Source organism: Nelumbo nucifera, chromosome 3 (assembly GCF_055504915.1).
Source record: "Nelumbo nucifera cultivar China Antique chromosome 3, China Antique-T2T, whole genome shotgun sequence".
Lineage (NCBI taxonomy): Eukaryota > Viridiplantae > Streptophyta > Magnoliopsida > Proteales > Nelumbonaceae > Nelumbo > Nelumbo nucifera.
In genome coordinates this window covers 42168017-42240105 of record NC_142651.1, presented here as the reverse complement: position 1 = coordinate 42240105, position 72089 = coordinate 42168017, and the positions used below count along the sequence as shown (strand labels likewise).

Sequence of the window (72089 nt, the reverse complement as noted above, 5' to 3'; positions counted from 1 at the left end):
AATCAATGACTTTCCAAACGAAGAGGATAACACTATCCCTAAAGATGCCAAGATAATCGAATTTGAGAGCTGTCCAATATTTAGTAGAACGGATCGATGCATTAATTCATTCATTCAATTACAGAAAAGGCATAGCTTCTTCAAAAATTAAATGACAAAGTTTCTGATGGATGAAGGTAGCTAGAGAAGAGCTCGTAAAATGATTTTTGAAAAGGTCTAGATTATCGAAAGAGGACAAGTTTTCAATTGGCTGAGAGTGTCTTGGGCTCTTGGTGCCACAGTCTCGATGTCAAGATTGATAAACAGATTAGGGTCGTCATTAGACCCGTTGCAGACAAAATCAAGAATTATAAGGCGTCTGACTTTAGGAAACCGTAGAACTACTAAAAGCGTTCACGGCGTTGATTGGGAGATGATCAAGGTCCAGAAGGGACGTAAGACTGTAACAAAAAGAGGAAAGAGAAGAGCTATGGAGTTGACAGTGTTTCAGCTTCTACTCTTTTAAGAGAATGACACACGTTAATTGATGACGATGGTCAATTTGTTTCCCATTTACTCGTATTATCACACGTCCCATTTCAAGGAATTCCAAACAAGACAAACCCAGAAGCCAACCAAGATAGTGGACATTCAATTATGAACAGGGGAATTTCATAATTCATAAGTTGAAAGATGAAGACATCTCAACTTCTTGAAATCAATAAAACTGAAATCTATATATGCAAGTAATTCAAAAGTTCCAAACTGAGCAAAGAAAGATTTATCTCACCACTCAAGAAAGACATTTTCTTGATCCAATCTCGGCATGGGTCATCAAGAGCAGTCCTGTTGTAATAATCACCCACCCAAGAAGAGCAGAAGTGGCCAGAACCATGTATGAGGCTTTCTTTGCAGCTGCTGAGTAGCACCATTTTCTTGATATCCTTACAACCCATGTTCTGATCAGTAGTGTTGCAAGAACAAGATTTTACAGTTTCGAAGAATAGAAACCCTGATAACATTATCAGAGGAAGATAAACAAGTTGAAGTTGGAAGGACATGACGCTATAAACGCAAACTTTACTGCACAATCCCTTGAACCCAGAGGCAGTCGAAGTAGATCGATCGATGTCGCTCTTGAGCTCAACTCTATCACCAAAATTCATTTGTATACATGTGATGTATATATAGAAAATGTTCATACATACACCTTCGTAGCATGGGCCAGAGGAGTTAATGCTATCTTTTTGCATAGGAATTTTTGGAAATGAGTCTTCTGTGAGTTGTGACCGTGTATTATCCATTACGTCCCAACACGCAACACCTATGCGGCTATGCTCAACTCTAGCTTCCTGCATAAGGACGTTGGTCTGGAGTTAAATTGGAATTGGGATCTGTTACTCACACAGGGCGCCTTATACTGACCTCACACGCACATCTCACTATCTATTGGGAATATTTCCCCTAAATAACAACGTATAAGTATGGGAGATGTTCTTAATACATAGTGGGATGTGCTTGTGAGGTTGGTGTGAAGCGCCCCATTTGAGGAGCAAATTCGATCTCATTAAATTCAAATCCTTAATTGGATGGCAGGTGATTGTAAAATCAAAGCCCTTCTCTTTGATGCGTTAGTGTGGCCCGACCTTGGTGACGTCCTCACCACAGCAGCACATCTAAGCCATGATTTATGATTTTAACCCTGCACTAAAACCATGTCATAAGAAAAGTGAATTCAAAATGCAGTGGCATGTGGGTGATTAGGAATGGCAAGGGGGCGGGGCGGGGAGCCACTCCTCATCCCTTGAAAACCCTATTTTCATTCTCATCCTCATATCCCTTGGGACAAAATTATCAATATATATATATATATATATATATATATCTATATATATATATATATATATATATATATGTATGGATTCCCATGAAGCGGAGATGGGCCCTATGGGGTGGGGAATACTCTCTCGGTCCTTACCAAACAGGATCAAAATTTCGCATTTCCAAGGAAATCAGAAAAAGGGGAAAAATTGCCTTCCCTACGAGAATAATCGATCACCCTAGAGTTGAACAATTTCCTAGTTTGTACAAATGCCACGGCGGGCTTTACTGATTTGGGCTGGGACAGAAGCGTTTTACAATTTCCTTTATAATAATAAGGAAGAATGGGTCAATAAATTGTTTTTTCCGCGAAAAAAGTTGGCACCAAACTAGAAAATTGGATATTGTTAAGACGGCGTCAAAAGTTTATGTAATTGTAGACCAAACAAACATTAATTGGATCTTTCTATGCAGATTCCAAACTAGCTAACAATGAAGGATTTAGTTCCAACCCCCAGACTTTCCGTTGAGACATCTGAGGGAGACTTGACTTACACAGAGTTTGATTTTAATCATCAATGGAACTGGTTTTGGGCTTGGAAAAAAAGAAAGAAAGAAAATTCAGATCCGTTTTCAAACTAAGTTTGTATATTTTGTACCGTGTTAGATCCTGTTGGAAGAAGATACTGACTCATCTAAAAAATTCTATGATAAGGATAAAAATAGACTTTATAGTCAAATTTCCAAGTCTTCAAAGTTAATCTCCATTGTGGCACACATCAGACTTTGTTCCAAATTCTTCATTGTATGTACACGGACAATATATGACTTTATAATCTTTACTACAATCAAATGCATAAGGATCTTTCTATGCAACTTCCAATTATGTGCATCAACAATCAAGCGAAAGGAGAGATTGGAGTGGTTGTGGGGCGTATGCACTTGCTGACTGACTTGGGGCGTTATTATTGGTTAAACAGCCCTGAACACAGCCATCAAGTGCAGCTAAATCTGGCTTGGGTTGATATCAACCCTAGACCAACCTAATGTGTTAGAACCTCAACCCTATAATCTTAAACCAACCTGGCTTCCCCAAGGTTTTCAACCATAAAATCAGGTTTGGGTTAGAACCTTATTTATAAAGTTCTATCTATCTATCTATCTATCTAATACATGAAGATGGTATATAGACATTATCATATTATGTTGAAATTTTACAATGAATCCACCCTTCATCATCATCCTCCCTCTTCTTTCTCTCTCTCTCTCTCTCTCTCTCTCTTAGATAAATATAATACTATCGAAAGAGGTTTAACCAATCAAAGTACCCTGTGAATTTGATGAATACCACCTGATTGGTCACTTATTTTATGATACCGATTGATTGACCATAATTTTTTCGAGTATCATGTGTTTCCGGTATCATAGTCAAACCTTACTTCATAAATAAGCCAATACATGTATCATAAGTAATGGACACGAATATATAGTTACAGGTGAATTACATGGGGCTCGGGTTGCATTTAAGTTATTGGCCCAACCCAAATTGCATCCCTTGAAGGAAAAGTTCATTGAATCAGGGTTCTGGTTAAGCCGATATTTTAATGGTTCTTATGTCCATAAAAACTATCAAAATGGTTACCAAAAAGCGCACTGAATCACCAATTACCACTTGAACTTCCAGTCTGATTCATTGATTCCAGCTTGATGAAATATCATTTACAAGGATAGAGTTCAAGAAATCTGGAATAGCGGATCACAGTATGAAATCACATATATATTTTCATGTTCAAAAGTAAAATCACCCAATTCTGGTTCATTGGTTACAATTTTTTTCGATAACATAATCGATCCCTTAATTAAAATAAGATAATGTTAGATTATTTGTATGGGGAAGATGTCACTTATGTTTTGAAGAATTTAAATATTTAATTCAATCATACAAATGTTATGGGTCCAAAATGGCTTCAACTTTTATGACAAAAACATGTGGGTGGATCTTTCTATGCAATTTCCAAGCTAGAAAATTAGCTATATATAAACGTATTGATTCCGATTTTGGAGTGAAGAAAAAATTGGTTACAAATACTACTATTACTATAGCCCATGGTTAGTATTATTGTTTCCACACTTTCTCTCACACCCAGTGGCGGTGGATGTAATGGACGTTTCTTGAGTCAACTCACCCAAATTCATACATATTTATATATAACTTGGTGTTTGCTGCACAGGTGCCATACATACAGACAAATGTTTCTCCAAGCTAGTCTCCAAGAGAGACTAGGATACCATTAGTATTCATATTTCAGTAGAAATTTAGGAGTGAGTAAAAACCCGTGTTGACGTTCTAACCCAAAACATGTGGAGAGAGAGAGACAGAGAGAGTAATGCGTCCAAAACGGTCAAGACAGGACCAATTTTTCCTGACGTTTTAGCCCCACTGGTTACAGATTTTCAATAAGAAATTAAGAATCGCATTAATTTAATTTGGTCTGGACCAATCTGACCGTGTATTAATCATCCATTGTGTCCCAACACCTGCGTTTGAAAAGAATCAGTTGTTTTGTTTTCTCTTTCAAACGTTGGTCGGTTGGTGTGTGTGTTTACGGTCGCATGCAACTACGGTCACAGCAGATTTTTTTCTCCCAACATGTGACTTGCATGAGCCTTTCTTCCTGCAGCATTGGTGTGGAGTTGAGTTAAATTCAATTCCTTTGATCGGATGGCAAATGCATTCAAACCACTTTTTCAAATGACATGGTCCATGAAATACTGAAATCAAAGCCTTTTATTACATGATCATTTACTAAAATACCCTCTATAGAACAGTACCCCCCACCGGCCCACCCCTACCCCTGAAATGTGAATATGCCAATATTTGAAATAAAAAAAAAAATCAATTGATGTTATGTGTTGAATTTAGGGAGAATGGCGATTCAGCCCAGGGTCAGAATTTTTAAGCCCAAAGTACAATTGGAATGGGTGCCGGCTTAGTATTGATGTCAAGTCATGAGTGGGGATTGGTGTATAGAATGAGAGTTTTTGACATTTTGGATGTATATAACTCTATATTTGAAATTGGAAATTTGCATTGGGCCTGTCTGTAATTTATTGCAAACACTAACGTGTTCACATTGGATGGTAGCTGAAGTGTTTTCCAACAACGGTCGCAGGTAATGCGATGTTGTTAAAAAATAGAAGACAAGTGTTAATGAACTACATACCTTGCTATATACGCAAGTGTTGCCAAGGGTTTTCATCAAGGGAAATATGTATATCAAATTGAGTATTCAAGTTCTGATTGAAAATATTAGAACTAATGGTTTATTAATTTCCTTATTTATTGCTCATAGTACACAATGTAACAACAAGTGCTTACATTTAGGACATACAAATAAATTGGTCCGTCCATGTTAAGAGCCCTTTCCTGCTAATTTTTTGTTTTTTGAATTATTTATTTATTTTTAATTCCATATAATTGCCTATTAAATTAATAAGAAAACAACATAGGCTAAATTATCTCTAATAACCACTAGATAAAGAAAGAGATATTTGATTTTTTAATGTCTAGCCAAGTGGCACTACTATCCCCCACTTTCTCCTAAATTATCTCTAATTCCTATTTATCTTCTCCCTACCAAGCCAAGTGGCATCATTATCCCCCACTTTCTCCTAAATTGTCTCTAATTTCTATTTTTCCTCTCCCCCCACTTTTTATCTATATCCGTCCAAAGAAATTTTGAATTAACAAATTTAAAAATTATTTAAATATTATAATGAAATTATAAAATAACTTTTATGGATTATTCAATTTAAATGTTATTCAAATGATAAAAATGTAACATTAAAAACAAAATATTATTTAAATATTTTAATAACTAAATATCTTAAATAACAACGTATTAAAAATAGCTAAATAATTATATAACAAAATATTTAACATTATGCAATAACTTTAAATAAATAAAATTCAAATAACAACAAATTTTAAATATTTCACATATTATTTAAATCGTTAAAATAACAAAACTATGTAACAAATTTAAAATTTTCTTAAAAGTAGAAAAATAATTATAATAGAGTTCATAACATTCAAATTAATAATAATTTAATATTTTACAATAATAACAATGAAATTATGTAATAATACTATAAATTATAATTTTACGAATTATTAAGTTCAATAAATAATTAATATTTTAAAATTTTAAACAATGATATTATTTATATAACAAAATAATATTGTAAACTAATTTCACTTATATCAATTAATAATTCTGGAAAATAGCTTTCAAAAACTTAATATTTATTAATTATAATTTTCAAATCTTAATCTATATTTATTTTATATTTATATATACTATAATTCATATTTATTGCATTTTCACTAACTATTTATTATTTTTTTGTGATAAACATATTTTTAATAATTATGTATAAATCTATTTTTGGCATGCTATTTAACAAAATATTTTCAATAATTGTTGGAGATTAAATGACTACTATTTAACTTTTTAAATTCAATTTATTGTAGATTTTTTTATAAATTTATTTTTAGTAATTATGTATTTTAGTTATAATTTATTGATTAACATTTATTAGAGATCAAACTATTATTTGAGATTACACTATTTATTGATTAATTAATATATTTTTAGTATTTATTATATTTTTGTAATTATTGTATTTTTATTAGTTCTGTATTGTATTTTCATTATAAATTTATTTTCAATAATTGTGTATTTTCACTGTAGATTTTCAATAATTATTGGAGATTAAACTATTATTATTTATTAGAGATCAGACTATTAATTTAGCTAAAATTAGGAGCAAGGTTTTAAAAACCGACCAAAAAACAGAACCATTCTGGGCACCGGTTTCCGGGTCAGCGGTTCGACCATCCGGATCAAACAGTTCGAGCGGTTTAAATATTATAATTGGTGATATGTCATCTTACCCATTAGATTGGAATATTAGGGTAAGATGCAAATAAATAGAAGAGAAAAAGGGTTTCACACTTTCACTTTCACTGTTTGAGAATGAGAGACTGCCGATGGCTGAGAGAGTTTAGAATGGAGAGAAGAGAGAGAAGAAGAAGAAGGAGGAGGAGGAGGAGGAGGTCGGTTGCAACGTCGACGATGATGGTGACAGCAAACTACAACGGCAACGATGTTAGATTTGAGATTTCTCTCAATCTCAAATCTCTCTTTCTCAGATCTGCCATCTAGACTCCTAGCCTTCTCTTCTAGATCTTAGATTTGAGATCTCCCTCAACTGATCTCTCTCTCTCTCTCTCTCTCTAGTAGATATCAGATTTGAGATTTGAGAGATTTCTCTTTTCATTCGAATTTGACTCTTATTTAATAAACCGCAAACCGTTCTCCGGGTCGAACGGTCAAACCGTCCGGGTCAACAGTTTGTTGACTAATTCAACATTTTTTGACCAAAGACCGGGTTTGGGGTAAAACAAAACCGGTTGCTTGGACGGTTTTCGGTCCGAACGGTCCAACTGTCCGGGTCAACGACGGTTCGAAAACATTGATTAGGAGTGTTCACTGGTTGGTTCAGTTTGGTTTGCAAGCTGATTGACCAACCAAATCAACTTGGTTAGGTTGGGGAGTTGGTTACCCAAAACTAACTATCCATTAGTGAAAACTAGTGAACTTGGGTTGTAACAATTTGGGTCAATTTTTAGTTTGGTTGGTTGTTCAAAAGATTTAAACTTAAAAGTTAAACTTAAACTTAAACATAAACTTAAACTTAAAATTAAAATTAAAATTAAAATTAAAATTAAAATTAAAATTAAATTTTAAACAATTATGGTGGTATTCTTAAAAATAAATTAAAAAAATTAAATTTATGATATAAAATATTTTAGACTAAGGAATATGTGAGTTTTCCCACTTTCCCTTATTAAAAATATATTTAGAATATCAAGTATTAATATATATTTATGGTCATGTTAGTTCGGTTTTGGTCAATTTACAAATGGCCAAGCCGAAATTGATCCAACTTGGTTGGGTTGGGAAATTGTTGAACCAAAACCGATCTAAAATATTAGAAACCGACAAACTCAGGTTGAATTGTTTCAGATTGGTCAGTTTCATGAACAGCCCTACCTGAAATTAATTATTGTTATTTTTGTATTGTAAAAAAATTATTAAAAGTAGTGGGTGAGATTGGTCAGTTGTATACTTTTGTGCATTTCTATAATTTTGTTTTTGCTTAACAAAGCATGTGCATTGCACGGATCCCCGCTATCTATTTATATATATATAGCAAGACAATCAACGTCAACATGTCAATCCTTGCTTCATTGCCCCCCCTTCATTCTCCTTCATTCTCTCTCTCCTGTTTCCTTCCCACCACTCCCATTAAGCCATGTCACCATTCCCAACCCAACTACCTAAAAATATTCCTAGAATCTCTCTCCTAAGGTATCTCCTTTAAGCCATTAGACATGTATCATGTTACCTCACTCCCCAATCAATTCCTAAATTCTTTCCTCCAATCTATATTCACTCTTTCTCATTTAAAATATTCATATTAATTAATAAATAATTAAATACTATTAATATTTAATCCAATCCATATTCAATGAGTATTAAATAGTGTTATTATCAAAAGTTAATTAATACCATTAATAAATTATAAAAAATTAATAAATATTATTATTAATTAATTCATCATGAAATTTTAATGTATTTTGGATAAATGTTGTTATATTCATATTAAGTAACAGCATTTTAAACTCTTTAACTAATTTTTATAAAATTGAGAATTATATTTAACAATTCTCTTACCTGCCAAAACTAAACTCTGCAATTGGCAAAGAGTTTCCTTGCTTTTGGTGGCATACTCTGATCAATAATGTTGAGATTGAGATTGAGATTGATAGACAAATTAGGGTCATTGGGACGATTGTAGCCAAAATCAAGATTAACAAGGCTACTGACATTAAGAAAGAATGGAAGTATTGAGATGTTGAGAGAGTTACCGGAGAGATGAAGGTCCAAAAGGGATGTAAGATTAACGAATGGAGGAGAGAGAAGAGTGCTGTGAAGTTGACAGTGACCCAACTTTAACTCTTTTAAGAGAAGCAAGCTTATTAATTGATTGTAGCCAATTTGTTCCCAGTTTGCTCATGTTAAGGTACTCCGAAGAAGGCATACCCAAGAGCCAATCAAGGCTGTTGACATTCAATTTGTAGAAAGGAAATAACCGTGTTGAAAGATGTAGATGACGCAAGTTGGAAAGGGGTTTCCAAGATGGGAAGGAATTGTTCCACTAAATTGAGCATAAGAGAGATCGAGATATCTCAACTTCTTGAATGATCCAATGAAATTAGGGATAGGGATCCCTCCGAAATTGTTAATTAGTGCTCAGATATCTAAGTAATTCAAATGTTGCAAATTGAGCAAAGGATTTAATGGCTCACCGACTAAGGATGACAATCCCCAGCTCCCATCTTGGCATGGGTCGCCCAGGTCAAGCTGGACCACACGGCCAGTCCTATTGTTGCAACGGATGCCTCTCCAGCTACAGCAGTCATTACCCACCCAAGAAGAGGGGTGGCCACGTCGATCTGTCAGGTTTTCTTTGAAGTCGAGGAGTGCTGCTCTCTCCATCTCCATACAACCCACCTTGTTATCACTGTGGTTGCAGGAACGAGGTTTTACAGTTTCGAGGAATGGGAACCCTGATAACATTATGAAAAGAAGAAAAACAAGTTGAAGTTGAAGGGGCGTGACGCCCATGGTTATTATTATTTCCACACAATCCCTCTCGCCTCTCACCCAGTGGCAGTGGAAGACTGGAAGTAATGGACGTTTCTTGACCTCAACTCACCCAAATTCATACAAATTTATATACATAGAAAATGGGTCAAGACAGCAGGGTCAAATTTTTCTGACGTTTTAACGCAAAACAGGAGTGGATATAGGCCCCACTGGTAACGGATTTTCAGTAAGACGCGTATTAATTTGGTCCAGAGTCCAGACCAATTGCCAATTTTCCATTGATTGGACGAGTTGGATGGCTTGCTTTTGAGTTTTGAACATGCGTGTAATTTTGGATTTGTGTTTGTCTTCAGATTTCAACAACCGAGAACATACAGGTCACAGGCAGAGGCAATACGACCCCCATCCCCATACCATATAGAAAATAGAAGTAGGGTGAAGGGAGCCTCAAGTCAGATAGGGTCGGTCCTACGCGGAAATGGGTAGGTAACTTAGGCCTATTCGCGGAAATGAGCACTCAGACTACGGCCTTACCGCGCGCCCAAATTAGAAGGGTCTTTAGCTTCTATTCTATTCTATTGCCCAATCAACTTGCAAAGTTGCAAACTTATGAGGGTAGAACGAGGGCCATACAGGCCTGGCCCAGCCTCACCATTTCTCCGTCTGTGCATTTTAGAGTTAGAGGGGAGAGCGTCTAATTTTTTGTTAGTTAAAATGCTATAATTTTTTAATTTGGTCTTTCTCTAATTATAAGGATAAAAATGTAATTTAAAAATCACTCACCTCATTTAAGTTTTATGTTTAAAATTTAAATTTTATTAGCATTCCCTGAATTCTATTCTTGATTAGAATACATTCCTTTTTAATTGTGAGGACACAAAATGTAATTTAAATTATTACACTTTTTCTTCTTCAATTCCCTCTCGTTAGGTATGATTAGTAATGATAATTTCTACCCTATCCAGTGGATATCCACCACAATGGGACGGGTCTTTTTACTTGAAAGATAAGTTTTGGGGTTTTACAATCTGTACAAAGACGTGTAGGGTACAATATTAGGCTAAACCTAATTCTCCCCAACCCGCATATTGTTGGATGCAACATATAAACTTTAGTACTGGGTGTTGAATTAAATAATATTTTGAATTTTATGTGAAAGATAATTGATAGTTTATATGCTTTTTACATGTTTTAATCAAATAATTGGAAATTTTGTTGTTTGTTTGTGTTATTTTACTTATTTATTGCTTATATATAACAAGAAACAATAGGGAATTAGATATAGGTTCTAAACTCAACCCATCCCAATCCTTGAATGTGGGTAGGGGTGCCGATTGGATTGGATTTGGTCCAATATGATCCATTCCAATGTGAGTCCATTACAAATGGACCAGGTCCAATCCAATCCAATGAATAATTTGGACCATTTTGGACTGGTCCAATTCAATGTTCGGACCATCCAGTTTGCTCAAATTCATTTTAATTTAGTTTGGTTTCAATTCAAACCCGGTCCATTGACATTGATATTCTTATCTTATACCAATGGATCGGATTTTGGCTTAATCCAACGAAATCCAATATAAATTTATTACGGACGGACTAGGTCCAGTCCAATCTAATATATATTTTGGACTAGACTGGTCCAATCCACTATGTCTTTTGGGTCCATCCAATCCTTCCAAATTGATTTTGGATTGGACGGGGTCCAATCCAGAACTGGTCCATTGACACTCTTAAATGCAAGGAGGGTAGGGTTGGGGAGGGTTTTGTATTTTCATGTGCAGGGAGGGTTTGGATTCTCAAAATCCAACCCGCTACAGGTTTTGGGGCGAGTATAGGTTGGGAGGTTTAAGGAGGTGGGTAGGGTCTAGAATCTACAAAACCCTCCCCAAACTCACCATGTTGCCATCCCTAAGTATAATGTTTAGGGTATTAAGTCTCACTCTTTCATTAAATCATATATTTAAGCTTTTCTTTTCTTTTTTTTTTCTAGTAAATTCTATCAATTATATCTATATCCAATACCTTTAATGATATAAAATATATGTTTTTTAAAATTAATAAAAAATAGAACCATTCTTCCATTCGGATGACAAATAAGTAATTCAACCATCTAGGTCAAATGAATCAAACCATGATTTCATATTTAAATAAATATTTTAAAATGGAAATTATTAATCATATTAAAGAAAGATGAGTTTGATAAATAATAATTATTATTATTGGTGTTGGAATGAAATATATGTTATTCATTATATTTTATTTTTATTAGTCCATGCTTCATTTGGGTTTCTTTGAATACTAGTGATTTCATGACTGACTTTCAGTGGTATCAAAGCTGGTCCTCTAAGACCATAAATCTGTGTTGGTTGAACCTCTTGTGAAGAGTTAAAGTATAAATGAATCATCAATAGGGATTGTGGGGCATGATTCCCCTCCGCCACCCCTGGCTGCCATTAGGACTGTTTTATATTGTGTACCTATGTTAATGGGTTTTGATAATACCAATTATCCTCAACATAGCTTGAATTTTGTGTTGTATTTCATGCCCATTCTAATAGGTTCAATAGACTTATTTATTTTTATTTTACATTTATTTCCCTTGATTCATTATTTATTTATTGAGTTGTAATTTTAAATGCCGATTTGGATGGGAGCCGAGTTTGCTATTGTACTCCTTCATTATTCATGCCAAATGTTGGTCACAACTCACAACGTGACCAGTAAATATAATGGGTGTCCAACATGTTTAAACGATAGCCATGGACAAAGAAAATGTTCTTAGATCTAATGATCCATGGTTGTGGGTTGTCATATATGATTTTAGTGATTAAATAAATTTTGATTAACTAGAAACATAGAAAGTCTAAAATCATGCATGACACTAATGTGCCCACTATTTTTATTTAATTAGGTGGGAAAATTTTCCATGTCATCAAATGGCAATCGTGGAGACCTAAATTGGTATTTAATGGGCTGACACGCCAAATGCCTAATTGCAGTGGTTCACGTTATTAGTTGTGGGTTGTAAGCCCATTACCTGAATTATTGTTTGGCGTTTTATTATTTGTGTAAGCGTTTACCTGAATTATTGTTTGGGCGTTTTTTTATTATTTGTGTGAGTGTTGAAAAATGGTTAATTTGGGCTGATTCCATCAGTTAGGCTCCATTTGAAAGGAATGCAAACTAAGCTTAAGGCACATAGGCACATAGGCTACAGGAATGACACTGGTTATTGGGGACCAACGTACAATAAAGAGTGTCAAGAGGACCGGCATGCCTTAATTCCAGCTTAACGCACTAAAAAGGTGATCAGTTCATTCAGCTACAGCGGAGAACGAAGAACACAAGTACACAACCACCTGTTACTTGACAGATTTTTGAACACTTCACATTATCAGGAAATAATGACGCACGAAACAAGGCGATAAACAACAGACTAGAGATCTGAGAAGAGAAATTTCATAAAAACCATCTGAAAAACATCAATTCACCGTCTATCCTAGTTTAACTTTCAACACACAACAAAATGGTGACCGAATTTAGCGGAGACGATACCAACGACTGTAATGACTAGAGAAGGGAATACTGACAAGACAAGCGGTAAGAAAATAAACGCGACAACGAACGTTAATTACAGCAAAAAAATAAAAAACCGAAGCAACCTTATATCAAATGAAAAAAAAAACGTAGCATTGTGTACTTAGCCAACTAATAGAACATGATGTTTTAAGCGAGAAAATGGGCAAAACGGATGGGTCCAGTGAGTTTTGGGGATTCTACAAGAACTGGTTCGGTGAAATTTCCCCACCAGCTCCGGAAGCTCCCTTCTACCCTTCTTTTAGATCTAAATCATTTCAAGAATAGATAAAAGGAACAAACACAGATCACTCCTGAACTTAGTCGATGTACGGAGTATACCTGCTGTGTTCTCGCCTGAACTTAGTCGATGTACAAAGGAGATTTGTGCTTATCGTGACTCTGGGTTACTCTTCTTAGAGGTGCAAATGGATCGGATAATGATCTGATTCAATATGAGATCCAATCCTATTTGGTTGAATTCAGATCACTCCTGTTTAGATCTTTGAGTCAGATAATAGGATCCCATCTGAAATTAGATTAGATTTGAATCACTCCTTATCCAATTCGAGAAGATTCAATTCAATATATATATATATATATATATATAATATTTATATTGTATTTTTATAACTTTGTTATGTTATTTATTTTTTATAAAAAGAATGTATATATAGGATGAAAATAATTAAATAATATAATACTTGTATTTTTTTTTTGTTTTTTCTCTATTTATATTGTTATATTTTATTTTTCTTTTAATAATTTATTAAATTTTAAAGAAAACAAGTTGGATCGGATCAAATCTGAAGATCCAATTTACCGATATGATTCAAATTCAGATTGAGGCCTATCAGATCTGATCAGATCTTCAAATGGATTGGATCTGACAAGAACAGTGTTAGATCGGGTTCGGATATATATTGATTTGAATCCGATCTAATCTATTTGCATCCCTAACTCTTCTTCATACGAAAATGACAAAATGAGTCTCGTCGAGGAGGATTTGCTGGAAGAATACGAGCTTTCCAGCTTTGATTCACTAAGAATGGGGATTATGCTTAGGTTGGAATCAATGAGAGAGTGACACACCGCTACTTCTGTCTTTCGATCTCACCAACAAGAATGATGGGAAGAAGACCAATGGCCGGGGAGGAAGATGGAAGAGAGGAAAAAGGAGTGGGAAGGGTGAGCAACGTTAGGAAATGGAAAAGGTGGGGGGAAGATTTCAATCCACCGCCACTTTGTTCTTCGTCTCTTATGTCCTTTTTAGTTTTTTCTCCTCTCCCCGATTTAGAAAGTTAGGTTTGTTTAAATAGTAGGGTGTGGTGGCAGTTTAATAATTTTGGGGGTTTAGAGGGGTAATTTGGTAATTTTGAGACATGTGGGGTCAAAACTGGTCCAAGGGGTCAAAGCAGGGTCTTGGCTCAATGGTGGGGATTTTTGGGTCGAAGATCAGAAGGTTGAGATGGGTCCGATCGCAGAGAGGGGTTTTGTGTGTAGGCTAGTAAGATTAATCTAAATGGAATCTTTTTAAATGAGTGGGTAAATTAGGGTATTTTTTGTTTAAATTTGGTAGGGTTGGGTTTTTAGATGTTTCAAGTTCATATATGGCGTCAGATTGGGCTAATTGGAGCTGAATCAGACAGATTTGGAAAAGGGCGTGATTCAGTTAATCTAGAGCCTTGAAATTAAATCTTTATGCGGTGGAGAGGCAAACAAGGGTATTTTATTTTAAATTTCATGGGGGAGGGTTTTTGAGCATTTTGGGTTGATTGGCAAGGTTGGATTGGCCCAACTGGTCCCGGATTGGGCGGATCTAGAAAGGTAGTGGTTTGGTCAATCTAGGGCTTTGAAAAGGATTGGGCAGAATTTTTACAATTGGGTATTTTAGGGTATCTGGGGTTTGGTGGTAGTGTTTGATTGGTTTAAGGGGGTCAAGATCGTAAAAATTTGGGTTAACGAGAGGATCTAGAATGGAATATTGGTTTGATGGAAGGGTAAATGGGGGAATCTGTTATGGGCCCGGCATAGGATCCTGTCATGGGTCAGTCCACGGGGAGAACTTCTTGCTTTCCCTTGCGCCTTCCCTTGTGTGCAAACTCTATTGTGGAAAATCGAATGGGTGATTTGTCCAAGAGATCACCGAACTCTCCTTACATCTTTCTTGGTTGAAAAACTGAATGCCTTTACTTCAACTCGTAGCTCCTTAAATAGGAGATTACAGAAGGGAATTCCTTGTTGGATTCGGCTAGGCTAGGGTAATCCAACTCAAACTCAAACTCCTACTTATCTACTCCTAATGGTAATACAACTCTTACTTAAGAAGATAAGATAAGATAAGGATAAGGGATGAGGAATGATGTAGCTGGCGACGAGTTGGCGAGCAGAGCTGTTGTGGCAAGATAAGTGTGGCCCCACCCTGTTGAGCTGTCATATGGGCCCCTCTCTAGTGCTGCTGCCGGATGGTGTGTGTGCGACTCCTAAGTGCTGTTGTGCGCGTTGCTGTGTGTGTTGCTGCCGAGCGGCGCGCGCTGCTGTGCGTGCTGCTACCTATGTTCGTCTGCGTCCATAACATCACACCCTTCCTGGACAACGAGCTTGTCCTCAAGCTCGAGATCTGGGTGGGTGTCGGGAAATACCGTCAGAGGAATCTCGGATAGGTGGAATGACTTTGCCCTCCTGGATCGGGTTCCAATGAAGGGGGTTCATCCTCATCTTCCTCTTGTTTCACCAGGAGGCAGAAAAGTCTCTTGCACTTGTGCCCTACTGAGTAGAATTCATCGCAATTAAAACATTGCCCCCTCGCCCTGCGTTCTGCCATCTCAGCCCTGGACAAGTGCTTAATAGGGGGTGTACCGACGCTGCTCCCCACACTGGATGCTGATATGGAATTGGTGCTCGTCTGTGGCTTCCGTTCCTGGCTGGCTGCTGGATATGGAGCCATTCCGAGTGGTCCCAGGGCTGCCCATGCTGATGGAGGCCGCCCTATACTGAAGGTTCCATGGCTGAGTTGTAGTTTGCGTTCGAAGGCGCGTGCTAGGTTCATGGCTGTGACCAGGTTGGGAGGGTGTTGCATCTCTACGTCCACTCTTAGGGGTTCTGCTAACCCCGCGGTGAACATGTCGACTTGCTAATTTGCGCGAACCGAGGTTGCTCTGGATAGAAGGGTTTGGAACTAGCGTTGGTATTTCTGCCACAGTTCCAGTTTGCTTGAGGTTGATCAACTCGCCCAGCGGGTTGCTTGTCAACGGTGGTCCGAACTTGAGGAGACAATATGATTTAAACTGCTCCCAGCTGAGACTGGGTTCTTCTTGCTCCAGTCTATAGAACCAGAGCTGCGCCTCTTCTGATAGGTGGAAGGCGGCCAGACTGACTTTATCCTTGTCATCGGTACGCTGGTTACGAAAGAACTGTTCGCAGCGATACAGCCATCCTAACGAGTCTACGGTGCCGCTGTAAGATGGAAATTCCAGCCGGCTATACTTGGGAATAACAATGGCTGTTGGGGCAGCGATCTGCTATTTGTTGGACATCTCTGCCCGGTCCGGACGACGGCCGTTGGTGGTGGCGGTTCCCTCAGAGCTTCTTTCTTTGTTGGAGAGGAACGCTTCCAGCAAGCGTCGCAGCTCCCGGGCATCGTCCTTGACCTCACGAACCTCCAAGCTGGTTTCAGCGAGCCTATGCTCTAGCTCGTGGACCCTGGAAGACAGCGACTCCTGTTCCCCCATGACGGTAGGCTCTGATACTAGAATGTTATGGGCACGGGCGTAGGATCTCGTCACGGGTCGGTCCACGGGGAGAACCTCTTGCTTCCCCTTGCGTCTTCCCTTGCGTGTAGACCCTATTGTGGAAAATCGAATGGGTGATTTGTCCAAGAGATCACCGAACTCTCCTTACACATTTCTTGGTTGAAAAACTGAATGCCTTTACTTCAACTCGTAGCTCCTTAAATAGGAGATTACAGAAGGGAATTTCTTGTTGGATTCGGCTAGGCTAGGGTAATCCAACTCAAACTCAAACTCCTAATTACCTACTCCTAATGGTAATACAACTCTTACTTAAGAAAATAAGATAAGATAAGGATAAGGGATGAGGAATGATGTAGCTGGCGGCGAGTTGGCGAGCAGAGCTATTGTGACAAGATAAGTGTGGCCCCACCCTACTGAGCTGTCGTGTGGGCCCCTCTCTAATGCTGCTGCCAAATGGTGCGTGCGCTGCTGCTGTGCGCGCTGCTGCCTATGTTCGCGTGCGTCTATAACAGAATCTTGGTTGTGTTTGATCTAATGCGGGTAGGTATTTTGAGAGGTTCTGCATTTGATGGTTGTGTTTGATCTAATGGTTGGGGTGTAAATGGGGGTTGATTGAGGGTCATCGAGTTGGTATTGGGCAGGTTTAACGATATGTCTAAGGGCTCTCATGAGAAATTCAGGTTTTTAGGTGTTTCGGAGGGATTAAAAGGGTTTGATTGAGAATTTAGTGTGAATTGCGGTTTAGGCGGTGGACCAAACAAAAATTGGGTGTTGACAATTTTGACCAAGAAATATGAACTTGTTGATGGGATTAATGACCCAAATTATTGTGGGTCAAATCGGATTGGTCCAAATTGGTTCAACTAATAAAATTCGAGTTGTAGTCCAATTTATAGCTGAACCAAATGGGTTATTCAAGAACCATGTTGGACCACTACAATTAGTGATTTTGGAAAATTAATCACATCAACAAAATGGATTTTCTAACTTGGTCACGTTACAATGAACATACTTGTTAAATGGGTTTGCCAAAGCAGCCCATTGATATTGCTAGGATGCCAAAATTAAATATTAACAGTAAATCAAAAATTGCTTGGGCCCAAAGGTGAGCAATTGAGATTTAATAAAATCCTAAATGTTAATCATTTGAAGAAATTTAATTCTCTAATACCGAAAGGTATAAGGTAGCAAACTTAAAGCTATGTTTGGTTTGAAGGAAAAGGTGGAAAAGGAAGGGAAATGTAGGAACACTTGTACAAGGTTTATAAAGGTTTCTTTACCTTTTCCTTTCTTTTCCTATTTTTTCCTTCAAACCAAACACACCATAAGTGATGCACAATTAGACAATTTAACAATTGGGTTGAATGCCCAAAGGTAAAACTTAATTGCTTTTATGGAAAAATCTAATATTCTAAATTTAATTCAAATAGTAGTAATTCTTGATTCCTTTGATATTACTGTAATTCCCATTTGGACGGTGAGAATTATGTAGAGCGGAGCGAAATGCTCCACATAAGCTTGGGGTGCAAGGGAAAAGAAAAAAAAAACTGTACTTAATTTCAATGCATCTCAAAGAGAGAGAGAGAAAGCACTTAGATGATTGGGAAAGATCTAACTGAATATGCAAATCTATTGTAAAAGCCCACATAAACAAAGGATAAGAGGTGTGATTCCTAAGAAGGATACCGTGGCTAAGTATCTTGCAACCATTGAATATCATTATGTTGCCTCAAAAAAAGGTGGTCTCACAGACATTATTGAACACATTGGTTAACATGAGATTAGCCTATTTGAAATTTGTGAGAAACCATATTCTAGAAATGAAGGACATAAGCGACAAGCTCAATAGCCTTAGTGTAACTGTTATAGATCCTTTATTCTAACCTCCTTGCCAATTAAGTACAAACCATTTAAAGTGTGATATAATACTTAAAAGGAACCCTGAAGCTTCAATAGGCTCCTAACCATGTGTCTCCAAGAAGAGGAGAGGCTTAAACAAGAGAGGTTAGACAGCTAATCTTATTACGAAAGGTGAAAAGAAGAGGAAAACCCCTATTCAAAAGAACAAGGGGCACAAAAATACTAATGGAAAGCCAAACATCAAGCCTACTAGCTTCTTCTATAAGAAGAAGGGCCATTTTTGAAGTGATTAAAAAGGGTTTAAGAGCTAGCTAGAAAAGAAGGGTCATTGTTGGGAGTTGTTAAATTGATTAGCTTCCATGTCTTAACACAACCATGTACGTGGTTCTGTCGATCCCTTGGCCCAATAGAACCCAGGTTCAACGGTGGGTGTTTTAGAAGTTTTGTTATTTGGTATTCTTTTTGTTGTCTTAATTAAATGGGAAAATTCCCGATAGGTACCCTATACTTTAGGCTGAGTGTTATTTTAGTACCTAGACTTTAAAACGTGGCAATTTAGTATCCGAATTTTTGAAATGCGACAATCTAGTACCTATCGTTAATAAATTGTCAGTTATATATATCACGTGACCTCATGTGTGATTTAAGATTTTTAAAAATGTCAAAAGTACCCTTGAACACTGTTCATCATATTCTTTTTGAAGAAAATGAAAGAGAGCCCAAACTCGATCATCATTTCATGATGTAAATCCAAGAACCCAAAATAAAGGGCTCACCGCTTGCTATCATCCAAGAGCCGAAATAAAGGAAGGCAGGAAGCGACAAACCCATGTAGAGTTTGTCGCCTACAAGCGACGACGTCAAATGCAAAGTGCAGACTGTGAGTTCATAGGTTTTCGTCTGTATTTGTAATCCAAACACTCAAGAGCAGAAGGAAAATCTCAGCACTCAAGAGCAGACTGAGATTTGTGTGCGTCGTGATGGAATGTTTAATATTAGCATATTTTGTTTTCGTTTCTATCATGTAAGAAGATAAAGTCAGTCAGAAAGCCCTTATCCTGTGATTTTTGATGGAGTTTTCTTGCTGTTCTCCCAAGTAGGTCCTTTCTTGACATTCAAATTTATGTTCTTAACTCAACTAAGACTTGCCTCAACTATATGGGGTCGATGGCATGAATTATGTTCTACCATTCCATTCTGTTCAGTGCTAGATCTATAAACTTGTATGATCTTTTGTCCCTATCCAAAAACTTGTATGGTCATTTCTTTTCATTGCTGCTGTAGATGGTCTTCTTTGCAACCCATCAACATGTGTTGGGTTCTGACAGTCTTCTTCAAGGAGACTTTTGCTTACAAGTGTCCATTGTCTTTTGAAAAGAATACAAATACAAATCAGGGAGACCAAACAGACATTAACTGGATCTTTCTATGCAGATTCCAAACTAGCTAATAATTAATGTAGGATTTAATTTCAACCCCCAGACTTTCCATTGAGACATCTGAGGGAGACTTGACTTGCACAGAGTTTGATTTTAATCATCAATGGAACTGGTTTTGGACTTGGAAAAAAAAAGAAAGAAAATTCAGATCCGTTTTAACTTTTTAACGCAAACTAAGTTTGTATATTTTGTACAGTGTTAGATCCTGTTGGAAACATGTTGGAAGGAGATACTGACTCGTGTTAAAATTCTATGATATGGATAAAAATGGACTTTATAGTCAAATTTCCAAGTCTTCAAAGTTAATCTCCATTCTGGCACACATCAGACTTTGTTCCAAATTCTTCATTGTATGTACACGGACAATATATGACTTTATGATCTTTACTACAATCAAATGCATAAGGATCTTTCTATGCAACTTCCAACTATCTGCATCAACAATCAAGCGAAAGGAGAGATTGGAGTGGTTGTGGGGCATATGCACTTGCTGACTGACTTGGGTGTTATTATTGGTTAAACAGTCCTGAACACAGCCATCAAATGCAGCTAAATCTGACTTGGGTTGATATCAACCCTAGACCAACCTAATGTGCTAGAACCTCAACCCTATAATCTTAAACCTACCTGGCTTCCTCAAGGTTTTCAACCATAAAATCAGGTTTGGGTTAGAACCTTATTTATAAAGTTCTATCTATCTATCTAATACATGAAGTTGATATATAGACATTATCATATTATGTTGAAATTTTACAATGAATTCATCCTTCATCATCATCCTCCCTCTTCTCTCTCTCTCTCTTTCTTAGATAAATATAATATTTTTATGGGGAATCTATGTTATTGGAAAAGACATGGTACCGAAAGATGTTTAAATCAAAGTACCCTGTGAATTTGATGAATACCACCTGATTGGTCACTTATTTTATGATACCGATTGATTGGCTGTAAATTTTTTGAGTAACATGTCTTTCTGGTATCATAATCAAACCTTACTTCATAAATAAGCCAATATATGTATCATAAGTAATGGACACGAATATACAGTTGCAGGTGAATTCATGGGGCTCGGGTTGCATTTAAGTTATTGGGCCAACTCAAATTGCATCCCTTGAAGGAAAAGTTCATTGAATGAGGGTTCTGGCTAAGCCGATATTTTAATGGTTCTTATGTCCATAAAAACTATCAAAATGGTTATCAGAAAGCCCACTGAATCACCAATTACCACTTTAACTTCCAGTCTGATTCATTGATTCAAGCTTGATGAAATATCACTCAATTGATTACCACTTTTATGATACTGATTCATTGGTTACAATTTTTTTCGATAACATAATCGATCCCTTAATTAAAATAAGATAATGTTAGATTATTTGTATGAAAGATCTCACTTATGTCCCACAATTATCTTGGAGGACTTCTTTTCTACGTATTAGTACAGTTGAATGAAGAATTTAAATATTTAATTCAATCATACAGATGTTGTGGGTCCAAAATGGCTTCAACTTTTATGACAAAAACATGTGGATCTTTCTATGCAATTTCCAAGCTAGAAAAGTAGCTATATATAAACGTATTGATTCCGATTTAGGAGTGAAGAAAAAATGGGTCAAGGTAGCCTCAACTCAGATAGGATCGGCTCTAGCTACTTCTATCCAATTTTTTAAGTTGCATTTAATTAAGAACCAAATGTGCTGCGTGATGTCAACTTCCAAAAGGTCTACCACCACTACAGTGGTGTAGAACTAAGGTCCTGTTTGGGTTATGGGAATAGGGGTCCGGAATTAGAATCGGAATGGATAAAATCGGCAATCCTGTTCTCATTCATAGTGGAATGACATTCCCCCATTTGAGGGAATAGCCATTCCCTTCCTCTTCCTAACTTGAAAGTGAAATCCCATTCCAATTGATTTAAATTCCTGTTTGATTCAACTAAACTACGGAAATAAATCATTCAGATTCTGATTTTGAAAGATTTCGATTCTCAACTGGAAACCAAATGAACCCTAAAAAATTGCACATTTTGATTTAATTAGATTTTGCTTTCAACTCTTCAATTCCAATGCCTGACGTCTCGAGTTGTTTGGCTCAAAAGTGACTTGTTTCATTTAAAAAGGTTGCACCAACAAAGCAACCGTGAAATTAAAAATGGAAGGGGAGATGGGCGCGCTCTCAAAAGTTCTGAAATCGAAGTAGATACAATCATACAAAACCAAATCCTGACATTCTCACAAGTTATTTGAACTTCCAAATTAAATTTAAGAAGGTTAAGTCACAAGTGATTTGCATTTGTGCATGTATTTAATAAATTGTGGTAAATTAGTTACCATCACGAGGAGGATTATATCATGCATCACTAATGGTAAATTAGTGATTTTGTATTGACCTTGAAATGAAAGAAAATATAGACAGATAACTTAAATTCTACAACGAAGATCTACATAGTAACCAAATAAGCGTTAAATGAGGCCTGATTTTGGTGGTGTACATAAAACGCGAAAGGATCATGTACAATTAGTGGATGCATAAGATGATGAAACCTTAATTATAATAATGAAACCGTACTGTGGAATATGAGGCAATTAATTGTATATTAATTGAAGGAACAACACACATGGAGTTAGATGGGATTGTTTCTTCAGATAGATTTTGAGGATTTTGCTTTCAATGTGTGGTAAGATAGCTAACTTGCTATTATTCAATATTCAAATTCTGATTGAAAAGATTAATTAGAACTAATGGTTTATTAAGTTCCTTATCTATTGCTCATACTACACATTGTAATAACAAGTGCTTATATTTATAACATACATACAATATTAAAAGACTTGTATATTGCCAGCATCATGAAACAACTCCTTGTGTGAAACATTAGACTCTTCCAAATTTTAATTTTCTTTGCAGGCGAATGACACTCAATGCAATTACTATGAAGACCCAATCTTTCATATCATTCAAGAAATTGAAATAGGCGTGCCTCCATGACTTCTTCAAGAGTAAAGTGCCACAAACTCCCCAAAAACCGACCACAAATCCTGGGAGCATGCTTATATAAAACCATTGCATCTCAGAATCAGAAGAGTCCTTGTCTTCACTACCAGCATTAACAAGGGATGTGGGACCTTGAGAAGGTTTCTCATCATCCTCACACTTCCTTGAAAGTGGCGACCCACAAAGATAGGGATTACCATTATAAATGGAAGAATCGTTGAGTGTTTGGAGCTGGTTGCCTGATGGGATCCTCCCTGATAGGTTGTTATAAGAAAGGTCCAAATGATTCAAGGAAGATATGGAAGATAAGCTTTGAGGGATCTGGCCAGAAAGTTGGTTTCTTGAGAGATCAAGAGTTTCTAACCATTTCAAGTCACCAATCTTATCGGGGATGTTTCCTGTGAGTTGGTTCATTGAAAAATTCAATGTTCCTAATCCAGAGAGGTTTGTGATTCCATCAGGAATCTTCCCTGATAGATCATTGCTGGAAAGATCTATGCTCTTTACAAGGTCTAGAATTCCATATGTATTATACTCAACTTCTCTTCCTTTTGCTATTATCATCATGTGTTGATCATACCCCTGATACCGAAGACGTTTAGCGTAAGGAAGCCATAAACCATTGAAAGCACTCAAATTGCCAAAACACAGAGGAATGGGACCTGACAGATTATTATGAGCAAGGTCTAAGAAATGAAGAGAAGAGAAATGACACAGTTGTTTTGGAATATCTCCCACGAATGAGTTTGACCGTAAGCGTAGAAACACCAAGGGAGCACTGGTTTCTCCGATCAATGTCATCAAGTTTCCAGAAAATTTATTCTCACCAAGATCAAGGCTCATTAAAGATGTGCAACTTTTCAAGGACGGTAGCTCCCCGTTAAAGCTATTGTTACTCAATATCAACCATTCAAGTGAAGCCAAAGAACTGAATGAACTTGGAATAGTACCCGTTAGGCTATTGTTGGCCAAGTCTACAATCGACAGTTGCTGTAAATCCTCCCAATCCCAAGGGAGCTCACCAGATAATTGATTATTTGAGAGAATAAGAAGTCTTAGGGATTCTATTTTAGTTATGGAAGGGGGAATGCTGCCACTTAAATTGTTCCACGAAAGATCTAACAAAAGCAAGTGCAATGAAATGTTGCCACCAATATCGGGTGGTATAGGACCGGAGAACAAGTTATTTCCCAGATGTAGAGATCGTAATGGTGAAGACCAAAATTGCCGAAGTGGTAGTTGGCCCTCTAAGCGATTGAAGCTTAAATCCACTTCCGATCCCTGTTGAAGGACGGAGGAGTTTGGCACCTTTCCAGTTAATTTGTTGTGAGAGAGATTCAACAGTCGTACAGACTTTGACAATAATTTCCAAAACCAAGTGGGTATCTCATCGGAAATCCCAACATTTGTTAAGGATATGGAAGAAAGCTGGTTTTGAGTATGAAGCCATGAAGGAAAACGAGGGCCCAGTTGTAAGTCAGACACAACGAGATACTTGAGATTGAAAGGAGGAACCCAATCGTTTGTCACATTGAAAACCAGTGACGACTTTCCTGATGAAGAGGATATGAATAATGCCTCTAACCTTGTGAGGTTTGTAAAATGATGTTCTGAAAGAACACCTTCCCAAGAATTGTCATGGAGATACAAGTAAACCAGACCTGAGAGCTGCCCGACCTTTATTGGAATGGCCCCATTTATTTGATTGTATGAAAGGTCTAGCTTCTCTAACAATGACAAGTTTCCGATGGATGCAGGCAGAGGACCGGTAAATTGATTTTCAGAAAGGTCTAGGCTGTCCAAAGAGGACAAGTTTCCAATGGATGCAGGCAAAGATCCATTAAACTGATTAAAACTTAAGTCTAACATCTTTATCCTTTTGCATCTCACCAGGATATCCACAAGTTTGTCTACCTCACCACCAATTCTGTTACCTGCCAAAACTAAACTCTGCAATCGGCAAAGAGTTTCCTTGGCTTTTGGTGGCATACTCTGATCAATAATGTTGAGATTGACAGACAAATTAGGATCTTTGGGACGATTGTAGCCAAAATCAAGATTAACAAGGCTACTGACATTAAGAAAGAATGGAAGTATTGAGATGTTGAGAGAGTTAAAGGAGAGATCAAGGTCCAAAAGGGATGTAAGATTAACGAATGGGGGAGAGAGAGGAGTGCTGTGAAGTTGACAATCACCCAACTTTAACTCTTTAAGAGAACCAAGCTTATTAATTGATTGTAGCCAATTTGTTCCCAGTTTGCTCATATCCACAGATCCCATGTTAAGGTACTCCAAAGAAGACATACCCAAGAGCCAATCAAGGCAGTTGACATTCAATTTGTAGAAAGGAAATAACCGTGTTGAAAGATCTAGATGACGCAAGTTGGAAAGGTTTCCAAGATGGGAAGGAATTGTTCCACTAAATTGAGCATAAGAGAGATTGAGATATCTCAACTTCTTGAATGATCCAATGAAATTAGGGATAGGGATCCCTCCAAAATTGTTAGTGCTCAGATCTAAGTAATTCAAATGTTCCAAATTGAGCAAAGGATTTAATGGCTCACCGACTAAGGATGACAATCCCCAGCTCCCATCTTGGCATGGGTCGCCCAGGTCAAGCTGGACCACACGGCCAGTCCTATTGTTGCAACGGATGCCTCTCCAGCTACAGCAGTCATTACCCACCCAAGAAGAGAGGTCGCCACATCGATCTGTCAGGTTTTCTTTGAAGTCGAGGAGTGCTGCTCTCTCCATCTCCATACAACCCACCTTGTTATCACTGTGGTCGCAGGAACAAGGTTTTACAGTTTCGAGGAATGGGAACCCTGATAACATTATGAAAAGAAGAAAAACAAGTTGAAGTTGAAGGGGCGTGACGCCCATGGTTATTATTATTTCCACACAATCCCTCTCGCCTCTCACCCAGTGGCAGTGGAAGACTGGAAGTAATGGACGTTTCTTGACCTCAACTCACCCAGTGGTAGTGGAAGAAAATGTGCACACCTTAGTCTCTGTACAGGTGCCATGCATACAAATGTTTCTCCGGAATGACATCAGATCAGACTTTACCTTGTGAACCAGAAATTAGTGTAGTCCAAGAGACTAGGATTAGGATTAGGAATTTAGGATATCTACAACAATCAATAATTCTTTGCAACTTTCCACGACCAAGACATCTTAAACTTCACGGCGACGTTTAGAAATTAGAATGAATCTGAACTATATATATATATATATATATATATATATGTTAGTCCGGATTGAAACTTCTTGGATATGAGGAGTGAGGAAAATATGTGACTCTTTTTATTTATTTATTTATTTGATAATATAATCTTTTTATCAGTTACCAATTTTTTCTGACGTATTTATTTGATAATATAATTTTTTCTCCCAAGTATCTTGGCATTCAAATTTATGTTCTTAACTCAACTAAGCCTTGCCTCAACTATATGGGGTCGATTGCATGAATTATATTCTACCATTCCATTCTGTTCAGTGCTAGATCCATAAACTTGTAAGATCATTTCACATTACTTCAGCCCATGTCTTTTTTGGTTTGTCCCTATTCATAAACTTGTAAGATCATTTCTTCTCATTGGTGCTGTAGATGATCTTCTTGGCAACCGATCAACATGTGTTGGGTTGTGACAGTCTTCTTCAGGGAGACTTTTGCATACAAGTGTCCATTGTCTTTTGAAAAGAATACAAATACAAATATGTAAAGTGCAAATCAGTATTTTAAAAGCACGGTTCCAGGCGAGGGGTTCCCTAAATTCCCTAAGGCGTATTCCAGAGGCGCTGACCCCTTTGAGGTGTATGTCTTGTGCACTTTATTCATGACTAGAGGCGTACACATCATGCGCCCCATGCACATCTCATATAAAAAGACTGAAAAAAAAAAGAAAAAAGAAAAAGAAGGTAAGGAAAGGAAAAGAAACGAAAAGGAAGGGAAAGAGGAAGAAAGAAAGAGAAAAAAAGATAAAAGGAAAGGGAAGGGAAGGGAAGAAAAGATAAGGGGAAAGAAAGTGGTTTGCCCTCGGCTCCTTTGGTTGGGGGATCTTCACCCCCCTCAAACCCCTCAGACCCCCCCATGTCCCCATCCCCCTTTTCAGTGCAGCCCAATTTGTTTTTTTCTGTGCATGTGTTCGGGGGGGGGGGGGGGTCTTGCTTCGTTTCGGTTTTCTCACTTCACTTATCGCCTCTGCTTAGACAAGACCTCCCTTTCAACTATTGTTGTGCATCTTTATTTTTCTTAGTATAAAAGATTTTTATTAAAAATAAAGAAAAAGTGAGATCCCCCTTCCTCTTCTTCCTCCCCTTCATTTTCTTTCTTCCTCTTGACCCCATCTTCTTAAGGAGGCTTACGCCTCCTTGTTTTTGGGAGGCTTATGCCTCTTATGTTCTAAACTATGCCTCATGCATCCAAATAGTGGAATGGCTCACGTCATGCCTCCACGTTTTAAAATATTGGTGCAAATATATACAGAATAATACAAAAAACAAGGTTTTGCACTCTACATATTTGTATTTGTACTCCTTCCAAACACAGCCAAATGATCATCTAAGTAATAATTTTTTTTATCAGCAACATCTAAGTAATTATTACTGATCTAGTATGATGCTAGCTTATCTACATAAACTTTTTAGGTTTATTTATGCATCTCTATTGGTTTGTGCTGATATAATACACAGCACATGAACTTTTTACTAGTCTTATTATTTAATGGATGTGTCCCAGAATCCTTTTTTTTTTTAATATTGTCAAGTCAGATTCTTGGAGATATGTTAGATTCTGCGCCCGTTTGGGAGGGCTGAAGTGCAGCAACTCTCCCCATATGATTTTTATTTGCACCAATAATATCCTACTAATGTTTAGTAATTTTTTTAATTTATATCTTTATTTTAAAGCACTCATATTTTTGGCAGAGGATGGATTATTCTAGCAAGAGCAGAATAGGACACTATGGAGAGATTGTTCTTGTGAAATTAAGAATGGTTTTTTGGCTGTAGCAAAATTAATGAGGGGTTGAAACGTAAAAGTTTTGTAAGAATATCGTTTTAGTTGGTTGGTTCTGAAACATTGGGTTAAAAGGGAAATTCTATAAAATAGTTGTAAGGTGAGTAATACCACTAGAAAAGACATGATAAAAAATGAAGTGATTTGAAGGAATAGTAGCTCCAGTAGGCAATAAAATGAGAAAAAGTCAACTTGAACACCTTAGTTACGTGCATAGAAGACCATCTAGTAAGAAGTGGTTTGTTACAAGTTTAAGGGGATAGAAGAGCTTGGATTGAAGTAATAAGAAATGATTTTAAGTGTTCATAATTTTACAAAGGATATGGAACTAATAACAGAGTGAAGTGCCAAACAAGATTCAAGTAGCCAATCCCAAGGGAAAAGAGGTTCCATTTATAGTTATTTTTTTTTATAAAACATTATTTTTGTGCCAACAAGTAGTGTGTTCTTGGATAATTGCATGGATAACTTCCAAGGTTGTTATTTTTTTTTTTTTGTAAGAGAACTATACTATTACTCGAAAATGTGCATGTGCACGTGGCAATTTTGGCATGTTGATGATGACAATGCTAATAATATACATCTATTTTTTTTAATTTTCTTTTATATTTTTGTATACGAAATAATACTTATATATCACACTTATTTTTGTTTAATATAAATGAATATATAATAGCAGAGATATATCCAACTATTTTCTATATTTTCTTTTATTTTTTGTTTATTTCTATTTTAAATATGACATCATGGGTTTACTTAATTGCCGTGGAATAAAGGTTTTATTTTTGGGTCTGTTTAAAAAGACATGGATTTTATATTGTTAAATGTATTGGATATAGATTTAATTAGTAAAATTTATTGGTGAGAAGAAAACACTTTAGTCATAAGATTTAATAAGAGGGAATGAAATGAGATGAAAAATAGTAATTCAAATTGCATGATATGCCCTTACAATTAGATAATTAAAGAGGGACTAATTTAAAAAATAAAGATGTTTTAATCAATAAGAAAAGCTTCACAAACTCATTTTTACTTTTAGCGGTAGGATTACTGGATTAATAGATTAATAGGGTTAGGTCGATGTACAACCATTGTGTAGAACCATGAAGATGTACATTTTGACGTTACTTGATTCTGCTGGCATCGTGCCAATGCCTGACAAGTTCTTTGACTACAAGAGTGACTTCTTTCTGGCAAAACATCTGTGGAATTAGAAGATGTAACGGGAGATAGACCTTCAAATGTTTTTGAACTATAAATCAGAGTAGGTGCATAATGAAATGCAGACATTTCTCATAACTTATTTAAACTTGTAAATTAAATTTGAAGGTGAAGTGATTTGCACATGGTTTTAAAAATCAGACTGGAAACAGAATCATTTTGGCCATCAGTTCCTGGGTCAAATGGAGATATTTTTAGTATTGACCATGAAATATTGAAAGAAAATGGAGATCAGTAGTTTGATTACATTCTTGATTAATGGATGCATAAAACGAACCTAATTATAATAATGAAACCATGTGTGGAATATGAAGCAATTATATATTGAATTAGATGGGGTTGTTTCTCAAGATAAGCTTTTGGGAATTTTGCTTCAATGTGGTCAAATTTTATTTTGAAAGACAAGAAATTTCATGCATACCAAATTCAGTATTCAAGTTTTGATTGGAAAGATTATAACAAATTAATGATTTACTAATTTCCTCATCTTTTGCTCATGGTACTCATTGTAACAACAAGTGCTTATATATACACAATATTAAAAGACTTATTCCCATTTTGAAACAACTCCTTGTCTAAAACATGCAACCCTTCCAAACTTCATTTTTCTTCGCAGACGAGCAACACTGGATGTAATTACCAGGAAGTAAAGTGCCGCAAATTTTCCATAAACCGACATCCACAAATCCTGGGAGGATGCCAATGTAATAAACTGAAGAAAGTTGATTTTGAGTGTGAAGGCATGGAGGAAAATCAGGGCCCAATGTAAGCAATGTTTTTGACAACTGACCATGGCACATTATCAATTTAAATAAAACATAAATATATATCTGTATATATGTATAATGTATTACATATAATATATGGAACTTATATTTTTATTTATAAAAATTGCTAAAAATTGATATTTAAAGCCAAAGAAAGAATTTTTTTAACGAAAATAACTGGGCAAGACACCTTTGGCAGCTTTGAGAGCACTCAGATCTTGAAAAGTTACCTAAAGTAAAAAAAAAAAAAAGAAATATCACCCCAATGGGACAATAGAGAACAGAGTTATGGATTTCAGAAGTTTGTATATTCTGTATACATGTAGTGTGTAACCCATGACCTGAAGATCAGGTCAAAGGATCAACAATTCAACCACCTGGGATGAATGGGTTTTGACTAAATCGATTTTTGGTAAAATCCCAGATTTTAGAAAAACTAGATCCAGAAACTAGACCCAGTGATGATTCAGCTGTCCAGGTCAATAGTGGGTTCAAAATACTAATTGTAAGTCAGTCATTTGAAGATAGTTGAGATTAAGAGGAACCGATCATTTGTTACGCTAGAAATCAATGACTTTCCAAACGATCGAAGAGGATATGTATATAATTCTTCTATCCTCACGAGGTTTATAAAGTGATGGTCTGAGATAACACTATCCCTAAAGATGTCAAGATAATCGAGTTTGAGAGCTGTCCAATATTTAGTAGAACGGATTGATGCATTAATTCGTTCATTCAATCACAGAAAAGGCTTAGCTTCTCCAAAAATGACAAAGTTTCTGATGGATGCAGGTAGCTAGAGAAGAACTAGTAAAATGATTCTTGAAAAGGTCTAGACTATCGGAGGACCGGAGGACAAGTTTTCAATTGGCTGAGAGTTTCTTGGGCTCTTGGTGCCACAGTCTCGATGTCAAGATTGATAAACAGATTAGGGTCGTCATTAGACCCGTTGCAGACAAAATCAAGAATTATAAGGCGTCTGACTTTAGGAAACCGTATAACTACTAAAGAGTTCACAGAGTTGATTGAGAGATGATCAAGGTCCAGAAGGGACGTAAGACTGTAACAAAAAGAGGAACCAAGATAGTGGACATTCAATTCTGAACAGGGGAATTTCATAATTTCATAAGTCAGAAGGACATGACGCTATAAACGCAAACTTTACTGCACAATCCCTTGAACCCAGAGGCAGTCGAAGTAGATCGATCGATGTCGCTCTTGAGCTCAACTCTATCACCAAAATTCATTTGTATACATGTGATGTATATATAGAAAATGTTCATACATACACCTTCGTAGCATGGGCCAGAGGAGTTAATGCTATCTTTTTGCATAGGAATTTTTGGAAATGAGTCTTCTGTGAGTTGTGACCGTGTATTATCCATTACGTCCCAACACGCAACACCTATGCGGCTATGCTCAACTCTAGCTTCCTGCATAAGGACGTTGGTCTGGAGTTAAATTGGAATTGGGATCTGTTACTCACACAGGGCGCCTTATACTGACCTCACACGCACATCTCACTATCTATTGGGAATATTTCCCCTAAATAACGACGTATAAGTATGGGAGATGTTCTTAATACATAGTGGGATGTGCTTGTGAGGTTGGTGTGAAGCGCCCCATTTGAGGAGCAAATTTGATCTCATTAAATTCAAATCCTTAATTGGATGGCAGGTGATTGTAAAATCAAAGCCCTTCTCTTTGATGCGTTAGTGTGGCCCGACCTTGGTGACGTCCTCACCACAGCAGCACATCTAAGCCATGATTTATGATTTTAACCCTGCACTAAAACCATGTCATAAGAAAAGTGAATTCAAAATGCAGTGGCATGTGGGTGATTAGGAATGGCAAGGGGGCGGGGCGGGGAGCCACTCCTCATCCCTTGAAAACCCTATTTTCATTCTCATCCTCATATCCCTTGGGACAAAATTATCAATATATATATATATATATATATATATATATATATATATATGTATGGATTCCCATGAAGCGGAGATGGGCCCTATGGGGTGGGGAATACTCTCTCGGTCCTTACCAAACAGGATCAAAATTTCGCATTTCCAAGGAAATCAGAAAAAGGGGAAAAATTGCCTTCCCTACGAGAATAATCGATCACCCTAGAGTTGAACAATTTCCTAGTTTGTACAAATGCCACGGCGGGCTTTACTGATTTGGGCTGGGACAGAAGCGTTTTACAATTTCCCTTATAATAATAAGGAAGAATGGGTCAATAAATTGTTTTTTCCGCGAAAAAAGTTGGCACCAAACTAGAAAATTGGATATTGTTAAGACGGCGTCAAAAGTTTATGTAATTGTAGACCAAACAAACATTAATTGGATCTTTCTATGCAGATTCCAAACTAGCTAACAATGAAGGATTTAGTTTCAACCCCCAGACTTTCCGTTGAGACATCTGAGGAAGACTTGACTTGCACAGAGTTTGATTTTAATCACCAATGGAATTGGTTTTGGCCTTTGGGCTTGAAAAAGAGAGAAAGAAAGAATAGTGTTGGTTTTCAGATCCGTTTTGACTTTTTAACCTAAACATAAGTTTGAATTTTTTTTTTCCAGTATTCGGTGCTATGCACCAATAAGGGGGCGTTATTTTTTGGATTTTGAGAGGGGGAGAATTGGGATTTTGGTTTCTATTGACCAAGAATTTCATGTTTTTTTTTTTTTTTTTCAGATTAATATGGAGATCGGGGAAAGTTTATTTTCCTGTCATACCTATTTCTTAGGTGGGTAAATAACTTTCCCACCTAGGGGAAAAGTTTTCAACACTTGAATGGAACAAAAATGTCACTTTTAATAATAGATTTTTATGGCTAAATGGTAATTTCGTTTTTTACTTGGAAAATAAAAGAACATGGATAAATAAACTTACATGGGTAAGTGTTTCACAGGAAAAAAAACTTACCTAAGTAATCCCCTGACCCCTTTTTTCCCAAAATGCTGATTGTGGGATTTGATTCCGCGTCAAGACCGGAACAAACCAACTAACACACCAACGAATCAACCCTCAATAAGTAAACAAAATCAATTAAAATACAACACTATTCCAAAGAGATCCGGACTCCAATTAAAAGTGAAACAAAATAGATTTTATTAACTTTCGTGTTCACATGCAATTTTATACAAAAGCACTTTCACAAAAGCAATTTTATGAAAAGGACTTACGAAAGCACTTTTACAAAAGTACTTTTACACAAAAATACTTTTATAAAACTACTTTTAAGAAAATACTTTTACACAAAATCACTTTTATAAAAGTACTTTTACGAAAGCACTTTTATGAAAGCATAAAAGAACTTTTATAAAAGTGCTTTTACGAAAGTACTTTTACAGAAGTACTTTTGTAGATGTACTTTCATAAAAGTACTTTTGCGAATGCACTTTTATAAAAGTTTTGCATTATTTTGCATTTTCTGCAATTTTTTTGTTATTTTCTATATTTTTTTTTGGTAGTTTCTGCATTTTTTGCAATTTTTGGTATTTTTCTATATTTTCTACATTTTCTACAATTTTTTGTGCTTTTCTATATAATTTTTTGCATTTTTTGGTGTTTTCTCTCAAAATTTATTATTTTGGATATATAGGCCATCCCAACCCAATTTTGTATTTATAAGTAAGGGTAGGGTCAATATGAATGTGTCAGGGTGGGTTATGACCCTTTAACAAGGATTGATGATGGGTCATATGGTGGGTTGGTGGGTCAATATGGGTGGGTTGGTATTCAACCCTTACCCAATCCATCCATTTGCCACCCCTACTTTTAACATATATATTACTGAAAATACCCTTAAACAATAGCTGTTCTACCAACAAACAGACTGAGAGATTCCCTTAAACAATAACTGTTATACCAATACGAACAACACAAAAATCAAGAAAAATATATAGAACAGTTCTAAATATTAATCAGATTAATAAATATTTAATTTCAGATCAATCACCCAAAAACTAGGAACTGATTTCCCAGAAAAATGCTAATTGCACAAATCAGGTAGAACGCCTTTTGCCCATTTGCGCAGATCCAGATCTAGTTTAATTTGATTCAAGATTTGAACCTGTCTCTGATACCACTAAAGGGATGAGAGATCCATCATATGGATGGCCGAACCTTGCAAGAAGGTTGGGCAAAATTTCAAAAATTTCTCTCTCTCTCTCTCTCTCTCTCTCTCCCATGTGGGAATCGCATTCTCTATTTTAGAAAACTGCATTTTCAATAATCAATCTTGAAACCAAACCAGACCAGATCTGAAACCAAAAGGGAGGAGAGGGATATACCTGATACGGAGTAATACTAAACCCCCAATGAAGGTGTACACGCCTAAGGAGAAGACCAAAGACTGCTTCCATCGAAGATGACACGGTGTGATGTGAAGTAGAATCAACATGACGACTCTTCAACAAGAACTGCATTTTTCAACAAGAATATGAAGGACTGGTGAGTACGACTTCATATTGCCTCTTCTAGTAAAAGGCAATATCAAGAACCATTCTTGATCATTCCCACTGGTGGAGATCGAACTGGGTAGGGGCGGCAATAATAAGAAGAAAAGAACAGAAGACAGGAGCAGTCAAACTGTGAGTTGTCTTCTCTCTTAATTCAACAGACTATAAGTGTATTTGGAGGTTCGCCCTGCTCTCCTATTTATTGCCTTAAAGAGAGGATATCCTAATCCTATTAGGAGTTTCCTAATCTAAATCTTTTATTTGGATCTAGACTCTCTTTAAGAGATAAGGATAATCCCTTATCTTATCTACAGATAAAGATCAACCTTCCTAATTAAATTAGGAGTTTCTTGATCCAAATCTTTATTTGGATCTGGACTCTTTGAGTGGATAGGGATAATCCCTTATCCTATCTGTTGATCCAAATCCCAGAATTGCCCCGTATTTAATTAATCTTATTAAGACAGTTCGAATTGGGCTTTAGGCCCATTAAGTCTATATGCTCACTTAACCTCTTAATCTACTGCCTAGTTGGCTATCCTTGTATGGTGTGGGACCCAAACATTGATCTACACATCAACTACATGGATTCAGCTTGTTACAAGGCCTGGCTGAATTCACTGTAGGAGACAATGAACCCCTGAGTTCATCACCATAGGCTCTTAATGGGCCCAATATTTACACTAAATGGTCATTGGGTCAAGTCACCTTATAAAAACCCAAGGACTGTGGGCAGATGCAAGATTAGCCCATCAGGTATTATCCTCAATGGTTTTACACTTAACCTCTTAGCCCATAATGATCAAACACTGTCTGACAAGAGAGGACCTCTACTCACATGGATCCCGGGAATTAAAACATTTTGCAAACATTTTGAAACCATAATATATATATATATATATATATATATATATATATATATATATATATATATATATATATATGTATGTATGTATATATGTATATCTTTATATAAATATATTTTGCAAAACAAATTTCAACGGTTGAAATCGACTGTTGGTAGTTTTGCTTTCCATCAGAGAGAGTGCATCCTTGATCATTCACTTTGTCCGACAAAGGGGCTGATCATGTCACTATGATCATCCACTCAGATGAATTCTCGGACTGTCCCAACATACATAGGTTTTGAACCCCTCTAAGGATCTCACTGATTGGCATATCAAAGATAGTCCAATCGACACCTAGTGTAGTATCATAGTCGAGTATAGGGGTCAGGTGTAACATTCCAGTTTTGTCCATTTATTTCCAAGGTCCAGGGCAATACGGGAATTTTGGTTCGGTTCAAGGTTTTAAGAAAACCCACATTGCATGTACCTCGGGACTCACCCTAGCAGCTGAGACAAGCCACCCCAACCAACTTGGCGGCACATCAGTGTCAGCCTTGACAAAATAAATCTCCCCAGATTTATCCAACGGCTGTGAAGATTCTAAACTAACACGAGTCTCATATATGTTCAGTTTAAGGGTATTATTACACAGAAATATATCATAATAACATGAATCAAATATGTACTTTATTCATTTACAATAAATATCATAATGTACATCATTCTGATTGGAACTAAGGGCATATACTGTTTAACATGTTGAACTGAATTCACTCAAATTAATATATATATAAACCTCTTTCTTTTGTACAGGTTTCACACAAACAAATGTTTCTCTGAGTCTCCAAAATGACACCAAATAATCCAAAAGACTGATACCTTATCAACGACGACGACCAAATGCATATGGACATTTAATTCTTTGCAACAGTCGTAGGGGCTTATCGCAATCGTTAATCACTTATCGATGCCAAACATATACTTAGTCACTTGGTCATTGATTACTGTTATGTTTCGCAGGTTGGTTTCCTCGTATGGTCGTGATTCAGGGCTCTGATCGTGGTCTCCACCATGTTGAACTGAATTGCATGTTCTTACATCCTCTATTCCCAACCTTAGACTTCACGGCAACGTTATTATAGTCAAAATCTCCAAAGGTATCAAACTTTACTGATGTATAGGCCAAGACCATGAGTATTGAACAATATTGAACCGCTATTTGGGTTGGGCCAATAATACTACACAATGCCACACGGTTAGTTCAACGTGGTCAAGACGGCATTAAAACTTTTGGACAATCTTTCTATGCAATTTCCAAGCTAATGGGACATGACTGATGTTAGTTCCAGGCAAATCCATTGACGTTCTAATTCAAAACATGCGGATAAGAGAGAGAGAGACAAATGGAATGGAAGGAGATGGGATGTGCTTGAGCTTTGCTCTTCTTTGCAAAACACAATACAAAACTCTCCTTCCTTTTCCATGCGATTGGAGTGTAATGATCTGCCCCTCTAGTTTCTATGCAATTAAGTCGCCAAGCACTTACAAGAGAAAGAAATTTGGAAACGAAATTAACTAGTGAAGTTATAATTGAAAGTGATAAGGGGCGATTTCGCCCTACAGTACCACGTGGCACCATTGAACTGTTGTATAACATCTCAGTGTCACATAGGCAGCAAAAAGCACCTCGGCTAGGGATAACTTTGGGTGGTGTACGCACCCCAGTGAGATCTCACCACGGACCTCAGCAAGAGGGGCGACCTCCCCCCGAAAACTGACCGACCAGATCGGGATCGAGGTGGTGGCACAAATGATGTGGTGACTGATTTCTACTCGTATAACTAAGGTTTAAAATTTTGATACAGGCCAATAAGTTGGTAGGGGTGTATCAACCTGTATGGAAGCTTGCCCACCTTTTTTTCTTTGAAACTGGTTTAGAGGGGTCAGTCTAAGGCTAGTTTACCCCTTGAAGCATGTCACACTCCAATACGACCCCTGTAGGGGTGGTGTATTGTTAAGCCCTCGATACGATACTAAAATTTTGAACCTTGTATACAATTTATCGCCTCCAAGTCCTCTAGGATCTCGTCGTCTTACCAATGAGGATAATCTCCATGCTGCCCGCTTCGGAGATAACCAGCTAAGCCTTACCACTATCCGTGCGAACTACCTTCGAGTGTTGGGGGTCGGTAAGCCATATCCACTCGGAGATCTCGGATGTGATACGTGAAACCCACAATCGATTACCTGTGCCTATATATAGGCGCCCCCTTCAACTAGAGAAAGTATGCGTGATTTATCCCTCAGAACTCTCTTGCTGTCTCGCTTTCTAACTCTCTCAAAATGGTATCAACCTTATTGAAAAACGTGTATATGTATGCAAGACATCCTGAGATTTTAATCCAAAACAGAACTGGATACGGGCTCCACAGGTAACAGATTTTCAATATGACTGGAGTATATTAATGTCACACACACACTAAAGACTTTCTCAAATTAGAATGAATTTTAGATGGAATAAAATTGTCCGGCCCTTTTTAATAATGAACGTTTTAGGATATAAATGGTTATTATCTTATTTACTTGAGAAACAAAAAAATATGAATTGAATAAATACATTAATTTATCCGGATAAATAACTTCCTAAAAAATAAATACGGTCTAAGATCGTTAAATTTGTGACCATCACAAGGAGGAGTATATATATATTCACACCACTAAAAGAAATTCATTATGGATACCCTTTTTGCATTGACAATGAAATTAATGAAAGAAAATGGAGACAAATAGTTTAAATTCTATGATGGAGCTTCTTTCATAACCAATTAAGTTTAAAATTATATCTGATTTTGTTGGTGAACATAACATGGGAAGGGATCGATCATGTACATAGTGGAAGCATAAAAACTTGGATGAGGGCGAGACACATATGTTATATAGAGTCTGGATTCAAATTTCTTGGATGAGGGCGAGACACATATGGAGTGTTGAATTCTACGTGGTTTAGACGGCATTAAAAACTTTTTTACTGATCACCAAACAAACATTGGATCTTTCTATTGCAATTTCCAAGCTAGCTAAGTAACCAGCAGAGTATATCAGTAGGAATTTAGGAGTGTTGACGTTCTAACCCAAAGGTTCGACTATGATATAGAAAAATATGATATCTGAAAAATAATCGATCAATAAATTGGAATCATAAACGTGGTAGCGAATCAGGTATTATTTATCAAAATTAATGGGTGGATTTTGATTGGTTAAAACTCTTTCTATATCATAAATTTTCCTATCAAACAAACATCAACATGAAAAAATGGGTCAAGATAGGACCAATTTTTCCTGATGTTTCAACCCAAAATAGGACCGGATATAGGCCACTGGTTACAGATTTTCAATAAGAAATTAAGAATCGCATTAATTTAATTTGGTCTGGACCAATCTGACCGTGTATTAATTATCCATTGTGTCCCAACCATGGTTTTAAAAATGAATCGTAAACAGAACCGGTCAGGGGACCGATTTCTAGTTAAGCAGTTCAACCGTCCGGGTCGAACGGTTCGACCCATGACATCATAAATAAATTAAAAATAAAAAATATACTTATAAATAATAAAAAATAGCATAAAATTAAATAAAAACAGAAAAATACAGAAAATAAAACTATCTAAATAAAAAATAATACAGAAAAATTCTAAAAAATACAGAAAAAACACAAAAAAATTCAAAAAATACAAAAAAATAGCTTGAAATAAACCCTTAATATCTACAAATAAACCCTTAAATCTTTATCTAAAAATCAGTACTCACTAACCAAGGGAATGTAAAGTCAGCTAATCTTCAATTTTTCTTTTGTGATAAATCCTTCAAAAATAGCTTGAAACATTTAAGAGAGAATATTGATAATACCTAGCAATGTTGTAAATGCAACATACTGCAACTTTTGTAGATGGAGTGGTATTTCATTTGCAATGTCATGATGAATAAGGGGGGAAAATGACAGCCAGTTTTTCTCCTCTATAACAATTCCAGCTGTGAAACAAAATAGAGTATTCAAAAACTGTGGGTTAGAAAGAGTGCCGGTAATGCTGGTGTGACAATGGGCTTGCCGCTGGTCGCAAGTAAGTTGCCACTGCAAGTGCTGCTCCAACTTGCAGAATCACCAATGGTGGTGTTATTACCACTACAAATTCCCCGCCCGCCGCTGTAAACTCGCATAGCGCAATTCTTACTGCTGGAGCCTGGAACTCTGGAAGTGCTGCAAAATACGCTAGCCACTGCTGCAAACTTGCCATCACCGGTAGCCGTTAATCGCCATTGGTCAGTGTGTGTCGCCATCAAACGCCGGAGGTGCTGACCAGCATAGGTGATCGGTTGGTGTGAGGGTTGAGAGGAGAGAAGGGTTAGAACGAAAATGGGGTTATAACCCTAAAGGGCCTTAAACATTCGATTTTGATTTGGGGATATTCAAGTCATTTTATTTTTTGTTTTTTGTTTTATTTAAAACAGTAAAAATAAAAAAGATAACCCGTGAACCGCTGCCTAGGTCGAACGGTTTAGCGGTTTGACCGCCCGGGTCAGTGGTTTTCTAACTTTTTCAACGCTTCTTAGAAATTTCTGGTTTCTGGTATAACTGGACCCTAGGAGCTGACCGGTTACCAGTTTTTCCGATCCAATTGTCCAATCCGGTCCGGTTTTGAAAACAATGGTCCCAACACCTGCGTTTGAAAAGAGTCAGTTGTTATTTTTCTCTTCCAAACGTTGGTGTGTGTGTTTTTACATTTCATTGTGGTCGCATGCGACTACGGTCGCAGCAGATTTTTTTCTCCCAACATGTGACTTGCATGAGCCTATGTTCCTGCCGCATTGGTGTGGAGTTGAGTTAAATTCAAATCCTTTGATTGGATGGCAAATGCATTCAAACCACTTTTTCAAATGACATGATCCATGAAATACTGAAATCAAAGCCTTTGATGCATTAATGTAGGTCCATGATTCACGATTTTAGTCCTACACTAAAACCGTGTCGCAGCAAAGTTGTTGAATTATTCAAATGCATCGGAATTATAAAGTCTAGACCATTATCTATTGCAGGATCATATACTAAAACACCCCCTATAGAACAATGGTCTATTAATTTCCTTATTTGCTCATAGTACACAATGTAACAACAAGTGCTTACATTTAGGACATACAAATACATACAATATTAAAACAGTACACTTAATTATATATTGCCAGCACCGATCATGAAATAACTCCTTGTGTAAAACATTAGACTCTTTCAAATTTTAATTTTCTTTTCAGGCGAATGACACTCGATGCAATTACTAGGAAAACCCAATCTTTCATATCATCCAAGAGATTGAAATAGGCGTGCCTCCATGTCTTCTTCAAAAGTAGAGTGCCACAAACTCCCCAAAAACCTACCACAAATCCTGGGAGAATGCTTATGTAAAACCATTGCATCTCAGAATCAGAAGAATCATTGTCTCCATTAGCATCATTAACAAAGGACGTTGGACCCTCAGAAGATTTGTCATCATCCTCACACTTTCTTGAAAGTGGTAACCCACAAAGATTGGGATTATCGGCATAAATGGAAGAATCGTTGAGTGTTTGGAGCTGGTTGCCTGATGGGATCCTCCCTGATAGGTTGTTATAAGAAAGGTCCAAATGATTCAGGGAAGATATGGAAGATAAGCTCTGAGGAATCTGGCCAGAAAGTTGGTTTCTTGAGAGATCAAGAGTTTCTAACCATTTCAAGTTACCAATCTCATCTGGGATATTTCCTGTGAGTTGGTTCATTGATAAATTCAACGTTCCCAATCCTGAGAGGTTTGTGATACCATCAGGAATCTTCCCTGAAAGATTATTGCTGGAAAGATCTATGCTCCTTACGTAACAAAGAATTCCGCCATCATCAATATATTCATCTTCTCTTCCCTTTGCTATTATCATCATGTGTTGGTCATACTCCATGTTGATTTTCTTAGTCTTAGGAGAGCTTAAACCAATGAAAGCACTCAAATTGCCAAAACACATAGGAATGTGACCTGACAGATTATTATGAGCAAGGTCTAAGAAATGAAGATAAGAGAAATGACATAGTTGTTTTGGAATATCTCCCAAGAATGAATTTGACCGTAGGCGTAGAAACATCAAGGGAGCACTGATTTCTCCAATCAATGTCAGCAAGTTTCCAGATAATCTGTTCTCGCCAAGATCAAGGCTGATTAGGGATGTACAATTCTTCAAGGATGGTAGCTCCCCAATAAAGCTATTGTTACTCAATATCAACCTTTCAAGTGAAGCCAAAGAACTGAATGAACTAGGAATAGTACCCGTTAGTCTATTGTTGGCCAAGTCTACAACCAATAGTTCTTCTAAATCCTTCCAATCCCAAGGGAGTTCACCAGATAAGTGGTTGTTTGAAAGAATAAGAAAATTTAGGGGTTTTGTTTTAGTTATGGATGGGGGAATGCTGCCACTTAAATTGTTCCACGAAAGATCTAAGATTGTCAAGCACGATGATATGTGACCAATATTGGGTGGTATAGGACCAGAGAACAAGTTATTTCGAAGAGCTAGTGTGGCTAATGGCGTAGGCCTAAATCGCCAAAGTGGGAGTGGACCCTCTAAGCGATTGAAGCTTAAAACCACACTAACTCCCAGATCAAGGCTTAAGGAGTTTGGCACCTTTCCAGTTAATTTGTTATAGGAGAGATCCAAAAGTGCTACAGACTTTGACAATAATTCCCAAAACCAAGTGGGTATCTCGTCAGAAATGCCAACGTTTGTTAAGGATATGGAGAAAAGCTGGTTTTGAGAATGGAGCCATGAAGGAAAACGAGGGCCCAGTTGTAAGTCAGACATAAGGAGATACTCTAGACTGAAAGGAGGAACCCAATCATGTGTTACATTAAAAACCAGAGATTTTCCTGATGAAGAGGATATGTATAATGCCTCTAACCTTGTGAGGTTTGTAAAATGATGTTCTGAAAGAACACCTTCCCAAGAATTGTCAGAGAGACGAAAGTAAACCAGATGTGAGAGTTGCCCAACATTTACTGGAATGGCCTCATTCATTTGATTATATGAAAGGTCTAGCTTCTGCAAACATGACAAGTTTCCGATGGATGCAGGCAGAGAACCAGCTAATTGATTTTCAGAAAGGTCTAGGTTCTCCAAAGAGGACAAATTTCCAATGGATGCAGGCAAAGATCCATTAAACTGATTAGACCTTAAATCTAACATCTTTATCCTCTTGCATCTCACTAGGATATCCACAAGTTTGTCTACCTCACAACCAATTCTGTTACCTGCCAAAACTAAACTTTGCAATTGGCAAAGAGTTTCCTGGGCTCTTGGTGGCATACTGTCAATGTTAAGATTGATAGAGAAATTAGGGTCATTGGGAAGATTGTGGCCAAAATCAAGATTAACAAGGCTACTGGCATTAAGAAATTATACAAGTATTGAGATATTGAGAGAGTCACCGGAGAGATCAAGGTCCAAAAGGGATGTAAGGTTGACAGATGGATTCTCACAAAACAAATAAGTTCTACTTGTTAGACCATGTTTGATGATTAAGTACTTGTTTGGTAACCCACTTTAGGTTGTTCGATAATCCATTTTTTCAAATCACTTATTATGTTTTTAAATATTTATTGGGGTGGGAATATTTGGTAAACTACTTTCCCCATAAGTGCTTATATTTATTAAAATGACAATTTTAGCCCTCACTTCTCTCATACACTACTTTTCAAAATAATAATAATAATAATAATAATAATAATAATAATAAGACGATGAACAGGGGGAAGGTTGTTGCCGCTGCAACTCCCTTATTCTCCCTTCGAGCGATAAAGAGCGCCGACAACCTCTCCTTAGTCTTTCTCTCCTTCTCCCTCTCTCTCTCTCTCTCTCTCTCTCCTTTTCTTCTTCTTCTCCTTTGTTTTTGTTCTTCTATAACCACGAATAAGACATTGTTCATCTTCCTCTCCAAAAGAGAACCAGCGGCGGCTGAACGTCTCTCTTTCGATTCTTCGACACCCAAAAGGCGGCGACGACTAGATCGAGCTCTGTTTCAGAAATCTAAGATCGAGCTACGAGCTCTATTCCAGAGATCTGAAATCGAGCTACGAGCTCTTTTTCAGAGATCTAACTTCAAAGCAGAGAGGAAAGAGGCCAAACGGTAGGTCCACCGGCCACGGTTCCTCACCGCCGATCGTCGCTGATGGACCTGCAACTGGTGCGCCACTGTTGCTAGGGTTTGAGGATCGAATGAGTGGAGAAGGGGGAGTGGGGTATTTTAGTCATTATACAAATTTGTCAGGGACTGGTTCGTCCTAATATTTTGGAGAAGTACTTCTTCAAGAAGCACTTAAAAAAATAGCCAACTTGAAGCCACTTTTTCAAAGAAGTACTTTAACTTCTTTAAAAAAATTAATTTTTCCCCACTTTTTTACCAAACACCCATAAGTACTTAAAAACCACTTAATGTATGGTCCCATGTCTTAAAAGAAGTACTTATTAAAAGTGTTCTCAAACAGGGCCTTAGATCTACATCCAATACTTTTAATAATATAAAATACATATTTTTTTAAATTTACCCAAAAATAAAACATTTTTCCATCATGACGGCAAGTAATTAATTAAGCAATTCAACCATCCAGGTCAAGTGAGCTAATTCATGATGTCATAATTAAATAAAAAATTTTAAATATAAATAAATAAAAAATATTGAAAATTGGGCACATCTCTAATGCTAATATATATAGTGACTTAGTATTTGAAGTTTAAAGCTCTATGTCTTAGTAACTAGACTGTACGTATTAGTAAAAAGGTTAATTACTTATATATAGTATGTATATATATACATTGAACATTTAAAAACAACTTACATATACCTTGTTGACCTTTCCAAGGTTAAGTCCAACAGATAAAATGTAAAAGACAAAAATATCATTAACTTGTTCATTACACTTTCAAAATATGCCACTTTCTTTCTTTTTTCTCTTGCTCTTCCTCCTCCACTGGTCTTACATTTGACATAGGAGAGGATACTTGGTTACAGCAAAGGTTCTCTCAGAGCGAATCATTGTAAAGCACCAAAGGCAGCAAGCACAAGCAGCAACTCCCAAAGAGTGCTTCCTACATCTCTATTCGGTGGTCTTGAGGCCTCCAAGTATGCTATCCATCTTGGTCCCGGGGAGACCCCACATTTTTAGTTTCCTGTTGCTACTCCCATTTGCAAACTGGATAGAGGAAATTAAAAATGACCTCTGAGGATTCCATTGTAACAAGCCATTTGATTTGCAAGTTACAAGCTTGATTCAACATTCTGAAGTATAGCCCATGTGTCTCAACCAAGTCCAGGAGTAATGAACCAATGAACCAATGGTTTGTCCAATGTTTGATGGGATTGCAGTAGTAATGAACCAATGAAAGGGATTTAGAGAGAGAGAGAAAGTAGGGGGTTACCACTTGGTTCATTGGGGATGATGAAGAGAAGGAAAATGATTTGTCCAATGTTTTGAACACTTAGGGGTAATTTTGGTATTATGAAATATTTTGTAGTGAGCTATTAACGGCTCTAAATGGTGCAATGATGGAAATCTCGTTACGTGGGGCCAATCAACATGGCATGTATAAGTTGATTTTTAAAGTTTTTTTGTAAAACAAAATGATATTTGGAAACAAAAGGAGGGCAGTAAACACAAGTAGAATAAAACAGAAAAATTAAGTAGTAGAATAATTCAAGTCCGCAACAATCCAATATGCAAGCTAGTGGCATGGGGGCAACATCAGTCCAACAACCAACTTGGTGAAGCCCTTTCTGAGCAGCAGCATGGGCTACCTAATTTGCAAGTCTCTATACCCAGGAGAACCTAGCAGAGACATCCTCAGCTAAACATAAGCAATCTTGAAACTGAAAGTGAATGTCACAAGGACAGCCATACACCTGATTTAACAGATTGTTAACAAGGTTTTTACAATCACTCTTAATGATTATATTCTTTAAACATAGTTTTTTTTTTTTCCAAAAATTAAGCCCTCCAAAACTGCAATGGCTTCAGTCCAAGCTGTAGAACACACTAAAACAGGACTAAACTTGGTAGCTAACAAAGCACCATTTGAGTCACGAACCACCATTCCTAGAGGCACAGAGCTAGCATTAACAAAAAGACCCATCAACATTAATTTTTACCTAGTTAGTTTACTTGCGGAGGGGACCAAAAATAATGGGCTCCATCTGAATTGTTAGAATGGAGCTGTATTGGTAATGATGTAAGATCCATCTTCTAAAGTTCCACACTATCTATCTTGCAACCCTATCAATGACCAAATCTGGATTAGGATTAGTATCATCAAAAACTATGTCATTTCAATGAAGCCAAATATTCCAAATCCTCAAGGCCCGATAGGCCTTCAGTTCATCCTTCCTTTCCTTGAAGGAGTTATAGGTTTTAAAACAAGATTTCAGCCAATCTCTAAAAATAAGGAAGTGAACAACTTGTTGTCTCATTAGCTTCCAAACCAATAGCGCTTTGCTACTTCAAACAAGCATAAGGCATGAAGGATTGATTCAACATTCTGGTAAGAGACTAGGCATTGAAGATTATTTGTAATTTTCCTTTTAAAGAGGTTTTCCTTGACTGCCATAGCATATATCAGAGGAAACTCCTAAATTTTGGAGGGACTGGAATGGACCATATATCAAACCATAGCTTCATATCATCAGTCCTACTGGATGGGGTGGAATCTGCTAGGTGTTTTGCCACGAAATATGAAAATATGACAGAGAAAATTCATTTTTTTATTAAAGTCCAAATAAGCTTACCATCCCATTTGAAAATAGGAATCTTTTGAGATAAAATTTTCTTAGCAATGGGGGAATGAAAAGAGAATTGACTAGTGGAGAGTTCCATTCTTTATAGTTTGGAAGAAAGAGTTCTTCAACCTTTGAGATTCCTTGGCTTTCAAGTCTAGGACCCATGATTTTGAACCCTGGCACTTCTGGGAGCTAGGGGTCATCACAAATTTCAATGTTTTTTTCTTGAACCCACCGGCTAGCACACTCCATCTCTAAAGACTTCCTTTCTAAAGGAAGGGTTAGGATCCATCATATGGATGGCCAGACCATGCTAGATGGTTGGAAAATTTTTCAAAAATTTCATAATCCTTCTGGGAATTGAATTTCCTATGTTTCAAAAAACTGTATTTTTTAGGATCGATCTTTCACTGAACCGGACCAGATTTGAAACCAAACAAAGAGGGAGATGTATACCTGATACGGATACCACAAACGTAGATCCCAAGGTGGAAGTTCGCTCCCAAATCAGTTCTCAAACCAGGCTCCACTAAACATGGCGTAGTGTGCTCCTAAAGTCAGTTCAACAACGCAGTTTTCAACAAAACTACAATCCAACTGCTTGGATTGAACTGGGGAGGTGAGCACAAAATTCCTTTGAATTTTTTTCTTGCAAAAATTAGAGGAAAACTAATCTCTATCAGCCCCAAATAAGTTGTAGTTGAACTAAGGTTTCTTGGAAGACAGAAGAAGAAGAAGAAGAAGAGAGAGAGAGAGAGAACAGAATTGAGAGGTGTTCTTGATCAGTTCACCCTATTCTTCTTTTATCTCTTTATGGAGCACTTCTCATAATCTAACTAAGAGCTTATACAAAAATTTGGATTTGAACTCTATTTAAAGATAAGCCTTATCCTCTTAAGAGGATAGGTGCTTCATACCCATTTCCAAACCCATATTGGCTCTATGTCACATGACAACTTAATTAATCATATTAATTATGGGCTTTAGGCCCATCATCTATAAAGCTCACAACCCAATGATGTTGCATGGACAACTTAGGCCTGATTTGTATGACTTCACATAAATCCACATGGGTTCGGCCTAGCCGAATTCACTACTAAATGCAATGAACCCTTGAGAACAACACCATGGCATTTAATGTTGCCTTAATCATTAATTCCTTGCCTACATGATTGAGAAGTTTGCTTTTCCAACTTGCAATCTTCCTTTCCACTTTATTGATTAAAAAGTAAAACATCTTCATCTTCGATCTAGAAAAGTGAGATGGAAGGCCTAGGTAAAGTAAAGGTTTTTTTAACTCTCCTGAAGTTTACACTTCTAGCAATGACTTTTTGAATTCTTGGGTGAACATTAGAGCCAAATGAAACTTTAGATTTACTTGGGTTCACCTTTTGTCTTGAGGCTCCTTCATATGCATAGATAGCTTCCAAGACCTTTTAACCTTCCCCCAGATCAACTTTTATGAAAATAAAGTTGTCATCTACAAAAAAAACAAATGAGAGATGGTTGGACATTTATGATTCATTTTCGCCCCCGAAATCATCCTTTGATCCACAATCCTAATAAGTAATCTAGAGAAGACATCTAAACACATGAAAAAAAAAGTAGGGGGAGATTGGGTCACTTTGTCTTAATCTTCTGCTTGGCTTAAATTTTCTACCTAGGGATCTATTTATCAGGATTTGATAAGAAATTGATGTTACACATTTCATAATCCACTTAATCTATTTCTGCCCAAAGCCTATCTTTCCCATAACAGCTTCCATAAACCCACTCTACACGATCATAGGCTTTGCTCATGTTGAATTTAAGGGCCATACAACCTTTCTTTGCTCTTTTCTTTTCATATAATAAAAGATCTTATGAGCAACAAAGATATTCTCGTTTATAAACCTGCACTATAGAAATGCACTTTGGTTTTAAGAGATAATTATAGCCAATTTACATTTCAGTCTGTTTTCTAGAACCTTGGTAATGATTTTAGATTGTGTTAGAAAGACTGTTTGGCCTAAATTGGCTAGGATCTTCTAGATGCCCAACTTTTGGTATCAAGGAGATAAAAGCGAGATTCAAGTCTTCATACTGTTTACCCTCATTAAAAAATTGTTTAATTGTTGTAAACAGTTCATCTTTCACTATGTTCCAATACTTTTGGAAAAAACATGTTTGGGAAACCATCAGGTCTTGGGGATTTTCAAGGGTGCATTTAGAATAGAGCTTCACTGATTTCCTCTTTTGTTACTTCCCTATCCAACTTTCTCACATTTGAATCCATAAGACAAAGACTAAAACATTCAAGAGCCTCTTCTTCTAACTTCTAACTTTTGATTTCATCCATCTGAACTTCTTTTGCAAATAAATTTTGAAAAGTACTCCCCAGCTGTTTTTGCCACACATCTTTTATTATATTTTCACAGTCTTCATGGGTGCCCCACATCTCTTCGAATCTAAATAGTCTTCTTTTGTTTCCTGCCAAAGGGTTTGTGTCTAACATGATTAATAAATGATTAGAACCACTTAAGGGGAGGTTTAGAACAACTGCTTTCGGGTAAAGGCGTAACCAACCCAAATTTGCAAAACCTCTGTCTAGAACTTCTCTTACAAGGCCACTCTCCACCATCTTGTTGCTCCAAGTAAACCCAAGCCCAAAACTTTTGATGTCCAACAACTCCAAATCCATGATTACTTGAGAATTTCTTTATAACTCCCAATTCTTTGCTTGTTAGCCACCGGTTTTCTCCTCTCTTCATAGAATGAAATTTAGATCTCTAGCCCTTGTCTTTTTGTCTAGCTCTCCATAATAGGAGTAAAACCATACTTTGTAATTTGAATCTTAAAACTTTGTATGGATAAAATTCTTATTTACTACCACAATATCAACTTTAACCTCTAAATTCCAAAACAGAGCCAGGCCACCAACTAGTCCAACTGGATTAGCACCACAGCAACTCTAGTCCCATAGACCTCTAAATTTCTTTTTGTTGTTAATTAGGCTACATTTCGTTTCCTGACAATTCCAGTAGAGGTTATCTTCATTTCCCTTTCGATGGTTGTTATGGAACAACCACCTTAACCCACTTATTTTTCACCCATGAGGAATAGGGAGAGCTCTTTTTAAAGCAAGATTTTTTAATTTTCAAACAATCCTTTTCTTTTCGTGACTATTTAATTCCTCCCTTTCTCCACCCCCAATTAAGACTCCACTTAGGAAAATGTTTAAACACCTGCAATGTTGATGTATTTCTGCATCTAAACACATGATTTATTGTCTAGCAGATCATACAAAAAAGTTTGGAGAGGCTAAGAAGTCTTCTAAGGGTTTGAGTTCTCAGGTTCAAGCTTTTTTTTTAATAAAGACTCTTGTCTCACACATTTTCCTCCTCTTCAGAGGATGAGTTGCAAGGCTCAGAAACACTCCGCTGGGGGTTAAAGAGCATTGGCATCATATTTACTTGAGAGCAACTAGGTAATTCAACAAAGGAGCAAAGAAGAAAAGGTACCTCCTCGTTTGATTGTAACTTAGAGCAATCCAATGGTGGCATCTCTACTTCCTAGACTCAAGCATAGCTTCCATTTTCAAAAATTGGGAATTTGGTTGCATGAAATTTTGGCCTTTTGAAAATTGGGACCAAGTTCGAACACATTTCCACAAATCCATATCTCAAGCCTGCCTCATTCAGCTCTGACGTTGGTCTTTTAGTTTAAGAAGTTTCTCTGGTTTATCTTTTTTCACTATCTCATGGATATTTTCAACCCCTTCCACTGTGGTACCTCCCCTTCTATGACCTTATCATAATTGACTTGCTTATGAGGGTTCAAATAGCTTTCTTGTTGAACGGACAATTCCTCAATAACCACACCTGAGGATTTCCTTGTTTGGATAAAATTTGCTTCACTTGCTAAAGCTACCTAGCTGCCATTGCTGGTTTTAGCAAGACTCAAGCCACACACCTGTTGATCTATGACTTTGCTAATTGGGCCTATCCATGACAGCTCACCTCGTCAAAGTAGCTTCATCGGAGCAACCACATTGAAGTTTCGACCAACTAGATTATCCTTTTCCAGATATAGTCACAGCCCCTCCTCCATACTCAAGTGAAAATTACTAAAGAAAAACATGGCGAGAGCTCTACTATGCACTAGAATCGTGTTCTAGACTATTCTCTGCCTGAGTCAGTGCTTGAACCTTCAACTTCTACTTTGGGGTGCTCCTTCTGATTTGCGGGGTCTACCTTCTCTCTCTCTCTCTCTCTTTTGTTTCCCTTCTTTACTATTGAAATACTTCTGCTCATCAAGTTCACTGTTTACCCTTAACCACAGTCTGAATCTTGTAGGGATCCCATCGTCCTACATTGTCTATGCAACTAACTGGTTTGCCTGGTCCTCAACTAGGTCCGCCCTTTTCTTGAAACTGCAATTCCCTTCTCCATGTCCAACTCTTCCACATGCATAATAGAAAAAAATGGAAGCCTTTTGTATTGCACTTGGAACCATTTGTTTGAACCATCCCTTCTTGTTCCCACAACTGCCTTAACCAAGGGATTATTTACATTAATCTTCATCTTAACTCATAGGTATAAATCCCACTCTAAGGCATTTTTATCATGGATATCATCTTTGTCCAACGGGATCAAATCTCCCACTTGTTTTGCATGGAACTCCCCATTTGCTCTTGTCATTAGTTACATGGGAGATTCAAAATCCTTATATAAATATCTAGTTCTTGAAAGACTACTCTACTCGGTTTAAGATCTAGATTCCAATCCCTAAATAGTAGAGGATAGTCGTTGTATATCCATGGTTGGTTTCTCAAAACTCTTTCACTATCCCTCTCCCTTTTGAAGATAATTGATGGAGGAAGATTTGGCCCGACCTCTTGGCCACCCAACACGTGGAAGCAACCGAGGGTGACCTGGCAGGAGCAACAACTCGGCATGGCAGTGCGCTCAAGGCGCGAGCTCCGAGAGGAGTAACCAGCGGTCCGAGCTCCCCAAAAGGAGCCTGAACTCTCCCTTTGACCCCGAGCCTTACGAGGAGCGCAAAGGGCAACAACCCGAACTGGCCCACCCCAGGGCAGTTCGGGCCACACTTCTATCCGAACTCAAGACTTCACCTCGCACACCACTCCGGCACTTCGTCTTCAGGCCGCCGAACTGAACAACCGTACTTGACACCAAAGGAGTCCGTATCCTGAGGCGGTGCGCCTGACTGACTTAGTATCTGACGCTTGACAGCCGCACTTCAACGGCCACCTGCCACCGCCACCTCTAGTTACAGAGACGGCTTCAACAAAGAGAGCAGTGGCGGATGTCTGCCCCAACAGAGGTGATGACACCCGAACTGGTAGAAATGCAGAGGTAATGATACCCGACCTAACAGGAGCTTGGGAGTGAGTGCACGAAGTGGTTATAAAAGGCCCTCTTCCCCCCAAGAATGGAGGTACGTGATAACTTTGCGCCATCTGGTTTTTTATCTTGCCTTTGAGAAAATACTAACTTGAGCTTCGGAGCACTCTCACCGGGTTCCTCCTCGGAGACTACTCGCTTTCTTCTCTGTTTCAGGCACTTTTTGCTCCAGTCAGAGGCAAGATCATTGACAGTTAGGACCGACCGGATTGCGCTCCATCAATAATGATCTCTATGTCCCCACTCAATCTCTTTGCATTCTAGTCTTTGATTTGTCTTTTCCACATTTTTTTATCCTCTCAAGAACCCCAAATGCATTCAAGGGTTTATCAGATAAAACCTTTGCGAGCAGACAGGCAACATTTCTCTTCTATACTCAATGGTGCCTCTAGATTATCCATGTTTGGCTGGCGGATGTCTGCCCCAGCAGAGGTGATGACACCCGAACTGGCAGAAATGCAAAGGTAATGATACCCGACCTGACAGGAGCTTGGGAGTGAGTGCACGAAGTGGTTATAAAAGGCCCTCTTCCCCCCAAGAATGGAGGTACGTGATAACTTTGCGCCATCTGGTTTTTTATCTTGCCTTTGAGAAAATACTAACTTGAGCTTCGGAGCACTCTCACCGGGTTCCTCCTCGGAGACTACTCGCTTTCTTCTCCGTTTCAGGCACCTTTTGCTCCAGTCAGAGGCAAGATCGTTGACAGTTAGGACCGACCGGATTGCGCTCCATCAATAATGATCTCTATGTCCCCACTCAGTCTCTTTGCATTCTAGTCTTTGATTTGTCTTTTCCACATTTTTTTATCCTCTCAAGAACCCCAAATGCATTCAAGGGTTTATCAGATAAAACCTTTGCGAGCAGACAGGCAACATTTCTCTTCTATACTCAATGGTGCCTCTAGATTATCCATGTTTGGCAGCCACTCCAGATGTCTTCTAATGGGGAATAGGGGGATTATGAGCGAAACGAGTATCGTCCCTCACAGGCAGACCAGGCTCTCACAAGTAGAGCGATCTCTCATGAGCAGACACCAATGGGAGAATGACGATGCTTTTTAAAGTTAGAGGTATATATAAGTAGTTTCTTTATGCCCAGCTCTTTATCTCTTCCCCTCCATTTTGTTTTGGACACAATATTTATTGTTCGAGGTTTTTACCTACTGTGTTAAATATTTATTCAGTCCTACATTGTGATTTTTTCTTTGGTATTACATATCACACAAGGACAAGGGATTTAGGAGTGGAGGCAGAGCAGGGTGCAAGTGAGATCCACTGATCTTACCACAGAGAATCTGCAGTCACACTAGTCACACTGGTTTGATCTTGTGCCTCCATATAAGGAGGGACGCTCAGAGATCATCTCAGCCACTTGGTCATCGGCCTCCTGCATCCTGATTTTTGAATGGAAAAAAAAGGGTTGATTATGCTTTTCAGTCTTACAAGGCTACCCACTAATTTGTACCTTGGCTCCAGTTCCCCTTCCATGTATCTTAGACAGTTTAGCTGCAAAATTGAAGCTTCTTTCTCTTTGCTTGTGGAAAGCTTTGGTTTCTTTAACAGGGAAACCAAATAACAAGTACAACAGGATTTGATAAGGAACCAAAGACGATTGAATCAGATTTGCATCAGATATCCAGTGTTCGAATAGAGAAATTTATATATCCATCGGATTCAAATTGAATCAATCTGTTTGAAGACTGAAGCCCTAGAATTGCGATCACGTTAAATATATCTAGCTTGAATCTCTACATTGGAATACATTATTTGAAAATTAGAAAATAAATATATTTGTCACCAATAATCCCCACAAGAGCAAAACCCTTCTTTGAAACGGTGAAACCGAGCTCGGTCTCTCACAATAATTTCCCGATCATAAATCTTAGAAATAAGCTTTATCACAACATGACAATCACCACAGATCCTAAGGTTCTTAATCACTTGGATTGGAGTTCCACATCTCATGCTAATCAAACCAAAAGCCACAGCCAACTTCTCACTATGGTAATACAAAGCCTGCTCCTTGTCCTCCTCTCCAATATCATGCAACACAAAACATGTCTCAGGCACATACCCATGTGCCTTTATCCTCAAACCTATCTCATCTAACTTGCTGTAAATCTCCCTCCATTTTGAATGGTTTTTGTCACCGTTAAGGAACTTATGAATCACACCCTCCACCTCTATGAAACTGAACCCTGGAATCTTCTTGACATCTCTATTCTTCATGGCGTCCCTAATCTTACCCACGTCGGTCCATCGAGCTTGTGAGGCATAAACGTTCGATAGCAGCACGAAATCGCCACAACTGTTCGATCCCATTTCTACAAGTGCTCGAGATGCACGCTCGGCCAACTCAACATTCCCATAAGTCTTGCAAGCCCCAAGCAGGCTTTGCCATAGAACAACATCAGGGACCATGGGCAGAGATGTTATGACTTGGTAAGCCTCTTCCAGTCGCCCGGCACGACCCAGGAGGTCCACCAAGCTTCCATAATGCTTAACATTTGGTCTCACCCCTGACTCCACCATGGACTGAAACAGTTGAAGCCCATCAGAAACCAGACCGGAGTGGTTGCACGCGCATAGTGCGGCGAGGTATGTGACTGCATCAGGGTGGACACCGGCATCTCTCATGCAAGCAAACAGGTCGAGTGCATGGGCGCCATGACCATGCAGAGCGAGTGCCATGATCATGGTGTTCCACGACACAAGGCTCTTCTGGCAACGCATGGTGTAAAACACATCGCACGCTTTGTCGATAGACCCACACTTAGCAAACATATCGATGAGCGCATTGCACACCTGCACATTTGTATCCATCTGCTCCTCTTGAACGTACAGATGCACCATCTTGCCCTCATGAAGTGAACCTAACTGTGAACAAGCCGAAAGTGCTCCAAGCACAGTAACTTCGTTGGGCCTCAGCCTCTCACGCCTCATTTGGTGAAACAGAACCAATGCATCATAAGGTCTGCTCCCTTGCGCCAACCCCGCGATTAATACATTCCACGTCGCAATATCTCTAAGCTGCATTTCATCGAACAACTGTTGCGCGTTGTCAAGATCACCTGACTTGGCATAAACGTCTAGAAGTGTAGTTTGCAACAGCACATCAGCTTGAAACCCAAAACGGATGAGCTGAGAATGAATCTGTTTCGCTTCTAAGAGGGCCAACATTCGTGCGCAGGCTTTGAGAGTGAACGAGCAGGTCAGAGCATCTGGCTTTTGGGGTATCTGAGACATGGTCCGGTAACATGTAATGGCCTCCCTGGGTTCATTACTTTGAGCGAGACCTCGAATGATTGCATTCCAGTCGTTAGTGGTCGGACTTTCAATTCGACTAAAAATCTCACCGGCGTAGTCGAGGCTCCCGAACGGGGAGATGGCACAGAGCTCGAGAAGTTTGGTTCGTGAAGTACAGAACTGGAAAAGACCAAGTGTGACAAGTTGGGCTTGGAATTGTTTGATATGTCCGAGCGATGCGCACTTGTTTAACAGAGTGTCCAAGAATGCCATGGGCGTATGCATTACAGCAACAAGGGAAGAGGGTACCAGTTCAACTTCACTCAAATATTGAACTGGTTCAAATCACATGCCATAAATCATTAGATTCATTACCAATGGATTTAATCAATAATCACAACATTATTGCGAAGGATTCAAACATTGAAACCCTTAGATTCACAAATCACAACTCAATCATGTAGAAAATTGTAAGATTTGTTTAAGCTTAGAGATTCGGCTAGCAACTACCACTTTAAAAGACCGTCTATGCACACAGGCAAGGCGTCTTTGAGAGTTTAAGGCTTACACCTTGCCTGCGTCGTATAAGTAAGGGTGTCAAGGGAGAGGTTTTGGGTTGGATCCCTTCAAATTAAAATCAAAATATTGGTTGAATGGGACCAGACCAGGCTTAATGGTCCAAAGTATTTATTGGATTGCATTGGACCCAGTCCATCCCAAAGTTTTTAAAACCGAACCGGTAGGGGTCCGATTTTTGGGTTGAACGGTCTAATTGTTCGAATCAAATGGACAGTCCGTTCTGACAAAAAAATAAAAAACAGTCAAACCCTTGTATAGTTTGAACAGTTTGAACAATTTGACTGGTATCAGTGATTTACTGATCAAATCAATGGTTTTTGGTGAAATAACGGTTCTGGGATAAAACAGAACTAATCACCTAACCGGTTCCTAGTTTTTCTGGTCCGGTCCGGTTTTGAAAACCAGTATCCATCCCCAATATATACATACTTATCCACATCTCTGCTGGGACTTCTCAGTTACAATACCAATCGAGCTATCACTCAGTTGGTCTAATAAATTTGAATCCACTTTTGGGTTAAAACCAATTTGAAAGGGTTGGATGGTTTAAAATCCAAATATTGAATTGGACCTGTTCAAAATGGCTCAACATATTCATTGGATTGGATTGGACTTGATTCATCTATAATGGACTCATATGGGACTAGATCGGATTGAACCAAATCTGGTCCAATTGATATCCGCATGTAGAAGGGAATAAATTGCTTTAGGCTCCCATTTGAAGAAATTGCAAGATTTGTTTGGCAACTACAATGAAAGCTTAGAGATTCGGGCCATCTGGCTGTAATTACCGCTTTAAAAGGATTGTGTATGCAGTTGTTTGCAAATGCCAGTTTGATGCATATATGCACTCTGATTAAGTTTTGATGGTATGTGGTAACAATGCATTTATGTACTAAAAATGATAGCTATCACAAATTTCAAAGCATATACGCATCTATCCAAAATGAGAGCAAAATTTGCATCCAATGCAAACTTTGCAAGCTTATCAATGTTAAAAATATATCAGGATTCATGTTTGCACCCATTATAACTAAAAATCATTTGGTAAGATGCAAAACTAAATCAACTTTGCATTTATACGAACAAAAAAGCACTCTATATATTTGTATTTACTCTTTTGCACTTTTTCCAGACAAAGACTTATGTTTCTTAGTGGGCTAATGGGCCGGTAGTTAGTGGATAATTGTTTTAGTTATTTCTGGGCTGGGCCTATGTTTTGTTTTATTTTATTTGGAATATTGTAAATGTTGCTGCCTGAGGAGGGGCGCGGCAGGCATGCGTTTAGGCAATTTCATAAGACGATTGCAAGTCATCCATACACAAACAGGTCTCAGAAAACCTAAGACATCTGGACCAAGTTTGGATAGAGAAGGGGGAGATACTAAAATGAGAGAGCATGTGAGCTGTACAACTTACAGCAGCGGGGAACCCATTGGGGTCTCAGTTGAACCCCACCATCTGTTCTCTCCATTTCTCCAACACTATATGTTTCTTTTCAGCTGTTGCAACTAGGAGTGAGCAATCGGTTTATTTTGTTAAAAACCCAACAAAAAAACGAAAAGTTTTAAATGAAAAACTTAATTGAAATCAAATTTTTGGTTCAGTTTTCGATTATTTCATTTAAAATCGAATTTCATTAATATATATATATATATATATATATATATATATATATAAATAACCCATTATATATTTTAATATATAATATAATATAATGTATATTATAGATAATATATATATTAATAGATATTATGTATAAATAATAAAGTTTGGTTAATTCAGTCTTTTCGGTTAATCGAATTGCCAAACCTGAAAACTGAAACTGAAACCGAACTTTTACAAAACCAAATTAACTGAACTGAAGTAATCAAAAACCAAAATACTCACCCCTAGTTGTAATTCATCATTGCCATGATGGTATGTGCACATTGTTGTAACTAATTATGCCCTTAATAGGTCTTGCTCAAATTTAATAAAAAATGTATTTTATTGTGTGAGTTATGCTATATGAGATCAATTCAGTTTTTTAGCCAAACAATGTGCTATGTGCTAAATCATCTTTTGGTGTTTGAATCCGAAACTTTCTTCCAGTTCTTATACAGATCATCAAGTTCATCAGGTAATTAATAAGTTAATAACACAGCAAAGGATTAGGAAATGTTGGTTTGTGTTAAGTAGATATGATCCTACTTTATACCTTGAGAGGATGCAAACTGAAAAAATATGTATCCATTGATTCTCATTAAGAACTTATACTTTCATTTACAGAAGGTAGATCTGTTGATAATTTATGTATCTATCAGGGGGAATTTGCAAGGGAGACACTTCTACAAGCTTCTCTACCAATACACCATACTCGGCTTCTACATGGTGTTGAAGTCACAGAACTTGTTTTGGGCTCACTGTCAGAGAAGTCCACATCAGAAGATTTACTTTCACTAGACTCGCAGAATTGCCTGTCTGCCTTGTTGATCTGTTCAATGAGTGAATGACAAACGCGGCTCTCTACCTGTGGAGATTCAAACATTCCTGAGAAATTAAGCCCAGAAAAGCAACAAGTCACAACTGGTGAGTTGGGATTGCTAAAGACATCTTCTTGTAAGATATCTCCTATCCTAGAGAGTATGCTAAAAGCCAAGCTCCCAAGCACTCTCGAGTAAGCTTCAAGAATTGAATGCCCGACATCCTGCAAAAATTTGAGAAAGTAGCAAACATAAGAACTTGTATTCAACTCAACTACAATAACCAGACTGATGAAGAAAAAAGAAATGATAAAATTTCATGGCTAAGCAATTAAATGAATCAAAATCTCCTGACAGAGGAATGGGAGTTGCGTTCATGGTTTTGGTCATTAAATAAAATTGCCTGGGATCATCAGTTGGAATGGGTACAAAACACCAGAACGGGTCTCACACAGGTAAGTTCAGGGTCCATTTGGTTTGCAGTCAGAATCGGAACCAAAATCTTTCAGAATAGGAATCGGAATGGTAGAATATAGTCTCTTTGACAGGAATAAGAATGAAAATTAGAATCGGATGGAATGGAATTTCATTCCCAAGGGGGACGGAATGGCCATTCCCTCGAATAGGGGAATGCCATTCCACCAGGAAAGGGAATAGGATTCCAATTCCGCCCAACCAAGCAGTTGGAATCGGAATGGCCCATTCCAATTCCAATTCCAATTCAGGACCTCAATTCCTCCTAGCCAAACGGGCCCTCAGTGAAATAAGAACCCCCACTCCCCAGTAAACCTTAAAAAGTTGTAATAGTATACTTACCATATTGTATTGAACTTTTGTAACATCAAGAAATGTTTGAGGAATATTTGGAAACCGGATCTTGATCGTCTGTAAAAGGGATTCAGCTCTCCCCAACAATACCTCAATCTTATCTAGCTCAGATATGGGGTCCTTCACAAAGTACCACGAATTTCTTGGAGATTTACCACTTGCTTGCTCAGCTATTTTCTGTGTCCAGGCAAAGACAGCAGTCTCCAACCTGTTCATGGTGTCAAGGGCACTATGTTCGCTCTTCAAATGTAATGAATTGAACATTTCCTCAACTGAGCTTGACTCTGCATTCAAGACCTTATATAACTCCTCACCCAGGTTTGCCCTTCCAGACTGCTTGAAAACCAAGAAAACCAAAATTAATTGAAGTACAAATTCTCAGTGGACATTAGATAAAAACTAACAACTGAGATCTTCAATAATCAGAAAATGGTAATGGATACTAGTCTTTGCTGAGTGGATTTACTGCTATAACTTTTAAAGTACCCCAATAAGTTCATTACTTAAGAAGGAAAGGAAAATCACAAAATTTCAGGTGGAAACCAAATAAGAATATGATCAAGTGTTGTAAATGGTAAATGGCTTCCTCGCCTTGGGAAGGGCGTTCTTAATGACTGTTGGAACGGGCATCTCAAGCAAGACATTTTCATTGATTGCTTTAGTGGCCTTGAAAACTTGATGTACCACCTTCCCCTGGTGAATCAATTTCTTCTTTTCAGTTATTGATAGTCCAGCTCTGGGGACTCGCGGAGATGGGAGCCACCATCTCCTGCTCGGCCTCGCACTTTTGCTCCTTCCTTCTCCTCTACTGCCTCCTTCCTCATACCAGAACTCTGTGTTCACCATTGAATCCAATATCTCCTGTACAATTAAAACAACTTTGCTGGTTGAATTTAGAAGGTTAAGTAAATGAACTTGGTTCTTCAGTTGACATATTTGAAGGGAGCACCTACAATAAGCATGGAGTCTAGCTTTTGAAGTGCTGGAAGATTCATGTGGATGTCTGAGCGAACTTTTGGTGTCATTATCTGCAGAGAAGAATTCAGAATAAATTCCTCCAATGTTGTAAATTAATCTAATGATAAAATTTCTTGGCCCCTTGGTGAGTAAAAGAAGATACCTCTAAGATTCCACCATTGATGTCATGTTGCTTGGCAGGGACCAACTCAACCATGTAGTTAGTAGGGGAGAGGAACCAATCCATCTCCCTTCGCCATTTGCTCTTCTTTTCATCAGACAGAGGCTCCAATTTCCACATCTCCCCAAAGATTGATGCTGCAAGAAGTTTGTCATTTCATCAGCATCAGAATTGATGATTTAGCAGTAAGAAACATTCCTCAATTCACAGAAGCTCAAATCCCATACCAGCGAGGTTGGTTATAGCATTAGACAGTGCTAATGCAGTGCTGAGGCCCTTGCATCCACCAGTGATATCTTCACCCAGCAACAGTTTAGAAAATCTTTCTTTCATGGCCTCTGTATCTGTAAATTTAACTCCATAAGCTGGTTTCTCTTTGGCATAGAAGCGTTGAGAGCTGTTTGAGACATCCTCCCATTCATCATGAGAATGATTAATGTGCTTGTTCAGTAGGGGTTGAGAGGAGAAGGATCCAAACACATCTTTACTAGAAGAACAACTTGAGGTAACTTCATCCAAGGAATCACTTGGGCAACCATCTGCTCTACTTGTTCCACTCTCATTGTCGTAAGAGCTACTGTTAAGAATGCAGCTCTCAAGACCATTGTATGTCATTATCCCTGAAAATTCACATTTTATGTTTGCTGTAAAACTCAAAAGAAATGATACAACAAGTTTCAAATCTACTATAACACCAATGCAATGGCCAAAATTTTCAATCAAACTGTGGAGATAATGCTATGTTTAATAAAATCAACCATATAAGCTGTAAGCGTAAATAGACTATAAAATATTATTAAATTAATTAATATTTATAGAAAAATTACATCCAGAATTTTGAGAAATTTCATCAGACCTATTAGGGTCTAGAATGTAGATATGCATTCCAAAATTTTGTAAAATTTTATCCTGGTCTGACCACTCCAACAATCTGACCAATAGGCTTGGTCCATTGTGGAGCTCTCCAACATATGGGTTTTTCACTCGAATTTGAGCTTACATTTCTATTTCTAGTTCAAATCGAACTTGAACCCAAACTCAAACCGCCAAAAACTTTAGCCACCCACTGGTTCAACCAAATTGGACTGAAGAATGCTAGTAAGCAACGATTTTATGCAACTCTTGGGTTCTTCGTGCATGAGAGAAAGTTGAATGTCTTGTCATGAGACTCATTGTTTTACTAGCACTGCCCCTCCCCAGTGGGCACACATTAACAGAATAAATTGATTAATAAATAATAAAAAATAAAAGAAATTCTAGTTGTATGCCTCGCTCAACTAATACGGCACCACTCATGAAAAAACCGCATTACAAAACAAAATTAGGCATGGCCCCACCATGTCTCTGAGGTATCCGAGGGTTGCATATATTTACTATCATTGCTCAAAAAATAAATATAAAAAGAGAAAAGCATCCCCGACAATGACATCTGTATCCCATGATCTAATTTCTCAATTAAATAACAAATAAAGGAAAATTAAGGTTATTTTATGCAGTATAAAAATCCACTGGTAGTGGGATGTACAGTAGTATTGTAGTACGGAATTGAGGACCCACTATTCCATCAGACGGAATTAAATAAGAGCAACGCAAACGCCGCTGCCTCTGTCTGTGTCTCTGGCTTCTGGCTACCCTAATTCCTACCCTCTCCCTTATTTATGGCATGGTATCATCAATCCAAACCTTCATGGCCCCACCCATTAATTTTAGGAAGGGGACCATGACATCACCAAGTAGGCCCCATCATCATGAACCACTCAGATTCCAATCTATTAGTCAATATTACAAAAAAAGGACGTAGATTTTTTTACTTAGAATACAATGGCTTTGTGATGTCAAAGTGGTCAGAATCAGACAACATCTAACCACTAATACCAAACAAATCCCACTATTGGTCAAACTATAAAGAGTCTACCAATCGTATGGTTAAAGCTTTTCATCCAATTAGGGTCAGCCGTTATATCATGTAATAGTAGTACTAGTACCAGGGCTCCCATATAATTTCTCATTATAAAAACTCAATTAAGAGGCTGGACTATTAAATTAATAATTAGTGTATCGATGAAATCAAGAAAGGACAAAAGAATTATTGCGCTAAAGTACTATTCAAGCAGAAGCTACATTAAATGATAAATATGGTGCGCACTACGCCTACGGTGGTCCATAGAGGTTAGCGGTTGCCTTCACAAACGTGGGTCCTGCCCATCGCATCAACTCGAGCCGTTCAAATCTGTGGGTCCATGGTCCATCATCCCACGGACGGCTCTGTAGCATAAAACTCACAAATGGGTGGACCCACAGACCCACCTCCTCAATGTCCAGACCATCCGATCTCAAACAGGATCCAATGGGTACGATTATCATAAGGTAGTGGGTCCCATGGTAATCTATGGTGATTAGATGGAGAGAGTGAGGATTTGTGTATTGCTTACTTCCTTCTTGTTCGTCGAAGTCGAGGCTGATCTCCCTGTCCCATCTACAGCAAGCGAGTCGCCTCATGATGAAGACTTTTAGCGTCTTGGATCTGATGCTGCAGGAAATCCCCTAGCTTACGTGCCCTAGGTAATCGTAACCCCGTTCAGTATAAAGAAATATTATGATTAAGGCAAAGCTCGATAATTAATATTTGATCCAAAGTTCTAGTTCTAATTTCTAAAATCGCCAAAATCCAATTCTGAGTGGACTAGGACTTGCTGAGTTCGACAGCAGAAGCAAACCAAGAATGATGCGAACGAGTTCTGAAGAGTTCTGCCTTTTTTTTTCCACCCAGTTGGAGTCTAAAAGAAGAGGAAAAGCTTTGAATCTGAAAACTTTTGAGACAAAAGCTGGAAAAACTTTTTGAGCAATCCCACTAGAATCTCACTTTCTTTGTGGTTTTCTGTAAAAGAGTTTGGTTTTGCACTAAAAGGGTTGCCACTTATCTTTGAGATTCTCTTTCTGTTATTCCTTTTTCTCAGAAAAGCGAAAAAGAGATTATGCGGAGTTTCATCCGACTCAGAGAATTTTGAAAAAAAAATGAAATAAAAACTTCAAGCGTCTGCATTTGATTAAAACCTGGTTCTTCTAACAGATTTATTCAAAACCATTTTATTTACTGAAATCCCAAATGAAGCAAAAGATTAGGAAAAGAAATGAAAACTCCATCTTGTCTGTGTTACTTATGAAAAAAAGACTCAATTTGAGCATTCTTTTGTAGAAAGAAATGAACAAAATGGCTGGAAATTCACCTTTAAGGAGCCTGAAACCTTTCTTCACGACACGGGCTCTTCGACATCGCTGCTTTCCGACGAAACTGTGTTTTTTCCTAGCGTCTACACGATCTGAGTAGCCGGAAAGAACCCAGGTGAATTTGTGAGAGAAACAAAGAGAGAAAGAGAAGTAACGAATATGTGAGAAGGATCTGACCTCCATGAAACCTACAGACCAGTCTGTGTGATGTAGCTTTGAAAGATTTTGAACTTTTTTCCTTTTTTGGCCGTCGTTAGAAAAAAAAAAAAAAAAACGGAGGAAAAAGTTTGATAACTATGATCGAATCTCTGCAACTGTATACCGAGCGTAGTGGTAGAACAGAAGTGGAAACGAGAGAAAATGCGGAGAGTGATTTGAGGAGAGAGAGAGAAGCGGCATTTATAACGTATGAGACCGACGACTGCACAGGCGTAGATAATGGGCCGGAGGATTTGGGTCGGGTCGGAGGAAGCGCCGACTTCGAATTTCAAAACTACCAAGTTCTAAATTGAACACAAAAAGGGATTGTCTTGGGCCGAGGCCTCTAGGGTAGAGCCTAGAGGAGTACAAATGGGTCTGGGCCCACTAACTTGCCACTGGTCTTATTGGCAGTAGACTGACCAGTTCTTCTCTGAATGGGTCCCAATTAAAAACAAATTTGCTAGATTCATTAGACTCATTGTGGCCATATATCTTTAACTCTTCTCTAGAAAATGGACGGTTGGGATCTTCTGACTGTATCAAGAATTTGACTTGATTCATCATCTCCTAGAATAAAGTGATTTCCAGATGGAAAGACAATTAGACACCAAAGCCAGAAATTTGTCTTGCGGTCTTCTCCTCTCTTGGCAAGTCTGTATATCTGATGATGAAGCTAAAGAAAGCAACAGGTTTTAGTGTTTTCACCTTTCAGTGGAAAATAACCCAGAGGTCTATTCATTTAGGCTGTGTTTGGTTTGAAAGAAAAAGTAGGGAAAAGGAAAAGGTAGGGAAAGTCTTACAGAGATTTGTTTATCCACATGAGTGATAGAATCTGACTTAAGCTGTTCATTAATATTTATTTATATAGCATTTGCAGTTTGACTAAAGAAGTTTTATTTTCAAAAGTCTGGTGTATCCGACTGAATTGGTTATATGCAAGTGGATTTAGAGTTAGAGTAGCTGAGTAGCTTTCTCGATGAAATACGTAAATTTGGTTTAGGTTTTGACTCAGAATTGGGCATCAAACCCATAAGCAAAAAGACTCCATCCGGACCAACCCAACCTCAAAATTCAGTCTCCAATCTAGTGACCGGGTTGATTTGGCTTGTGAAGAGGGGTGTTAATGAATCATATATGAGTTGGACTCATCCAAATCAAAATTAATTTGGACAGATTGAATGGACTAATAAGACATACTGAATTGGACTCGCCTAATTTAATGGTCCAAAGTGTTTATTGGATTGGATTAGACTTAATGGTCTAAAGTGTTTATTGGATTGGATTGGACATAATCCATTCATAATGGATTATATTGGATGGGGTCAGATAGAAATAATATTTGGTCCATCAATAAAAAATAAGAATATAGTGTCAATGGACAGGTTTGAGTTAGAATCAATCTAAATTAGAATCAATTTGAACAAATTGAATAATTCGAACATTGAATTCGACCAATCCAAAATGATCCAAAATATTCATCGGATTGGATTGGATCTAATCCATCCATAATGAATTCATATTTGACCGGATCAAATTGGACCAGACCCATTGTGAGATACCTCATTTTGATCGTTGGTGGTCCAACAATGGTCATGGATTGGTTGAAATTTGAAAAGAAACATCAAGCAAAGTGCTTTCAACGTGGATGGAGTCCAGAAACAGACAAGTTGAATTTGTAATTCTTGTGCAGAATTGGGTTAAGGAATTGCCAACAAAGCGGTGGTTTCTGTAGCTAGTATGTGGAAAGCCTGATCCCCTGAGTGGATGGGCACTACCAGTTTCAGTGTAACAGAGACAGTGAGACACGATAGCACTCAAGCTGTGGCTTTGGAGCCACAACTCATGGCCCCACCTTGGAGACAATGCTAAGCAAAAGTCAACCCGGTTGCTTGATCTGGATTCTGAACCATAGAAAAATATTTTTGTCTCTCTTCTCCATCTTAATTGCTTTCTTTTGTTCTGGGCAATGTTTCCTTTTAGAACAAGGTATCGGAGCTCTATTGTTTCATCATCTGGACCCTGCTTAGAAGAAGGGATGAAATGTCCAGATGCTATTATACCAAATTCAACAGGTAATTAGTTTTACTAGTTGAGTCTTTAGTTTGGCCTGGTATGTTTGCAGTGTAATTTTATTTGTATTGGTGTAAAACAGTAAAAGTATAGGAATGCAAATGATTTGAGTGGAAATTTTGATTTACTTTTGTCTCAATTTTTATTTAATTATTTTGTTTGTATGCAGTGTAGGAAATTCGTCGACAGATGGAATTGGAATCGAAATAGGAATCGCCTATTCCCTGCTTTTTGGTTCATGTGAGAATTGAAATCAAATTTCATAAGATATATACAAACTTCCAAAGATGATTGATAATGGATAAGGAAATGCCAAATGCAGTTTAAGTCACTTGTCTTTTTTTTTGTTTTTTTACTTTTTAGGTGGCTGGAATGAGATTTTCATTCTCAAGGGTAGGAATGGAAATCGGAATCTCTATCCAACCAAACAGTTAGACCATTCTGATTCTGATTTCATACCCCTATTTCTGTAAATCAAAGGATCCAAAATAAAGCAAAAGGTGAAGTAAAAGTGGATCAGAATATTTACATTCTTCACATTTGCACTGTCAAGCATTTGGACTGGTGTAAATGAAAGCTTCACTGCAAACAAAAATAAAAGGAGTCGAAAGAAGAGAGATGAAGTTGACCCAGGAATCTTTCATGGATGGGGCCAAAGGACTGTAGAGTGCACATGATTCCGTCTCCAACCACTTATTTATTAATCCCATCATGACAATATTCAGATCAATCCCAAAGCTTGTGCCCATGTGTCCAAAGTGAGCCCCTTTGTTGGCATTTCTTCAACTAGGAAATTGAGATAATGGAAATGTTTAGTATTAACTATTAATTGCTTATTGTAAGAAGTGGCATGGACTAAAGTCGTCAAGGCATGGGCATTGGCCAACCTAGAGAGTAGAGAATCTCCTCCACCTGAAGGCTGAAGGCTGAAGGTTCCATATTGGCCACATAGGGCGTGTACATAACTTCCTTTCTGTCTCTGCAACTGGTGATTACTGATTACACCACCACCCTCCTTTCTGGGGCTTCTCAACTCATGTTCAATACTTAGAGCACAGGGAATTTGACATGGATGTTAGAATGTTTGGCGCGTTCAAGTACTCTCATTCCGTGCAACACAGCAACAGCTTCACCAAATTGGTGCAGTGGCCCACGGCCTCACGCGCCTACTCTCTGTGCCCACCTCCATCGTCCTGCGCCACACGGCACCAGCCGGTTCAACCTATATATAGATGTGATTTCATTTTAAATATAGATGTCACAAAGTAGAACAGTTTTACAGGGTTTTTTGTTCTTGTCACATGCCACACGGCAAGTGGATTCTGGTCAAATGTACCTCAACTGATATATTAGTTAGCTGTTTCATTTCAGAAATGATGTCAAATTGATTCCTACAATTACTGATTTGGGAAAATGGGGGTTGTTAGTGGTGTATGACACCAAATATCAAAAATAAAACAATAATCACTAATATGAAAATGGAAATCTTATATCAAAATTTAAGTTGGTATCCAGATCCAATCCATTTTAAAACATGGACTATCTTAATGATCAAGACCCACCACCATTCTATACCCATAAATTAGAACGTGAAAATGTATTTATTTAATTACTTATGTGTACATGTAGGAATGCATATTTATGTATATGTAACTATATATGATGCATTCATATATGTAAGCAATTTTAAGTTTAATGAAAATTTTCTAAAGCATAATATGTCAACAACTTTGGATTGGGTTAAGGTTAGTAAGGGTTAAGCATACATGGTTCATACTATCGATTTTTAATGATCAGTACTAATTTATTTATTTTTTTTTATTTTTTCAGTGTGATAAATTCACAAATAAGCACATTTGTTAAAAAGCTCTAACTCCCATTATTTAACGTTTCGGTAGCCTAAAAACCATACGATACGTTAAATTCCGACCATGGCAAGGGGTGGAGGTAGGGGTGGCAGTCTGTTAATCACAAATTGTTCCTACATTCATACTCATGGAATACCATTGCCGTGTAGTAGGAACATCTCTCCATGAATTATAAGTGAGATATTGCCAATATGCAGCTATAATTACTCATGGGTAGCATCCGATCCCCCCTATGCCTTGAAAATTCTCACAACCCCTCACCTTAACTCCCCCCCACCCACAAATCTATGTTCATTAGTATTTGGCCCCCCTAACATAGATCCACCCCCTGACCATGGATCAAGGCCTTATTTCTAAAACTTGTCAATGACTAGGTAGGTATCATCATGTGCAATTCTATTTGATCTTCTTAGGCTCAGTTTGGAAAGAATACAAATACAAATATCTATAGTATAAAATATATACAAAATAGTATAAAATACAAGGTTTTGCACTCTACGTATTTATATTTGTACTTCTTTCAAACTGAGCTTTACTGACAAACCGAATACAATTACATCACATCCAGAATTCAGTATATATATATATATATAATTTGTTCTAATAGAGTCTTATTGAGCATGAATCTCTTACAAACAAAAATTTAGAAAAACCTATACAATATTTATAAAGATTTCCTTACCTTTCCCTTCTTTTCCTGCCAAACACAGCTTAAATGTGGGACTGGAAATCTTTACTTTTTTTTTTTTTTGGGTAGAAAAACCTATTACTTTTAGAATATGTGCAAAGCTCTGATCAAGTCCACTGAGACCAATTACAATAATAGGGTTGATTATGAAATTTAGACCTTTATATTATCCAGAGTGAGTGAGGACTTGACGATGTTAATTTGTCTCGGTCCATCTTCATGCCGAGTATTCGGGTCGAATCCGGGTCTAGCAAGACCTGACCAATTGGTAGTGCCCCAGTTGCCACGGTGACTACAAGGCTTCCAGATCCAGTACTGTCGCGTCTTAATAATAGTCTGCACCCCTTGTTAAGCCCCTTGCCTGCCTATACAAGGGGCTCCGTAAAGCCATTAACTCCCCCTGCCCAACGGGTCTGGATAAAGACTGGCAGGAGCAGAACCCGTTTAAATCCAAACTAACAATTGGTTCCAAGGGTAGGTGAAGAAAGTAAGTAGTCACAATCTTCAAGTGCAAGATTGCAAGTCAGTCCCTGAAGACATCTCCATCACAATCAGATAGCCTTAATAGCCCATAAGGCCATAGCATCACACCCAGAATAACATCCAACCAACTATTTAAATTTCAATTTTCAAACCTTGGAAGGAGGAGTGGACTACTAGTCAAACCGTATTTTTTTCATTTATCTGGTAACCTTTAGGGCCTTGTCGTGTGAGGCCCAGTATCTCTTGTCAAACTATTTTGTTTTCAACATTAGCGGGCCCCACACGGTGTACTAAATCGACGTTGTTCTGCAAATAAATTGCCACGTGTGCTGTTGAACCCATCCTTGCCAAGACAATAATACGTCTACGGTCTAGCTACACCATCCACATTAAAGATTAGGGTTTGAATGTGGCAATAGACTTGATTTGAGTCCATCCTTAAATTTGGTCCAATTGAGCAGGACAAAAGCCGTGTAGCCTGTGGGGTGGATGCAGAGATGGTTGTGGTTATGATTCACTACCGTGTTTATCACTCATTGCTCCAAAATTTTTGAAAAGCTTAAACGTTTGTTAGTGTGTCAACTTTCAGACCAATGAGCGATAAACACGTCAACATGGTGGCTCCCACATGATCAGTATCTTTGCCTGAACGGGAGGCAACATATAGGGACATGTTCCCAAGTAATGACAATTGCTAATGGTTCAAATAAAGTTAAGAAGGTGCATTCTTCTGTCTAAAGTTGGTTCTACTTTCGGCTTTTGAATTGCTTCCAGTTAAAGTAAAAAATAAACAATTCCAGAGAGGGAGAGGGAGATTCCTTGTTGGGTCATTTCAGCTTTAATTTAATGGGCCAACTGGCGGGCCACCGGCCCACCATTCGTTGAATTTGGCTTCGATCAGCAGTTTTTACAGCCCTGCATTAAGAATATCTCAATACTTACATACTTTATTTCCCAATACAAAGTTGCATAAGGCAGTTGGAACCGTGTGGGCACGGGTTTGTTCTGATGGAAGCCAATCTCTCACTCTCATTCTGCTTTCATGCCCATATGACACCCTTAGTTTGTCTGATTTAAACAAAAACAATTGCCACATCAGCAAAATTCTATAAAATTTAGGTTTTGTTTGTCTAAAGTGTAAATCTAAAACCCAATACAAATAGCACCCGCCTCAATTTTGCATCCGTTTGCTTGTGACTATAATTTGCATGATGCATCCATATCCAATATAAAATTAAATTTGTACTTTTTAGCAATGCAAATTTGCATACTAAAAACTGATTGAAAAAGTTGTACCTCCTTCCCTCTACATCAATCCTCTCTCCACTTGCTTCCTACCTCTTCTGTTGTACCACCACTTTTAGAATAAAGTAAAAATAAATCAAAATTTACATTCAACCTATTTGTAATATCATACGGTCAATGAAATTTAAATTTGTATTGCAAAGTGCAAACGAATTGAGGTTCGCAACAGACAAAATAATTTTGATTGACTTGCTAACCTCTAATTGGACCCAAATTGTACAAATGACATTTTCTGAAAATGAGTTGTAGCATAAGTTAATTATATTAGCCACGTGGTCATTAGTTTGGCCATGTCAGAAAATGGGTGAGCCAACCATGGCTTTTCTTATAAAGGTTTCTAAGAAAAAACTAACACACGTTGGCCAGTGTAATTCACTAATTTGAGCTTGTGGAGAGGGATTTTATAATACAACTCCCAACTCCCCACTGGATTTACTTGTATAGCTGTCATGTCCATTAGCATTCTGCGGCAAAGCAGGCGGCATTTGGGTTGTGTTGTCGATAGTCTTGTCAGGGCTCGGGCATGTATGGCATTGGCACTAGCGCCCATCGCTGCTTGTCCCGTTTCTGCGTTTAAAAATTAAAATATAGAAAGGGCGTGCAGGTTTGCATTTATGTTTGTATGCTGAGAACTAACCCAGCAAAACCATGGATTTAAGAGTTCGGCTTCGGTCAGGGCAAAGCCGAACTCTGGATTTAATGGACGGATAGTGGTGGCAATTGGGCGGGTTGGGTTGGGTTTGGTTTGGGTTGAGTTTTAATTTAATTCATTTAATCCGTTAATCCATTAATGATTCAGTTATATAAAATTAAATGGGTTGGATTCAATTCAAATCTATTTTAATTTAATCCAACTCGTCCAAACCCATTAATCTTATATTTACGTATTTAAAATAAAAAATTAATTTCTTTTTAACAAATAAGTTAGTCATAGCTTAGTGGTAATAATAGTTATTATTTACACAAGTGGTGAAGGTTTAAATCACATTATATGCATTATATGCATGTTATTTTTATACAAGCAATAAAACCATTTAACTATGTTTGGGTTTCGGATTTGACGAACCACATACGTTCAAATTGGTCAAACCAACTTGAACTATCTAATTGATCTGTCTCCGAGGTAATCACATCAAGTTCAAGAGTGGTTGAACCGTTAGATCCGGATCAGTCTGGTCGGATTAGACCTCACTCGAACAGGTTCAATCTAGTCGGACCAGACCGGGCTGGTTCAATCAATGATGGATTGACCTGGGTCGGCTCATATCAGGTTTGTGCACGGATTTGTGGCCGAACTGATTGGCCCGAAGCAAGCCAAAAGAAGTAAATCGGACCGGGCCGGATTCGGATCGGGTTGAACGGATATGAACCAAATTGGGCGATCCAAATCAGACAAAGCAAGTAGGGGGGTTTAGGGTTTGGATACCACCCGGACCGACCCCCGTTTCGGGTCGACCCATATCAACTTGTATCGGGTCGAACTGGGCTATGTGAATAATGGTTGGACTGGATGACCCAAACTGGGCAAAGCAAGCGGTATCGAGCCATCCTATATGAGGTCTATTTCGGATTCAGGTCGACCCGGACCGGTATATGTTGGATTGGGTCAAACCGTGTTGAACTGGTCCGAACTTGGGTCAAATTGATTTGGATTTATGTTGGGTGAAGTGTGTTGATTTAAGACAAAACTAAATTTAGTCAATAATTAATAGAAAATTAATGCATTAATTATAAATAATTTAATTCAAATGAAGAAAAAAAAAGATAATGAATTAATACTAATGTTTTTAATGGTTAACCCAACGGTTATCCACAACCCAACCCAACCCAACCCATTTAAATGGGTGGATTGGGTGATGGGTTGATCATACAACCTGCCAAGTAAATGGGCGGGTTAGATACCGGGTGGGTTCAGCGGGTTGGGTGAAAAATTGCCACCCCTATGGATGGAATAGTTCCTTCTTTCGCATCCGCAACGAAACAATTCTTCATGATGTGTTTGGAAATGATACAAATAGTGTAAATTTCGGTTCAGGGTAAATTTGTACTCTGGTTCGCTTTTGGCTGAATTTGATAATATTATATTTATGTATTGACAAATGATACACCAATGCATATTTATATTGATGATAAGATGTAAAAGTACATTTAAAAAAGGCATAAATTTGCATTCAAGTGGGTTTTTGATAAAAAAAAAAAGGCATATGCTTTATTTGACCGTTTTGACATACCAATGCATATTTGCATTGACAAATGTCAGTGCAAAACTGACCCA

General features: G+C 37.7%; 4 protein-coding genes across 5 annotated transcripts; all 4 read right to left on the bottom strand.

The window, feature by feature from the left end:
- Positions 1 to 22898: 22898 nt before the first annotated feature.
- Positions 22899 to 26277, bottom strand: LOC104604084 (receptor-like protein EIX2). The gene has a single exon (XM_010268315.3). It carries the CDS (start codon positions 26041 to 26043, stop codon positions 23041 to 23043), a length of 3003 nt encoding a protein of 1000 aa, XP_010266617.3. The 5' UTR covers positions 26044 to 26277; the 3' UTR covers positions 22899 to 23040.
- Positions 26278 to 40748: 14471 nt separating this feature from the next.
- Positions 40749 to 42851, bottom strand: LOC104604085 (receptor-like protein EIX2). The gene has a single exon (XM_010268316.1). It carries the CDS (start codon positions 42849 to 42851, stop codon positions 40749 to 40751), a length of 2103 nt encoding a protein of 700 aa, XP_010266618.1.
- Positions 42852 to 53337: 10486 nt separating this feature from the next.
- Positions 53338 to 55633, bottom strand: LOC104603930 (Tetratricopeptide repeat (TPR)-like superfamily protein). Its single transcript, XM_010268105.2, has one exon. The coding sequence runs from the start codon at positions 55244 to 55246 to the stop codon at positions 53510 to 53512; it is 1737 nt and encodes a 578-aa protein (XP_010266407.1). The 5' UTR covers positions 55247 to 55633; the 3' UTR covers positions 53338 to 53509.
- A 2124-nt stretch (positions 55634 to 57757) lies between these two features.
- LOC104603931 (rop guanine nucleotide exchange factor 14-like) lies at positions 57758 to 63609 on the bottom strand. 2 transcript variants are annotated; one of them, XM_010268106.3, is made up of 9 exons: positions 63377 to 63609; positions 63199 to 63291; positions 62404 to 62529; positions 60199 to 60591; positions 59954 to 60108; positions 59787 to 59861; positions 59425 to 59694; positions 58822 to 59166; positions 57758 to 58229 (listed from the first exon to the last, which is right to left on the bottom strand). In XM_010268106.3, exons 3-9 carry the CDS (start codon positions 62468 to 62470, stop codon positions 57843 to 57845), a joined length of 1692 nt encoding a protein of 563 aa, XP_010266408.1. In that variant the 5' UTR covers positions 62471 to 62529; positions 63199 to 63291; positions 63377 to 63609; the 3' UTR covers positions 57758 to 57842. The 2 variants fall into 2 exon arrangements, with proteins under 2 accessions (XP_010266408.1, XP_010266409.1); XM_010268107.3 differs by lacking the exon at positions 62404 to 62529 and having other exon boundaries at positions 63377 to 63521.
- Positions 63610 to 72089: the final 8480 nt, after the last annotated feature.

Coding starts and splice junctions, on each gene's coding strand:
- LOC104604084 (XM_010268315.3), bottom strand. CDS start 26,043: ATGGGCGTCACGCCCCTTCAACTTCAACTTGTTTTTCTTCTTTTCATA.
- LOC104604085 (XM_010268316.1), bottom strand. CDS start 42,851: ATGCCACCAAGAGCCCAGGAAACTCTTTGCCAATTGCAAAGTTTAGTT.
- LOC104603930 (XM_010268105.2), bottom strand. CDS start 55,246: ATGCATACGCCCATGGCATTCTTGGACACTCTGTTAAACAAGTGCGCA.
- LOC104603931 (XM_010268106.3), bottom strand. CDS start 62,470: ATGAGGCGACTCGCTTGCTGTAGATGGGACAGGGAGATCAGCCTCGAC. Junction 59,862..59,953: donor TCAATGGTGGAATCTTAGAG/GTATCTTCTTTT, acceptor TCTTCTCTGCAG/ATAATGACACCAAAAGTTCG. Junction 59,695..59,786: donor AGCTAGACTCCATGCTTATT/GTAGGTGCTCCC, acceptor TTAATTGTACAG/GAGATATTGGATTCAATGGT.